The sequence below is a fragment of the Oculina patagonica genome, chromosome 5 (genome assembly GCF_052425735.1).
Source record: "Oculina patagonica isolate OP01 chromosome 5, crgOcupat, whole genome shotgun sequence".
Classification (NCBI taxonomy): Eukaryota; Metazoa; Cnidaria; class Anthozoa; order Scleractinia; family Oculinidae; genus Oculina; species Oculina patagonica.
Window position 1 is genome coordinate 14,762,490 of NC_135762.1, and position 56,030 is coordinate 14,818,519.

Sequence of the window (56,030 nt, forward strand, 5' to 3'; positions counted from 1 at the left end):
CCCAACAAAACAAACAAAAACCTCCTGCAAAGACAATTTTACGTGCGTCATATAAAGAGAAACCATTATCAGTATTGCATTCGTGGATTAAAGGAGCCTATCACACGGAGAACTTAAAACTGAACTGTTAAGTTATCATGATATTGCCGTTGCAGATCTTGATTTAAGTGCCATTTTGGATTTTTGGTTTAAGTTCTACTTTGCTGTTAAAGGTAATCCAGAGTCTTGATTGCGGATGAGAAATCTGATGTTTTTGTCGACTCTATAAAAATGCCTTGTATGCATTTGGTTAGAGAAGTGTTGCCTCGTTGTTTAGTTTTTGTTTGTTTGTTTTTGCCCTCAAATTAACATAAAACTACAAATGATATTTGATTGCTTAGGTAGGATAAAACCAATGAAGTCAAAAATACCAACAGGAACAAGAGTGTTTATAATTGATTGAGACAAGTCAAAAAACTACTTCTCAATATTCCATTTATTACTCAATCTCGATACTCAATTGTTGGTGTGGAGTGTCGCACGCAGAGAAATGCACGAGCTTTCTGACACGCGTGCATGTTGTCTGTATCATAGCGTAATAGTCCAATATTGATTTAAACGTCGTTAATGATAAGGGTTAAAGGATGATAAGGGAAAGCAGTGAACTGTCAAATGACTCGTAGTGACTTATCCGGCACAAAACTCTTCCGTGGCTATTCTTAGTCATTAATGCAAATGAAAGGAGCATTGTCACGATATTTTAAGTCATTTTTCTGACTTCTTCCAAATTCAAGGAAACCTCAAAATAATAGTTGTGTTATGTAGGAAAACAACAAAGGAGTAATCAAAACGCGAAAATAACCAAGGATGGTTAAGACGAAGATTAAGACCGAAGATTAAGACCGATTACGACTGACAAACTTGAAAAAACTTAACAGTTTTTTTCAAAATGAGTTGTCCGTGACTGACCTCCTTTAATAGCTGTAGTATGATAATTTCATTTTGATGTTTCTTAATTGCATAGCTAGTCTATTTTGGAACATCCTCGGAGACCCAGGGGCAGTTAGTGGGGCAAGAGAAATGCGAAAAAGCGGGTAAAAAATAGCGCGAAACTGCCAGTTACATAAATCAGCATATAAAAGTTCTATTGACTGAAAGTGCCCCTGGGGAAAGATTCTTACCTGACCAGTTCAAAAAGCTCTCTGAATACTGCCTCGTGATTGGGCAGAAAAATCTTTTGTTTTCCCTTTGTATTATTCTGCCCAATCGGCGAACAGCTTGACTGCGGTCCTTTTGTTGTACAGAAAGCCAGTTCGCTCGCTATATCTGTCTTGCTTGTTCGCGGAGAATTTGCTCAGGCAGGAAAAGTTTCGGCTAGTGCCTCCCCTGGTCGAAAACGTCGAAAGTTTGACGGCCATGCCCACGGAGAAACGGCGGATTCTTCAGATTGTGGTCGATGTTTTTCTGAAACTGAACTGAAACTTTATTTACCCTCAGTATTATGAGCCGTGTAAGGGCTCTAGCAAGTATATGCTAATGAAACCGAGCATTTCACAGTATACAACACAATGCGCAAAGATAGACCACAACACCGGGAACTCCGTGCCCTACTCTTCGATAAGTGTGTGGGTTCTTTAAGATTTTTCAGGTCTTTAACGGAAAGATTGATGACAGTTTGAGGCGAAACTTTTCCAAACAAGAGTATATTTTTCACGAACAAACCAGGCAGATGTGTCGAGTAGCCTGCGAGAGCAGACGCATTTCCGGCCGTCGCTTCTCTCCGCCGAAAAATAGCGTCTGCGAAACCGAGCCAGGAAACGATTTCTGTGACGTCGCATCTTTTGTTTTCTCTTTGGCCAATTAGATTACGCGATAGAATAAAACACGAGTGCACACCACGCGGCTCCCTTGCGACAAAGCTGTTACGAGCTGTCTGCGAGATGCTATGACAATTTTTCTGAAACATCGAAGGTTTCTTACCCCGGTGAAAGTAGTTTCAGTTGCAAAAGAGGATAATGTATGTCCTTTTTTTCAGTAGATAGGTAATAAATTCTAGCAACACACCGGACGCGACAATCGACCAGGTGAGTTTCATCTTCACCTTTCGAGAAATTACACAAAAAAGTTGCGACAAGCGTCATTGCAAGGCCTGCGAGTTCTTAACCCTGAAGCGTTCTTATCGTTCTTCTTTGCACCACGAAGACTCAAAAGTTTGTCCCAAAGAATAAAAACTAAGAAAATTTTCGCAGATTTCAGCGATAGCTAAAGTTATGTTTACATCTTGACTCGCTGCGTAAAGGCGAATCTCAGAGAGTCGCTCGAAAGATTCGTCTCTTTCGGAAGAGACAGTACACTGAAATTACAACTCTGACCAATAATAGTATTGCTTTTATTTGGTATCTTCATCTTAGTTTCAGTTCAGGGCAGTTTTGTCTAGGAGTAAAGTTACTATTTACAGCAAGTAATGATTTTACCGCAATTGACCCCAAAACACCAGAACTTGGCTCGATTTCTGTCGCTCTCTTGGGAACTGCCCGCTACACGGTTCCGGTTGATCATACATTTTCCTAAAATTTCTAATCGATTTTATGACTTGTTTTGAAATCCCTGGTGACAGTATATACAATAAAATAAACTTACCAACAAAACTAGTAACATGTTTATATGGTTCGTCAACAACGACTGCTGCTACCGAATATTTATCTCACCTATCTGAGACTCCGTACACGATCAAATAGCGGCTATTTTCAATATTTCTTTTCTCGGCTTCCAATGTACCGTGTGTTATTCAGCACTATTTCAGTTAGGTCAAGCGACGATAATAGGCTGACCTGGTCCTTCATTGTCTTCATTCAACTTAGAACTTACAAGCGGCGGAAAGACGATCACAATAGTATACTAAATATTCCTCTCAGGCAATGCTTAGAAAATTGCTGATGTCCCAAATCCATTCTAAAGATTCGTGAGATGTCTCCCACTTCCAATTAAAGCATTAAACTGAAACACTTTCTCATCGCGTAGTGTCCACTTCGTTTGCCATTGTTTTTTCCACGCGATTGTGTGACAGCTCACAGGCTACACGCGTGGCACCTCTTCGGATATGCAAGGTAAATTTTCATTGGTTACCTTGAACTGACGTCACAGAAATCGTTTCCTGGCTCGGTTTCGCAGACGCTATTTTTCGGCGGAGAGAAGCGACGGCCGGAAATGCGTCTGCTCTCGCAGGCTAATGTGTCGAGCGGCCGATCGCGACTAGCTACGCGTGCAAAGCGTGCAGCAGCGATTCTAGCACTGGCTTTTGTGTACAAAAGGACCGAAGTCAAGCTGGTCGTCGATTGGGCAGAATAGTACAAAGGGAAAACAAAAGATTTTTCTGCCCAATCACGAGGCAGTATTCAAAGAGCTTTTTGAACTGGTCTGGTAAGAATCTTTCCCCAGGGTCACTTTCAGTCAATAGAACTTTTATATGCTGATTTATGTAACTGGCAGTTTCGCGCTATTTTTTACCCGCTTTTTCGCATTTCTCTTGCCCCACTAACTGCCCCTGGGTCTCCGAGGATGATTTTGGAACTTTGTTGCTATTAAGCTTCACGCTCCAGTATTGTGAAAGAGGAATAATTCTTTATTGTTATCTCAGCCATCATTTGACTGCATAGGCGTACGGGCATCTTCGGACCTGGGGGGGCGGAGACCTTGTTGCCCGAAAAAAAAAATGGCATGGGTTGAAAGCCGAATAAACAGGCATACGAAATAGTCAACAGAACGTGTGTTAAAATAGCTGTGTATTAACCTTGCCTGCTTGCTTAAAGGAAACGATAGTTCTTAAATTAATCTCCGTGGCGTTGCCCGAATGTCAATGCACTGAATCTTTTTTCTTCGGAAATGTTTTATCTATTCACTTTAGTTACACAAAAATAAAAGCATTTTTTGGGAGGCAATTTACATTGTTTTTCTCCCCTTTGAAAGCTATTTAAACTGTTTAAAACGTTCAGGGATGAATGGGTTGAAACCAGAAGCATATCTGGTTGAAACACATTGTTGAAAGTTCTGAGCTCATGAGTCAAAACAGAAGCATATAACCCCGAAGGGGTTATATGCCTCTGGTCAAAAGCATTAGCTTTATTACATTTGTGACCGTATCGCAGCTTTGTTTCAAGGTCTTAAACTAGGTCCACCGTGCGAAAACGTTCAAGCTATGGATAAACTGATTGCAGCTGAATCATGCAGAATTCGCGAGAAAATTAAATATGATTATAGCAATTTGCGAGGGGAAACGAAAGCAGATAAATGAAAAATTTGGACTTTTGAAACACAAAGTTCGGTATATTTTAAATTTTTTCTGTAGATATAATTCGTTTTCATTGTAATTTTGAGATTTGTCTGCTTATTTTCTATTTTTTTCTCTGGCTTGTTGCCCGAATTCTTAGCGTTTTGCCCGAAACATTTTGGCACTGGGGGGGCTGCAGCCCCCCTCGCCCCCCGGCCTCGTACGCCTATGTTTGACTGGGATATCAATTGTTTGCATTTGTTTAAAACGTGGCTTTAAAAGCTTTGTCATGGCTAACGATGGTCATTTCAGTTTTTTTTTTTCGCATCGATATTAAAAGACCTATTAATAACTTACTCTTAATTGGCGTTTGGCGTATCGCGTGCAGATCCAGTATTTCACTTGTGCTTGGTATATATTGTTGTGATATTAAGGGTACCGGTCTAGTAATATCAAACAAAACATTAATTAATGAAATAAAATAGTAAGAAAAAGGGCAAACAAACAGCTAAATGACTTATAATGACTTATCACGTTTCAGTTCGCGTCATCAACATAAAACCCATGATAGCTTAGAGGGCCAATAAGGGCCGATTTGCACGGTATGACTTTCTTGCATGCGACAAGCTTACGACAAGCCTACGACACGACCTGACTTAGGACCTTTTACACGCGCACGTGTCTGTCGTAGGTATGTGGTAGGTTGATTTACACGGCGCGATTCGTGTTGTAGTCATGTCTTAAAGTGTGTACCAGGCGATAATCGTAGGCAAAATCATACCGTCTCATTCGTCCCTAACGAAAATTACGATCAGAACGCTTTACTTCGGTCCAATATTAGAGAGATTAAGCATGACGTTACGGCGGCACACAGCAAACGAGAGCTTGCCTTTCATTTTGTTATCTTTTTATGGAATTCTTAAATTAATCCCTCATACAAATAGGGAAAAAATCCCACATTCACGACAAACACAAAACTACTTATTTTTGCGTACAAACGCCAAACGGCAGACGGTAGAAGTTGAATTTTGCCGTTTGCAGGAAAAATAAACGTCATGCTTAACCTCTTTATTGTCTTAGCATTGGATCGGGTGCTGCTGTTACAGCTTTTTTTTAATAATTTAGTCGTGTACATTATTTTTGTATTTTCAAGCAAACTTTCTTGGGGCAGTACCCGGTACAGACTTCGCTGTGCTCGATCCGTAGCGTGATGACCTCGTGTTCCAATTTGTTGCAATCATAAATACAAAACAAATATTTGGCTGAAATGGCTTGTATAGAAGTGTGCCGATTGAATATTGGAAGTAGTTGTATGCCTTCCTTCAGTTTTATGCGCTCCAAGTAAAGTTTTATAGTTGGTTTTTACTTTTGTATATTATGATTTAGCCAGTAAAAATATTTAGTTTAGTCGTGAATTAGCTGCCACATTTCGACCGTGAACCTCGACCTTTAATTATAAGGAGGTGGAAAAACTAAAGCTAAAACCAAAGCTCACAGTCGAAAGAAGTTTGTCGATTTTAAATAAGATTATTCTTTACAGTAGATTTTTAACTTTTAGTGCATTTAAGAGGACCACAAATTTATAAGTTGAAAAACTATTACGTGTCACCCTCGATAAATAAAGTTTTGATTGATTGATTGATCTCGTCATCTCCAGTGGGCTGATAGGATAGTGAACGGTAATTATTCTCCAGGAAAGTAGCATCTAATGTTTTACTATTTTTTTTTTAACAGTTCGATTTACCATTCTATTTAATTATGATACCAAGTAGGCTACCTACACTGAAGTGTGTATTTTTCATTGAATAACATCTATAAATATTTGAACTTTAATAGGTCTTTCACCACTTTTCAAGTTTGTGCCCCCCCTGTACGTATTAACTTTTACATCCAACCCCCTCTCTTTAGTTATTATTTGCCCCTATTTTGTCCTCCTCTGGTTTCCCCCCCCCCCCCCCCATCCAAGTAAGTATTAAACAGCCACTTTTATTAAAGAGTAACGGAAGATTACTTCAAATTTGAATCAATTTTTATTGACTGTTATCATGTTAATAACACACAAACAATTATTCTATGGAAAACGTTTGCATTATATGGTTTGTGCTTAAAACTCTAAAAGAACGTGTAAAAAAGTACACAAAAAAGGCTTTGACTTGACAACCTTCCAGCCTATCTAAGAAAGTCCAATATAATGCATCAATAATTGCAATTTAATGTTTTTTAATGCATCGCGGTTCAGAGCAAAAACAACTACATGAATCGCAGACGAATCCTTCATCGCATGGATTCTCGGCACAGTAGACATCTTGACATGTCCCGTCGCAAGTTTCGCAAGGATTCTCTGGTATCTCTGCAATTAGATAAATATTAACATGTAAGAGTCAAATTAGGTAAATGTTAACCACGCAAGAGATAAGTTAGATAAATATTTACCATGCAAGAGATGAGTTAGATAAATCTTGACCATGCAAGAGATAAGTTAGATAAATAGTAACCATGTAAATATCAACCATGTAAGAGATAAGTTAGATAAATAGTAACCATGTAAATATCAACCATGCAAGAGATAAGTTAGATAAATAGTAACCATGTAAATATCAACCATGCAAGAGATAAGTTAGATAAATAGTAACCATGTAAATATCAACCATGCAAGAGATAAGTTAGATAAATAGTAACCATGTAAATATCAACCATGTAAGAGATAAGTTCGATAAATATTTACCATGCAAGAGATAAGTTCGATAAATATTTACCATGCAAGAGATAAGTTCGATAAATATTAATCATGTAAATATCAACCATGTAAGAGATAAGTTCGATAAACATTTACCATGCAAGAGATAAGTTCGATAAATATTAATCATGCAAGAGATAAGTTAGATAAATATTAACCATGTAAATATTAACCATGTAAGAGATAAGTTAGATAAATATTAACCATGTAAATATTAACCATGCAAGAGATAGGTTAGATAAATATTTACCATGCAAGAGATAAGTTCGATAAATATTTACCATGCAATAGATAGGTTAGATAAATATTTACCATGCAAGAGATAAGTTCGATAAATATTTACCATGCAAGAGATAGGTTAGATAAATATTTACCATGCAAGAGATAAGTTCGATAAATATTTACCATGCAAGAGATAAGTTAGATAAATATAAACCATGCAATAGATAGGTTAGATAAATATTAACCATGCAAGAGATAAGTTAGATAAATATAAACCATGCAATAGATAGGTTAGATAAATATTTACCATGCAAGAGATAAGTTCGATAAATATTTACCATGCAATAGATAGGTTAGATAAATATTTACCATGCAAGAGATAAGTTCGATAAATATTTACCATGCAAGAGATAGGTTAGATAAATATTTACCATGCAAGAGATAAGTTCGATAAATATTTACCATGCAAGAGATAAGTTAGATAAATATAAACCATGCAATAGATAGGTTAGATAAATATTTACCATGCAAGAGATAAGTTCGATAAATATTTACCATGCAAGAGATAGGTTAGATAAATATTTACCATGCAAGAGATAAGTTCGATAAATATTTACCATGCAAGAGATAAGTTAGATAAATATAAACCATGCAATAGATAGGGTAGATAAATATTAACCATGTAGGAAGTAACGTAGGTAAATATTAACCATGCAGGAGATACGTTAGATAAATAATTACTACTGGTATTACAAGGACCATGATAATCAGCTGTTTTTCGTTTTACCGGAGAACGTGGCTCATTGTAAAACATAATATAAACTGATCGCGAAGATTTCGGGTGCACGCATACTATGATTAGTGAACAGCTATTGCCTATACTAGTAAACCACATGGAAATTGCAGAAACTGTGAACCATACGGCGATGCAGAAACTTGTAAAATGAGGTTGCATAGCATAACACTAGCCTGATTGATATGCACTCTTGTCCTTTATCAGAGTTAGGTAGATAAATATTAACCATGTAATTGATAAGTTGGATAAGTATTATCCATGGAAGAGAAAAGTCAGTAATAAGTATGTATTAACCATGCAGGAGATAAGAAAGACAAATATTAACCACGTGGAAGATGATAAATCTTAGTCATCAGTTCACGAGCCAATAAGTTAGATAAATATTAACCATGCAAAAGATAACTTGCCCTTCATCGCAGTTTGCCTCATATCAATCTATTTAAATACTAAGTCCAAAAACGTTTATCATACCTGGATTTAGTTTATACTGTGGAGAAATGAATAAAAAATATCATCAGTTGTTTGTCGATAACAGTTCTGTTTATAAACCCTATTCGACCAAGGGTCGGGGCAGGGCCGGGTGGGTTGGGGCGGCGGTGGGGTCAAAATCTTCCCGAAAGAACCCTGAACTTCAAGAACTATTTTAATATTGAATGGCATGCCATCAAAATATATGACTTAAACTGAAATTTACCTGGATACAGTTTGGTATAACGACGTCAACCATATTTTCTCTGAATTTTCTCTCTTTCTTTTTTCTCTTTTTGGCAGTAGCGATTATATTATTTATTTAAAATCAGGCTAGGATCATTTTATTACTTTTGATAAATTTGTATTAGTCTCGGGTGGTTTTCTTTCATTGAAAATTCAAGAAAGTCATCACGGCGGCGGTTCGGAAATAGTGACGTAATTCCTGCATCAGCTGAAGAGCGTGGTAAAGGGTGTTTTCGTGATTCGTGAATGACTTTTTATAACCTACTGGTGGTCTTCATTGCCATATCAAACCTCTAAAACCTGCGGTTATTATTGTCTTAATAGTTTTGACATGTAAAAATGACAAAACTTGTGTGTTCTTCCTTTACATGCTGTATAGATCCAAATAAAAGACTGATTAAGAAAAGCTTATAAAACAAACTAAAACATATGAGAACATACCGGTCCAGCAAATACACACGCCAAAGTAGGGCTTTCCACAAGTTGCTCGAGATTTCCCAAAAAGTTGCTCGTAATTTCTCAAAAAGTTGCTCAAAAGTTGCTCCAAAAATCCAAAAAAGTTGCTTCTGATAATAAAAGTTGCTTGAAAGTTGCTCCAAAAAATCCAAAACGCTGCTTCTAATCAAGAGAATTTCTCTAAATATACGGCTAATTTCCCTTTGAGGGTAAGATTTCTAAGCAGGGTTATGCAATTTTACAGCAAGAAGTATCTAAATAACATATTTAGGGGAACATTTGTTAAATATAACAAGGATTTCTTCAACTGAGAAAAATCGTGAAGATATCAATGACGTCATGTTTGCTGACGAGTTTTGTAATGTTTTAATGCAGAATGAGCCGAAAGTTGAAACGTCTTCAGATGTTCCTCGAAAATCTTCGGCAAACTTCGTAAATCTTCGGAAAAGTTCGTATTGGCTTTGAACAACACTCGGATAATCTTCGGAGATCTTCGGTCTGGAAATCGCTCAAAATGCAACAAGTTGCTCGAGAGGGAAAAAGTTGCTCGAAGGGGAAAAAGTTGCTCGAAACATGAAAAGTTGCCAAAAAGTTGCCGAGCAACTTGTGGAAAGCCTTACGCCAAAGAGAAAAGCATCAAGATAACAATGGTCTTCATTGTATTGATGTAAGCAAAAAGCTAGAAAGAACTGAAATACAAAAAACAAAAAGTACGATTGGCCTCGAATTATACAAAACTATTAAAATACTATATCGTAATATCAAAATCAATATTTACCGAGTGTGAGGTCCGTACTGTAATATACGGAACGATATTTTCCCGTTTCACAATAAAAATTGAATTAACGGTAAAATTGAGCGACGTTTCGACCGCTCTTCGGTCATTATTATTTTATTGTGAAATGAAATAAAAAACCCTTACTGATAAGGATATTTTTCCAGTAGATTTATGGCCCGTGCGCTTTGTGCTAAGGCCATAAATCGACGGGAGAAAACTCGGTCCGTATATTGCACTGCGGACCCAGAACTAGATCAATAAGAGGTTAACATATTTTATCAAATATACTCAATAATAAATAAATATATACTTACGGTTTAAGCTTCTTTGGGAAAGTATGCACTATTGCTCTATAGACAATGAACTGAATTGATATCATCAAAACAGCGCCATTTATATAGCTTGTTGTTGTTATGTTTGATGACTTGGCAAAAACTTCCGACAAAAACAAGTTTACGTACGTCATTCTTAAGCACATTCCTTTGTTCACGCACATTAAGTTTCTTTTAATAAAAGTGATTAGCAAGCAAAAAAGGACCCATTATCAGTATTGCATTCGTGCATTTAAGGTGTCAGGCCATAACAGAGATCTTAGTACTGAATTGTTAAGTTATTATACCGTTCCTTACTCTAGTATATTGAGATCGCATTTGGCTTTTTTTGTATTTGATTAAGGTATGTTCCTGTGTTAAGAAAATACTGGGTCTTCATTACGGAAGAGAATTTTGATAGTTTTTGATTGAAACTTATCCACTAGTTGGAATATAAATGACTTTTATGCATTTGGTTAAAGGAATTCTTGCCCTCAAATGGAAAAAAACCCTTAAAAATTATAGTTTACTTAGGAAGGATAACAGAAAAGAAGCCATAAAACCCAACAGGAACAATAATTATTAGAAGTACGGGAGATTGAAACGGATCCGTCGACAAACCACTTTTCCATATTTCATTTATTAATTTGTTGGCTTGGCGTACCGCACGCAGAGGCATGCGGTATCTTTATTTTTATCGTGCATTTTGTCTGTATCATTGTGTAATAGTCCAATATTAAATTTAAAACATCATTAAAGATAAGGGTCAAGGAATAAACGAAAGCAGTGAACTGTCAAATGACTCACAGTGACTCATCAGTCTTTTTTTAAGAAAAACACTTCCTTGTCTATTCTTAGTCATCAATACAACAACTTGTTTAAGGGTCACTTTTGCGAAGATACGCAAAAAACACTTTTGGTCTGTCACTTTCTAGTGTGAAATAAATTTAACCAGTACTAATTTCAATACGGGTAACTAGTGAACAAAATTAAATATAGGCAAAGTAATCAAACTTGCTTCAGTTTTCAGTGCATTTTAGTAGTTGACTTAATTGCTAATGCAATTCAGTTCAAGCTGGCAGAGTAATTTACTTTCCACAATTTAAGTGGCAGTTTCTCTTAAAGCGGTCCATCGCATTTCGGGTCGGAAAAAAAGTTTTCCCTCAAACTTTGCCCAGTGAACTATCTTAGGTTGTAAGTAAATGCAACGACTTTAGTTTTTGGAAATACGTTAAAATATATTTTTTAGAGCTCTCAACAGTGAAGGCTGCAAAAGGCCTAATTTTGAGCTTGGCCAGAACGAGAAATTTCATAAGTTGACGAGCTCGCCGCTCAAAAACAACCAAACGCACCAAATTATTATTATTATTCCTAAGTTAAGTGGTCCTTCAAAGATTGAAAACGCATGTTAATTTTAATACATTTTGATTTAAGGGTCCGTGAAAATTTAAATATCAGCAACCGTTAGATCACTTTTTGTAAACATGCAAAAGTATTGTGTCTTCGTCGGCCCTTATTTCACGAGTCCAGACCAGACCATGTTAAATTCCAACTGAATTCTACTAAACAGATGTTAAGAAGCATAGAAATATAAAAATACCTTGCACTTTTTATCTTTCTTTGCGACAGCGACTTCGAAAATTTCGTACTTATGCGAGTAACTAAGCTCATTTGCATAATGTGTATGAAATACTCGCATAAACACGAAATGTTCGAAGTCGCTGTGGCAACGGAAGATAAAAAGTGCAAGGTATTTTTATATTTCTATGCTTCCTAACATCTGTTTAGTAGGATTCAGTTGGAGTTTAGAATGTTCTGGTCTGGACTCGTGAAATAAAGACCGGCGAAGACACCATACTTTTGCATGTTTACAAAAAGCGATCTAACGGTTGCTGATATTTAAATTTTCACGGACCCATAAATCAAAATATATCAAAATTAACACGGGTTTCCAACCTTTGAAGGACCACTTAACTTAGGAATAATAATAATTATTTGGTGCGTTTGGTTGTTTTTGAGCGGCGAGCTCGTCAACTTATGAAATTTCTCGTTGGCCAAGCTCAAAATTAGGCCTTTTGCAGCCTTCATTGTTGAGAGCTCTAAAAATATATATTTTAACGTATTTCCAAAAACTAAAGTCGTTGCATTTACTTACAACCTAAGATAGTTCACTGGGCAAAGTTTGTGGGAAAATTTTTTTTCCGACCCGAAATGCGGTGGACCGCTTTAAGAGAAACTGCCACTTAATTATCTCACTTCATGTTTGTCGTTCTAAAGTACGGTATATCTCAGTATAATCTGGCGGCAAATTAGTTCGTTAGCCCCCACGAAACCGGGTCCACGAAGGTTCCCTCAAAAGACTTGCGAAAATTGTCGTTAGAGCGGTTTTCACTTGAGTGTCGAAAGTAAATTGCGTTTGCTTTGGTTTTGCATTGCTACGCTTAGTGATTGGCTTAAAAATCTCGCGCCACTTTCTCAGCCAATCAGGAGTAAAACCAAAACCAATCGTGACTAGCTCGCGCACGTTTTCCCGCGCTTCGTGCCAGCTACATGTATTTGCTTCGAGTTTTAATTGGTTCACTGGATTGTCTGTGTCCTTTGTGATTGGCCAGAGTAATTACTTTGGTTTTGGTTTTACGACACTCAATTGAAAACTGCTCTATGAACTAGAATCGAACAGAATGAAAATCTATTTCCAGATGTTTGTTGTAATCAGAGCAATTTATTAGCTGGGATATCAATGGTTTGCATTTGTTTAAACATGGCTTTTAAAGGTTTGTCAAGGTTGGTGTTTCGCGTGCAGGTCCAGTATTTCACTTGTGCTTAGTACTTTGATATAAAGAGTACTGGTACGTAATATCAAACAAAAAATTTTAATGAAAATAGCAAGAAAAAGGAGGGGGACATGGGGGTTTGCGGTGTTGCTCATTTTTTTATGCGGTGTTGCGGTGAATAAAATTAAATCTTGCAGTGTTGCGGTGATCTCAAACCCTACGGTGTGCGATGTTTGTGTTTTTTAATCTACGGTGTTCGGTGAAACAAAATTATTAGCGGTATAACGGTTTCTTGTCTAACACTTGCATAACTACATTTAGCCTTTTCCGCTCGCTTCGCTCTCGTTACCCCACTCGCTTCGCTCGCGGAACCCCACTCGGGAGCCTGTTCGCAGGCTAAACTACATTTATCTCTGTTATCTTCGTTAAATATTGTCTATTTAATCTTTAACCCAATCCTAATACGTTTTTATTGATAAGTAACTTGATTATATTGCGGTGATGGTGTTTCATCAAATTTTCTTGCGGTGATGCGGTGTTTATGTATTATTTTTGCGGAGTTGCGGTGTTCAGGGTCCCACCGTGTCCCCCTCAAAAAGGAAAAACAAACAGGCAAGTGACTTATAATGACTAATCACGTTTCAATTTGCGTAATCAACATAAAACCCATGTAAGGCAGCTCAGCTGGGATAGCCAAGAAGAGCCGATTTACACGGCTTTCCGATTTACGACTTTGTCTTATGCGACAAGCTTACGACAGGCCTACGACACGAACTGACCAAAGACCATTTACACGCGCGCGTGTCAGTCGTAAGGATGTGGTGGGTTGATTTACACGACGTGATTCGTGTTGTAGTCATGGCGTAAGCGTGTCGCATGCGATAATTGTTATAACTTATCGTTCCTTTTTGGTACGCTTCGGCGGCATATCAGGCGAGTTTGGTCGAGCCATGGTTTGTATTTTGGCGAGACGCAGTCGAGCCAAAATACCCAGAGACCAAACGAGCCTGATATTAGGCATAACCGTACCCAAATTCGCAAGTAGCCAATCAGAAGCGCGATCTACTGTCCTGATATCCTACGATATCAAGTCACTGACCTGATATGCCACCATATCACGGTCACTTTGAAGTAAAGTAGTGTTATCGAGCAATGAATTGAAAAGAGGTTTTACCAATAAAACAGAACCTCGTAATTTAAATTTAGCTGGTGTTAAGCGATAGTAAAAGGAGCAAAACTTTCCCGCCAAAACTAAACTTGAGCGCGCTCGCCAATTGCGTGATGTTTGCCGACGAGTACTGAAACATTTAGACTGAAACAATGTAGTTGGAATTTCCACCTTTTTCGCTAAATTTTGATTTTGAAAATTTAGAGAATGAAACTCCAAACAAACGAGTGGAACAAAAGGCAGAAGAGGAACTTGATAAAAGTGTTGAAGAACAAAAAGGTATCAACACAAGCAGGTCAAGACAATTTGCACTACGTACCTGGAAAGCATGGCTTCAACAGAGCGTTAAATATAACCGAATTTTTGGCTGAATTTGGGTACGGTAAATACCTAATCGTATCCTTTTTGGTACGCTTCGGCTGCATATCAGACTCGTTTGGTCTCGCCATGGGTATTTTGGCTCGACTGCGTCTCGCCAAAATACGAACCATGGCTCGACCAAACTCGCCTGATATGCCGCCGAATCGTACCAAAAAGGTACGATTAGGTATAAAAATCGTACCGTCTCATTCGCCCCTAACGAATAGCTGCTAATTATCAGAACGCTTTATTTCCGGTGCAATATTTTCTAAGCATTGGATAGGGTGAATAAACTGAATTGATATCATCAAAACAGCGCCATTCATATATTAAACTTGCTGTTGTTATGTTCAATGATTGGCAAAAACCTCCGACAAAGACAAGTTAACGTACGTCATTCTTAAGCACATTCCTTTGTTCACGCACAATTTTTGGTTTCTTAATTTCAGTAACTAGTATAGCTATTAGTAAGCAAATTATTTAGAGGGAACCCATCATCAGTATTGCATAACTCGCAGAACTAAATTCTTAAGTTATTTTGCCGTTAGAAAATTGAGATTGGTTTTTTTGCATTTGGTCTGTTCCGGTGTTAAAGGAAATCCAGAGTCTTGATTACGGAAGAGAAATTTGATAGGTTCTTTTTGAAACTTATCCATTAGTTGAAATCATGCAGAGGCATGTGGTATCTTTATGTTTATTGTGCATGTTGTCTGTAAATTGTATAATAGTCCAATATTGAATTTAAAACATCATTAAAGATAAGGGTCAAAGAATAAACGAAAGCAGTCAACTGTCAAATGACTCATAGTGACTCATCAACCAAAATTTATATTTCTGTCGCATGAAACCTAGAAATAATAGTCCAGTTTTATAAAAATTGCTACTTTAGAGCACTGAAACTGTTAACTAGCATTATTGGCTGCGGATGGCGCGGATGGAAACGTTAGGCCGTAGCTTGATTTCTATTCACAAATTAAAGTTATATCTTCCTTTAGATGTTCAAAAATATTGTTTTTTATGGGTAAGGTTGCCTTCCACTAATTTCAGAACAGTTTGAACCAAAAATCTGCGACATCTCCGTGACATAGTCCCTTTAAATTTTCAGTACTTAGATCTCTGTTATGGCCTGACACCTTAAATGCTTGAATGCAATACTGCTAATGGGTCCTTTTTGCTTACCAATCATTATTATTAAAAGAAAATTAATGTGCGTGAACAGAGGAATGTCGACGGATCCGTTTCAATCTTCCCTTCTTTTAAAAATTATTGTTCCTGTTGGGTTTTATGACTTTTGTTGTGTTATACTTCCTAAGTTAACTATAATTTTTAGGTTTATTTTCCATTTGACGGCAAAATGCATACAAGCCATTTATATTCCAACTAATGGATAAGTTTCAATAAGAAACTTTCAAAATTTCCCTTCCGTTATCAAGACCCAGTATTTCCGCGTAACAGTACACAGGCATACCAGTAGTAGAAGGGGCAGTACTAGAAGAATATCAGCACTCTGTCGGTAAAGACCTCGGTTGTGCTCGATTCGTGCTGTGAATACCACGTGCTAGCAGGATGCTCGCCAATACGGCCCTCGCGCTTGGTATAAGATATAGATTGCAATAGCGAAGCAACCATGCAGATACGCGGATCAATTTGCAAATAAAGACCAACTAATATTATTACGGTGGAAGCCATTAGAGTGGCTTACATTTAAGACTTTGGTCTGTCATAAGGTTGTTGAAAACATGGCCAAACTACGTGTAATAAATTTTTGGTGCCTGCCTTAATCCTCATTGGGACGTCCGAAAGGTGGCCGCGGCCGCTTAATAGAGGTGGCCGCATTAAAAAGTTTTTTTTTTTACAGTATTACACTGGCAATACATTCAGGACTTTGAAGAATGGTCACTTAAAATGGGTGGCCGCTTAATAGGGGTTCGATTGTACTAAATTTTTCAAACAACGGCTTTCTGTTTTCATGTTGTCCCACAGTCTCGTTGGCTGCAATCACTAGGTTAACAACGTCGACACTTTCACGGACAACGTCAACTTTGATTTCCTATGACTGCTAGATAAAAGTAAATTTTGCTAAGGAAACTCTTATGTTTCCACTAAAGGAAAAGTTAGAGCTATGAAGCTCAGTTATTACTCGCACATTACTCGCAAATTTTATTGGTCGTTATCATGTTAATATACAAACAATTATGCTAGGCAGGGGCAGATCCAGGTGCACCACTAAGGAATGGCTTCACTGACTGATGACGTAAAGTTATCTCAGGAAGGGGTGTGCTCACCCGGCACCCTCCCTCTAGATCCGTCCCCTGCCTGGTGAAATCTCAGCATTATGGTTATTTTAAAAAGCGGTTGAAAAATCTCTAGCTTATCTTTCCACTGAAGACAGACTAATGAAATGCAATTTTCTAGATTGTACTCTAATGCGGTTTTACGCAGTTCCGACTGAAGCAAGGACAAGAACATGGCTTGCAGATCGATCCTTCAGGGCATGGCGGATTAATGGCACAAACATCCGTGCTACATTGAAATGACCAGCTTGACTGACATTTGCAGGGGTCGTCTGCTATATCTGCAATTAGACAAAAATTAACTTAATTAGCATGAGCATTTAGAGCAGTTTTCAATTGCGTATCGCAAAACGAAAACCAAAGTAATTGCTCTGGCCAATCACGACAATCCAGTGAACCAATCAAAACTCGAAGCAAATACTTGTAGCTCGTGAAAAGTGCGGGAAAACGTGTGAGTCGCCATTAGTTTTTGTTTTACTTCTGATTGGCTGGAAAATCAAAGTGGCGCGAGTTTTTTAACCAATCACTTAGCGTAGAAATGCAAAACCAAAGCAAATGCGAATTACTTTCAACACTCAAATTGCCCAAAATTTTCTAGACTTTCCGAACTTTTTAATAAGAATTCTGAAACCTTGGTTTTACTGTGTGAAATAGTCGTTGAAAAACGAAGTAAACGTTAGCTGAACAATGCGTGTTAGTCCATTGTATGTCGAAAAACGTTAGCACGTTACGCCTTAACGTTAGCACACGAAATTATATAGCGATGATGTCATTCTTAGCAACAGGTTGATTGGCATCATTTTGTCGTTGTATCCAGGCACCACTATGAGGACAAAGAAACGTGCCGGCATTCCCCGCCCCACCACCCTCTGCTATAAAAGTAACGATGTCAAACCCAAAACAAGTCCTACAGTTGCTCTGAACATTCAAACAAGGTCAAATACAAAACAAGCTCTACAATAGGGAGCTTATAATCGGTTTTCCTTTTTTTAACAGTTATAGCTAAATATAAGCCCATGGCCTTATATTTGGAGGGCTTATTTTGGAAGGATTTCTGCGTCACCGAATGGGGGCCTCTTTATGGCGGAGCGTTTTTGGGAGGTTTTGTGGTATACCCAGGTCCACGCTTCGGCCCATTCATACCCCATCAAGTCCATCAGAGAGGAACCCAGGTGTCGACTTTGAACATTGTAGCCAACCGCCGCACATAAAACTAATAAACTTCGAAATATCGTTAGTTTTGCACTAACAATTTTTGTGACCTCAGTAAATAGATAAATATTTTTTAGCATAACTGGAAGACCCTGGCATAATTTTAGCATAATTTCGAACAATTGTGAGCACTACTACTAATGCTACTTTTACGAGCACAATCGACAAAAGCCTAAATTTGTTTCACACATCTCTGACTTTCTAACTACTAAATAAAGTTGTCGTACCTAGTTCTCGTATCTGTTCGTATGGACGCTGCAAGAAAACGAAGTATTTATTATTATTCTTACAATGTTTTAATAATAATAATAATAATCATTTCTATAGCGCTATTTAGCTAATCTTTCATAGCGCTTTACAATCACTATGCTAAAAAATAAAAATAAAATATAAAAATACCTAACTAAATTAATCTATTTTCACCTCCCAAAGTTAATTAGCCTAGCTATTCGAGCCGGGAGGTGAAGTAGAAAAAGAAAAATTAAAATTTACATAAGAACATTAAATAATCTTAAGGTAGTTAGTGAGGGATTTGATTTCAACATAGTCGTCCTCAGCTTAAAGTAAATCAAAAATTAAGTTACGAATTGTTTTCACCAGCATCAATTGTTTGACCTCATTGATTCCACAGGGGAGGGGCATGGGTGTTCGGAATTTGCTCGCAAGGACTTGAAGCACTTATTGCGGAGCTCCAGCGCGCGAAGCGCGCCAGCTTCGCACCATGGGTAAGGAAAACTAGTAAACCCATGAAACTGAAAAAAATTTGGTTATCGAGTGAGCGTACGCCTGCCCGCCCGCACGCGCCTACAGACTCTCGGAGAAGGGGAGGGGAGTCGCAAGGCAACCCGAGCGTGGGGGGAAGAATGTCCGTAGAAGAATGTAATCTCGGCTTGAATTTGATATTGGACACTATTGGACATCCATGTTATGGTCAATTGAGGTTTCCGCTGACCAGTTTCACATGATTATATTGCGGGCTCAGGTGTAAAGCTCATCGAGGTCATGTGTTTTTTGATGCTGACCGCTGACCATATTATTGTTTTCCATTGTATCGCGGGCTCATATCTTTTTTTTTTTGTCTACGATAATGACTGGATTTTGTGAGCGCATTTCTGCAATTAAATTTTCTTAAGTAGTACACGTTTATCATAACAGCGCCATTTATATAGCCTGTTGAAATGCTGTTACTGGGGGGTTTGATGACTTGGCAAAATTTAAAACCTTGGACAAAGTACGTCATTTTTAAGCACCTCTGTTCACCCACACTGAGTTACTTTCAATAAAAGTGATTAGTAAACAAATAATATCGAAAGAACTCATTATTAGTATTGCATTCAAGCATTTATGGTACCAGCCGATCCCTGAAGAAGAACGGTTTGCACAATCAACGTTATTTTTGCTATTAACATAAATATGGATTACGGTCAAGAAAAACTAGATAGATGATCATTCGTAATCGAGGAAAAAAATAAGTTCTTTCTTTTAATTTGTGCAATTACAAACCGAACCCCATCCAGTCATGACGAGCAAAACTAATTGAATAGCGTTTTAAGTGAGATTTGTTCAAGAGAGTCCCAAGAAAATTAAACTCACTGAAGTTTCAACTGTGAGTTCCCCATTTAGGTGACCATTTCTCCCTCAGTACGAGTATGGTTATCTAACTGCAGCAAAGAAAACTTAAAAGCTTAAAGGGAAGGAACTGAGTCATGGCTGAGTTTATTGTATTTTTTAAAGTTTTGCCAGCCTGTGAGCAGGTTCACGTTCGAGAATACACGCGCCAAAACATAGCAGAAGTTTCTGACAAAACATAGCAGTTTATCACAAACAAATAAGTCTCCCGGGCGTTATAATTAAGAGCCAAACCAAAGGAGATTGGTTTGTCAGTATTGAAATGTTCCTTCACAGTTTAAGGCTGTAATTTTTGCATTTCATTTGATTTGGTGGCCATTTTCTTACGTCTAAATTTGGCCAAAATCCGTTACACAGTTCCTCAGTTCCTTTAACGATTTTATAAAGACAAAAGACGGCAGATTTAAACTTCCTATTAGAATAAAGCATAGCTTTTTCAGTGTCAGGTCTCCCTAAAGGGGGGGGGGGGGGGGGAGTATGGCCAATTAAGTATATTAAAATATAATACTGACCGTTAAAGCTTCTTTGGACTTTGGAAACCAGCTGTCGCTCTGTTCGGAGGATGATTAAATATCATCAAAATAGCGCTATTCATATATATTTCTATCATGTTGTTATTGTTATTATGAGGGTAATTAACACTTCCGATGACTTCGCAGAAACCCCCGACGATGAATTTTATGTGCGTCATTCTAAAGTGTTCTATTTTTATTGCCCCCCTACCCTCCCTCCCACAAACACATTTTTCAATAAGATGTATTCGTATAGTATATGTTATTTAGGTAAGCATCTCTTACTGGCATTGCGGAGTTAAATTGTACGGTAATTTCATTTTGCTGTTTCTTTATTGTATTGGGAGTCTATTTTGAAAATTTGTTGCTGTTAATTTTCACGTTCTAGTATTAAAATGAATTGCTTATTGACGAAAGGTCCCGAGAAAGAGAAATTGTTGTTATCACAGTCATTTGGCATATCAATGACTTGCATTTATTAAAAACACGGCCGTTAAAGTTTTTCTTGAGAAAACATGATGGTCCATTTCAATTTATTTTCATCCATCGCTATTTGTAGTCGGCGTTTAGCGTATCGCGTGCAGATCCAGTGTTTCACTTGTACTAAGTATACATTTTGATATAAAAGGGTGCAGGTCCAGAACTATTAATGGCAAACATTTAATTAAAAGAGCCGGTCAAAGGAAAAAAGGAAAAACAAACAGTCAAATGACTTATAATGACTCATCACGTTTCAATTTGCGTCATCAACATAATACCCAAGTAAGGCAGCTCACGGGGCAATAACGAAAATCAACCAATCAGAACGCTTCATTTCCGGCCCAATATTTTCTAAGTATTGTGTCTGGTAATGTTTCTACGTATTTTCAATTCATTGATTTTGAAAGTCGTGTAATAAATCTTGTATTAAGCAAGCTTGCTTGGAACCGTACTTGGAGATCATATCGGCACTGTGCCTTTTCTGTGCGGACTTCGCTGCCTTCGATCCATACACTATCAAGACATAGGGTTGATATCATCCAGTACGGCCCTCGCGCTTGGTAAATAACATGTAATACGATAAATGTGTTACATTTTGTTGCAGTCATATACAAATAATAGCAAACAACACAGTAAAGACAAAACAAGCAATTGGCCGGAAGGGCTGAAGCGCTTTTGACCGCTTCAGTGTAGGAGTGAGTTGGTATTCTCGGAGTGCCAAACGATTTATAGATGCTTTTTTCAATTTCATTACAGGCTAAACATCCTCTTTAAGTTCATAGCCAGTATAATTATTGAAAATGAATGTTATTTAAATCTTCCTAAAATCGGTGTTTAAGTTTCTTATTTTCGCATTATTTAAGTTTGCTTTTCTGTTTCTTTCCTTTTTTCGGGCGGATTAACAACATAGTAAATGATTATTGTATATTCATGTCTATTGCGCCACGTTGGCTATTTGCTCATACAAAACTCGGTCTCCTAGTATGTTCTTCTGCATTCTAGTTATTCCTTCTTGTACATGTACTTCGACCAAATTGTGGGTTTGTCATAAACGTCGATCTTCTGCAATCTCCACAACCTTTTTTGGAGTAATTTCTATTCTATTGGCATTTTCCACACTTAACCTAAAGTATTATTTTCAAGCTCCCTTTTAGGCGTTTTTTATGTCAAAATTTACAGCCGCCAATCTAAGTTAAATTTGCCAAGGACCACTTTTATGTTTCCATGCACTATTAGGGGAAAGGCTAAAGAGCGGCAGAAGATAAGCAGACTCATACTACATTTAATCACATTTTATTGATTGTTATCATGTTAATATACAAGCAATTATGTCATTGGAAATCTCAGCATTATGGTCTTTTTAAATAGGCTTTTGAAGAACCTTCAGCTTATCTTTACACTGACGATAGTAATTTTCTAGATGGTAATTTAATGTGGATTTACGCAGACCCGACTTAAGCAAGAGCAAGAACACGGCTTGCAGATCAGTCCATCAGGGCATGGTGGATTGAATGGTGAGGCACAAACGTCCACGCTACATTGAAATGGCGAGTCACAACTGCAAACGCCACCGCCGTCTCCTAGTTCTGCAATTAGACAAATATGACCCAAATATTAACTAAGTTAGAGCGATTTTCGATTTCTTGCCGTAAAATCAAAAGCAAAGTAACCACTTTGACCAATCGCAAAGGACACAGACAATCCAGTTAACCCAAACTCGAAGCAAATTCAGCCGGAACGAAGCGCGGGAAAACGTGTGTGAGCGAGTCACGATTGGTTTTGGTTTTACCTCTGATTGGTTGAGAAAGTTGCGCAAGTTGTTTTATACCGATCACTAAGCGTAGTAATGCAAACCAAAGCAAACGCGAATTTCTTCCGACAATCAAGTGAACATCGCTCCATCATGAACATCTAACAAGTAATTACTACTGGGCAGGCATTACTATATGAATTTAAAAACCATCATGCAACAATTTTTTTTACGTACATGTATTTCGAGCGCGTTGTAGAAGACAAATATTAACCACGTGGAAGATGATAAATCTTAGTCATCAGTTCACGAGCCAATAAGTTAGATAATTATTAACCATGCAAAAGATAACTTGCCCTGCATCGCAGTTTGCCTCATATCAATCTATTTAAATAGAAGTCCAAAAACGTTTATCGTACCTGGATTTGGGTTATACTGTGGAGAAATGAATAAAAAATATCATCAGTTGTTTGTCGATAACAGTTCTGTTTATAAACCCTATTCGACCAAGGGTCGGGGCAGGGCCGGGTGGGTTGGGGCGGCGGTGGGGTCAAAATCTTCCCGAAAGAACCCTGAACTTCAAGAACTATTTTAATATTGAATGGCATGCCATCAAAATATATGACTTAAACTGAAATTTACCTGGATACAGTTTGGTATAACGACGTCAACCATATTTTCTCTGAATTTTCTCTCTTTCTTTTCTCTCTTTTTGGCAGTAGCGATTATATTATTTATTTAAAATCAGGCTAGGATCGTTTTATTACTTTTGATAAATTTGTATTAGTCTTGGTGGTTTTCTTTCATTGAAAATTCAAGAAAGTCATCACGGCGGCGGTTCGGAAATAGTGACGTAATTCCTGCATCAGCTGAAGAGCGTGGTAAAGGGTGTTTTCGTGATTCGTGAATGACTTTTTATAACCTACTGGTGGTCTTCATTGCCATATCAAACCTCTAAAACCTGCGGTTATTATTGTCTTAATAGTTTTGACATGTAAAAATGACAAAACTTGTGTGTTCTTCCTTTACATGCTGTATAGATCCAAATAAAAGACTGATTAAGAAAAGCTTATAAAACAAACTAAAACATATGAGAACATACCGGTCCAGCAAATACACACGCCAAAGAGAAAAGCATCAAGATAATAATGGTCTTCATTGTATTGATGTAAGCAAAAAGCTAGAAAGAACTGAAATACAAAAAACAAAAAGTACGATTGGCCTCGAATTATACAAAACTATTAAAATACTATATCGTAATATCAAAATCAATATTTACCGAGTGTGAGGTCCGTACTGTAATATACGGAACGATATTTTCCCGTTTCACAATAAAAATTGAATTAACGGTAAAATTGAGCGACGTTTCGACCGCTCTTCGGTCATTATTATTTTATTGTGAAATGAAATAAAAAACCCTTACTGATAAGGATATTTTTCCAGTAGATTTATGGCCCGTGCGCTTTGTGCTAAGGCCATAAATCGACGGGAGAAAACTCGGTCCGTATATTGCACTGCGGACCCAGAACTAGATCAATAAGAGGTTAACATATTTTATCAAATATACTCAATAATAAATAAATATATACTTACGGTTTAAGCTTCTTTGGGAAAGTATGCACTATTGCTCTATAGACAATGAACTGAATTGATATCATCAAAACAGCGCCATTTATATAGCTTGTTGTTGTTATGTTTGATGACTTGGCAAAAACTTCCGACAAAAACAAGTTTACGTACGTCATTCTTAAGCACATTCCTTTGTTCACGCACATTAAGTTTCTTTTAATAAAAGTGATTAGCAAGCAAAAAAGGACCCATTATCAGTATTGCATTCGTGCATTTAAGGTGTCAGGCCATAACAGAGATCTTAGTACTGAATTGTTAAGTTATTATACCGTTCCTTACTCTAGTATATTGAGATCGCATTTGGCTTTTTTTGTATTTGATTAAGGTATGTTCCTGTGTTAAGAAAATACTGGGTCTTCATTACGGAAGAGAATTTTGATAGTTTTTGATTGAAACTTATCCACTAGTTGGAATATAAATGACTTTTATGCATTTGGTTAAAGGAATTCTTGCCCTCAAATGGAAAAAAACCCTTAAAAATTATAGTTTACTTAGGAAGGATAACAGAAAAGAAGTCATAAAACCCAACAGGAACAATAATTATTAGAAGTACGGGAGATTGAAACGGATCCGTCGACAAACCACTTTTCCATATTTCATTTATTAATTTGTTGGCTTGGCGTACCGCACGCAGAGGCATGCGGTATCTTTATTTTTATCGTGCATTTTGTCTGTATCATTGTGTAATAGTCCAATATTAAATTTAAAACATCATTAAAGATAAGGGTCAAGGAATAAACGAAAGCAGTGAACTGTCAAATGACTCACAGTGACTCATCAGTCTTTTTTTAAGAAAAACACTTCCTTGTCTATTCTTAGTCATCAATACAACAACTTGTTTAAGGGTCACTTTTGCGAAGATACGCAAAAAACACTTTTGGTCTGTCACTTTCTAGTGTGAAATAAATTTAACCAGTACTAATTTCAATACGGGTAACTAGTGAACAAAATTAAATATAGGCAAAGTAATCAAACTTGCTTCAGTTTTCAGTGCATTTTAGTAGTTGACTTAATTGCTAATGCAATTCAGTTCAAGCTGGCAGAGTAATTTACTTTCCACAATTTAAGTGGCAGTTTCTCTTAAAGCGGTCCATCGCATTTCGGGTCGGAAAAAAAGTTTTCCCTCAAACTTTGCCCAGTGAACTATCTTAGGTTGTAAGTAAATGCAACGACTTTAGTTTTTGGAAATACGTTAAAATATATTTTTTAGAGCTCTCAACAGTGAAGGCTGCAAAAGGCCTAATTTTGAGCTTGGCCAGAACGAGAAATTTCATAAGTTGACGAGCTCGCCGCTCAAAAACAACCAAACGCACCAAATTATTATTATTATTCCTAAGTTAAGTGGTCCTTCAAAGATTGAAAACGCATGTTAATTTTAATACATTTTGATTTAAGGGTCCGTGAAAATTTAAATATCAGCAACCGTTAGATCACTTTTTGTAAACATGCAAAAGTATTGTGTCTTCGTCGGCCCTTATTTCACGAGTCCAGACCAGACCATGTTAAATTCCAACTGAATTCTACTAAACAGATGTTAAGAAGCATAGAAATATAAAAATACCTTGCACTTTTTATCTTTCTTTGCGACAGCGACTTCGAAAATTTCGTACTTATGCGAGTAACTAAGCTCATTTGCATAATGTGTATGAAATACTCGCATAAACACGAAATGTTCGAAGTCGCTGTGGCAACGGAAGATAAAAAGTGCAAGGTATTTTTATATTTCTATGCTTCCTAACATCTGTTTAGTAGGATTCAGTTGGAGTTTAGAATGTTCTGGTCTGGACTCGTGAAATAAAGACCGGCGAAGACACCATACTTTTGCATGTTTACAAAAAGCGATCTAACGGTTGCTGATATTTAAATTTTCACGGACCCATAAATCAAAATATATCAAAATTAACACGGGTTTCCAACCTTTGAAGGACCACTTAACTTAGGAATAATAATAATTATTTGGTGCGTTTGGTTGTTTTTGAGCGGCGAGCTCGTCAACTTATGAAATTTCTCGTTGGCCAAGCTCAAAATTAGGCCTTTTGCAGCCTTCATTGTTGAGAGCTCTAAAAATATATATTTTAACGTATTTCCAAAAACTAAAGTCGTTGCATTTACTTACAACCTAAGATAGTTCACTGGGCAAAGTTTGTGGGAAAATTTTTTTTCCGACCCGAAATGCGGTGGACCGCTTTAAGAGAAACTGCCACTTAATTATCTCACTTCATGTTTGTCGTTCTAAAGTACGGTATATCTCAGTATAATCTGGCGGCAAATTAGTTCGTTAGCCCCCACGAAACCGGGTCCACGAAGGTTCCCTCAAAAGACTTGCGAAAATTGTCGTTAGAGCGGTTTTCACTTGAGTGTCGAAAGTAAATTGCGTTTGCTTTGGTTTTGCATTGCTACGCTTAGTGATTGGCTTAAAAATCTCGCGCCACTTTCTCAGCCAATCAGGAGTAAAACCAAAACCAATCGTGACTAGCTCGCGCACGTTTTCCCGCGCTTCGTGCCAGCTACATGTATTTGCTTCGAGTTTTGATTGGTTCACTGGATTGTCTGTGTCCTTTGTGATTGGCCAGAGTAATTACTTTGGTTTTGGTTTTACGACACTCAATTGAAAACTGCTCTATGAACTAGAATCGAACAGAATGAAAATCTATTTCCAGATGTTTGTTGTAATCAGAGCAATTTATTAGCTGGGATATCAATGGTTTGCATTTGTTTAAACATGGCTTTTAAAGGTTTGTCAAGGTTGGTGTTTCGCGTGCAGGTCCAGTATTTCACTTGTGCTTAGTACTTTGATATAAAGAGTACTGGTACGTAATATCAAACAAAAAATTTTAATGAAAATAGCAAGAAAAAGGAGGGGGACATGGGGGTTTGTGGTGTTGCTCATTTTTTTATGCGGTGTTGCGGTGAATAAAATTAAATCTTGCAGTGTTGCGGTGATCTCAAACCCTACGGTGTGCGATGTTTGTGTTTTTTAATCTACGGTGTTCGGTGAAACAAAATTATTAGCGGTATAACGGTTTCTTGTCTAACACTTGCATAACTACATTTAGCCTTTTCCGCTCGCTTCGCTCTCGTTACCCCACTCGCTTCGCTCGCGGAACCCCACTCGGGAGCCTGTTCGCAGGCTAAACTACATTTATCTCTGTTATCTTCGTTAAATATTGTCTATTTAATCTTTAACCCAATCCTAATACGTTTTTATTGATAAGTAACTTGATTATATTGCGGTGATGGTGTTTCATCAAATTTTCTTGCGGTGATGCGGTGTTTATGTATTATTTTTGCGGAGTTGCGGTGTTCAGGGTCCCACCGTGTCCCCCTCAAAAAGGAAAAACAAACAGGCAAGTGACTTATAATGACTAATCACGTTTCAATTTGCGTAATCAACATAAAACCCATGTAAGGCAGCTCAGCTGGGATAGCCAAGAAGAGCCGATTTACACGGCTTTCCGATTTACGACTTTGTCTTATGCGACAAGCTTACGACAGGCCTACGACACGAACTGACCAAAGACCATTTACACGCGCGCGTGTCAGTCGTAAGGATGTGGTGGGTTGATTTACACGACGTGATTCGTGTTGTAGTCATGGCGTAAGCGTGTCGCATGCGATAATTGTTATAACTTATCGTTCCTTTTTGGTACGCTTCGGCGGCATATCAGGCGAGTTTGGTCGAGCCATGGTTTGTATTTTGGCGAGACGCAGTCGAGCCAAAATACCCAGAGACCAAACGAGCCTGATATTAGGCATTACCGTACCCAAATTCGCAAGTAGCCAATCAGAAGCGCGATCTACTGTCCTGATATCCTACGATATCAAGTCACTGACCTGATATGCCACCATATCACGGTCACTTTGAAGTAAAGTAGTGTTATCGAGCAATGAATTGAAAAGAGGTTTTACCAATAAAACAGAACCTCGTAATTTAAATTTAGCTGGTGTTAAGCGATAGTAAAAGGAGCAAAACTTTCCCGCCAAAACTAAACTTGAGCGCGCTCGCCAATTGCGTGATGTTTGCCGACGAGTACTGAAACATTTAGACTGAAACAATGTAGTTGGAATTTCCACCTTTTTCGCTAAATTTTGATTTTGAAAATTTAGAGAATGAAACTCCAAACAAACGAGTGGAACAAAAGGCAGAAGAGGAACTTGATAAAAGTGTTGAAGAACAAAAAGGTATCAACACAAGCAGGTCAAGACAATTTGCACTACGTACCTGGAAAGCATGGCTTCAACAGAGCGTTAAATATAACCGAATTTTTGGCTGAATTTGGGTACGGTAAATACCTAATCGTATCCTTTTTGGTACGCTTCGGCTGCATATCAGACTCGTTTGGTCTCGCCATGGGTATTTTGGCTCGACTGCGTCTCGCCAAAATACGAACCATGGCTCGACCAAACTCGCCTGATATGCCGCCGAATCGTACCAAAAAGGTACGATTAGGTATAAAAATCGTACCGTCTCATTCGCCCCTAACGAATAGCTGCTAATTATCAGAACGCTTTATTTCCGGTGCAATATTTTCTAAGCATTGGATAGGGTGAATAAACTGAATTGATATCATCAAAACAGCGCCATTCATATATTAAACTTGCTGTTGTTATGTTCAATGATTGGCAAAAACCTCCGACAAAGACAAGTTAACGTACGTCATTCTTAAGCACATTCCTTTGTTCACGCACAATTTTTGGTTTCTTAATTTCAGTAACTAGTATAGCTATTAGTAAGCAAATTATTTAGAGGGAACCCATCATCAGTATTGCATAACTCGCAGAACTAAATTCTTAAGTTATTTTGCCGTTAGAAAATTGAGATTGGTTTTTTTGCATTTGGTCTGTTCCGGTGTTAAAGGAAATCCAGAGTCTTGATTACGGAAGAGAAATTTGATAGGTTCTTTTTGAAACTTATCCATTAGTTGAAATCATGCAGAGGCATGTGGTATCTTTATGTTTATTGTGCATGTTGTCTGTAAATTGTATAATAGTCCAATATTGAATTTAAAACATCATTAAAGATAAGGGTCAAAGAATAAACGAAAGCAGTCAACTGTCAAATGACTCATAGTGACTCATCAACCAAAATTTATATTTCTGTCGCATGAAACCTAGAAATAATAGTCCAGTTTTATAAAAATTGCTACTTTAGAGCACTGAAACTGTTAACTAGCATTATTGGCTGCGGATGGCGCGGATGGAAACGTTAGGCCGTAGCTTGATTTCTATTCACAAATTAAAGTTATATCTTCCTTTAGATGTTCAAAAATATTGTTTTTTATGGGTAAGGTTGCCTTCCACTAATTTCAGAACAGTTTGAACCAAAAATCTGCGACATCTCCGTGACATAGTCCCTTTAAATTTTCAGTACTTAGATCTCTGTTATGGCCTGACACCTTAAATGCTTGAATGCAATACTGCTAATGGGTCCTTTTTGCTTACCAATCATTATTATTAAAAGAAAATTAATGTGCGTGAACAGAGGAATGTCGACGGATCCGTTTCAATCTTCCCTTCTTTTAAAAATTATTGTTCCTGTTGGGTTTTATGACTTTTGTTGTGTTATACTTCCTAAGTTAACTATAATTTTTAGGTTTATTTTCCATTTGACGGCAAAATGCATACAAGCCATTTATATTCCAACTAATGGATAAGTTTCAATAAGAAACTTTCAAAATTTCCCTTCCGTTATCAAGACCCAGTATTTCCGCGTAACAGTACACAGGCATACCAGTAGTAGAAGGGGCAGTACTAGAAGAATATCAGCACTCTGTCGGTAAAGACCTCGGTTGTGCTCGATTCGTGCTGTGAATACCACGTGCTAGCAGGATGCTCGCCAATACGGCCCTCGCGCTTGGTATAAGATATAGATTGCAATAGCGAAGCAACCATGCAGATACGCGGATCAATTTGCAAATAAAGACCAACTAATATTATTACGGTGGAAGCCATTAGAGTGGCTTACATTTAAGACTTTGGTCTGTCATAAGGTTGTTGAAAACATGGCCAAACTACGTGTAATAAATTTTTGGTGCCTGCCTTAATCCTCATTGGGACGTCCGAAAGGTGGCCGCGGCCGCTTAATAGAGGTGGCCGCATTAAAAAGTTTTTTTTTTTTACAGTATTACACTGGCAATACATTCAGGACTTTGAAGAATGGTCACTTAAAATGGGTGGCCGCTTAATAGGGGTTCGATTGTACTAAATTTTTCAAACAACGGCTTTCTGTTTTCATGTTGTCCCACAGTCTCGTTGGCTGCAATCACTAGGTTAACAACGTCGACACTTTCACGGACAACGTCAACTTTGATTTCCTATGACTGCTAGATAAAAGTAAATTTTGCTAAGGAAACTCTTATGTTTCCACTAAAGGAAAAGTTAGAGCTATGAAGCTCAGTTATTACTCGCACATTACTCGCAAATTTTATTGGTCGTTATCATGTTAATATACAAACAATTATGCTAGGCAGGGGCAGATCCAGGTGCACCACTAAGGAATGGCTTCACTGACTGATGACGTAAAGTTATCTCAGGAAGGGGTGTGCTCACCCGGCACCCTCCCTCTAGATCCGTCCCCTGCCTGGTGAAATCTCAGCATTATGGTTATTTTAAAAAGCGGTTGAAAAATCTCTAGCTTATCTTTCCACTGAAGACAGACTAATGAAATGCAATTTTCTAGATTGTACTCTAATGCGGTTTTACGCAGTTCCGACTGAAGCAAGGACAAGAACATGGCTTGCAGATCGATCCTTCAGGGCATGGCGGATTAATGGCACAAACATCCGTGCTACATTGAAATGACCAGCTTGACTGACATTTGCAGGGGTCGTCTGCTATATCTGCAATTAGACAAAAATTAACTTAATTAGCATGAGCATTTAGAGCAGTTTTCAATTGCGTATCGCAAAACGAAAACCAAAGTAATTGCTCTGGCCAATCACGACAATCCAGTGAACCAATCAAAACTCGAAGCAAATACTTGTAGCTCGTGAAAAGTGCGGGAAAACGTGTGAGTCGCCATTAGTTTTTGTTTTACTTCTGATTGGCTGGAAAATCAAAGTGGCGCGAGTTTTTTAACCAATCACTTAGCGTAGAAATGCAAAACCAAAGCAAATGCGAATTACTTTCAACACTCAAATTGCCCAAAATTTTCTAGACTTTCCGAACTTTTTAATAAGAATTCTGAAACCTTGGTTTTACTGTGTGAAATAGTCGTTGAAAAACGAAGTAAACGTTAGCTGAACAATGCGTGTTAGTCCATTGTATGTCGAAAAACGTTAGCACGTTACGCCTTAACGTTAGCACACGAAATTATATAGCGATGATGTCATTCTTAGCAACAGGTTGATTGGCATCATTTTGTCGTTGTATCCAGGCACCACTATGAGGACAAAGAAACGTGCCGGCATCCCCCGCCCCACCACCCTCTGCTATAAAAGAGTAACGATGTCAAACCCAAAACAAGTCCTACAGTTGCTTTGAACATTCAAACAAGGTCAAATGCAAAACAAGCTCTACAATAGGGAGCTTATAATCGGTTTTCCTTTTTTAACAGTTATAGCTTAATATAAGCCCATGGCCTTATATTTGGGAGGGCTTATTTTGGAAGGATTTCTGCGTCACCGAATGGGGGCCTCTTTATGGCGGAGCGTTTTTGGGAGGTTTTGTGGTATACCCAGGTCCACGCTTCGGCCCATTCATACCCCATCAAGTCCATCAGAGAGGAACCCAGGTGTCGACTTTGAACATTGTAGCCAACCACCGCACATAAAACTAATAAACTTCGAAATATCGTTAGTTTTGCACTAACAATTTTTGTGACCTCAGTAAATAGATAAATATTTTTTAGCATAACTGGAAGACCCTGGCATAATTTTAGCATAATTTCGAACAATTGTGAGCACTACTACTAATGCTACTTTTACGAGCACAATCGACAAAAGCCTAAATTTGTTTCACACATCTCTGACTTTCTAACTACTAAATAAAGTTGTCGTACTTAGTTCTCGTATCTGTTCGTATGGACGCTGCAAGAAAACGAAGTATTTATTATTATTCTTACAATGTTTTTCACCTCCCAAAGTTAATTAGCCTAGCTATTCGAGCTGGGAGGTGAAGAAGAAAAAAGAAAAATTAAAATTTACATAACAACATTAAATAATCTTTAGGTAGTTAGTGAGGGATTTGATTTCAACATAGTCGTCCTCAGCAAAAAGTAAATCAAAAATTAAGTTACGAATTGTTTTTCTCCAGCATCAATTGTTTGGCCTCATTAATTCCACAGGGGAGGGACATGGGTGTTCGAAATTTGCTCGCAAGGATTTGAAGCACTTGTTTAATAAAGTCTACAAGTCCTCAGCTTCTACGCTCGCAATGTGAGTGATCAACTAGATGGATCAAGTTTAGGTGATCAGGAGTTAGTTGAACCAAACTGTTGAGCAACTATATAAAGAGACTTGATTTCATCAACGGCACTGTTCACAAGCTCCCACTGCGAGCTATTCGAAAAAAGCTAAAAAAGCAACTGACGAAGGATACAATAGTTTGGTTCCGAAACCGGTCTTGCGCTAAAAGCTTAAAACAGGGTTTGCCTTTAGTTTTGGATTGCACATGACGGCAAACCAGCCACACCGAATCTTTTAAAGATTCTTATGAAATCATGAAATACTGCACATTATCTTAAACCAGCATTCGATTGTATCTAATTAGAAGGAAAAATCTCTGAAGGACATTCTTGTCCCCGCAAAACTTCCTTCATCAACAAACAATCACAAAACTAATAAAGCGTTAAGTTACAACCTTGAAGGAAATTTGCATATGATCAGCTCAAACCGAACCATAATCTAATGGTCGCGCAACTTGCGCCGATTGCTCAACAGTTTGGTTCAACTAACTCCTGATCACCTAAACTTGATCCATCTAGTTGATCACTCACATTGCGAGCGTAGAAGCTGAGGACTTGTAGACTTTATTGAACACTTCCTTCATCAACAAACAATCACAAAACTAATAAAGCGTTAAGTTACAACCTTGAAGGAAATTTGCATATGATCAGCTCAAACCGAACCATAATCTAACGGTCGCGCAACTTGCGCCGATTGCTCAACAGTTTGGTTCAACTAACTCCTGATCACCTAAACTTGATCCATCTAGTTGATCACTCACATTGCGAGCGTAGAAGCTGAGGACTTGTAGACTTTATTAAACATTTAAGGAAAACTAGTAAACCCATGAAGCTGAAAAAAATTTGGTTATCGAGTGAGCGTACGCCCGCCCGCCCGCCCGCCTGCGCCTACAGACTCTCGGAGAAGGGGAGGAGAGTCACAAGGCAACCTAAGCCTGGGGGGAAGAATATCCGTAGAAGAATGTAATCTCGGTTTGAATCTTTGATTTTGGACATCCATATTATGGTCAATTGAGGTTTCCGCTGACCAGTATCGCATGAAAACATTGCGGGCTCAGGTGTACAGCTCTTCGAGGTCATGTGTTTTTTGATGCTGACCGCTGACCACATTATTGTTTTCCATTGTATCGCCGGCTCACATCTTATTTTTTGTCTAGGATAATGACTGGATTTTGTGAGCGCATTTCTGCAATTAAATTTTCTTAAGTAGTATACGTTTAATAACGTCAACAATAGTTTTTTTCAGTGAGAGTACTTTCACAACATTTTAAGAACCAGAGTAAGTGTAAAGTTCCGCTTTTAGGCTTGGCTAAATCTATATATTAACTTTTTAATATTTAAATAAATACCACCTAACTTTGAAACTTATGCTGAATTTAATCTGGGAACAATTTGGTATGACATGTCACTGTTTACGGGACTTAACGTTACCATGGCAAAAGAGGAATAGACAAGGATACAAAACAAACAAAAAATGAAACAAATAAAATGAAACGGGAGAACATACCGGTCCAGCAAGTACACACGCCAAGAAAGCCAGCATCAAGATAGCAATGGTCTTCATTGTACGTACTTACGTTAGCGAAAGGCTAGAAGATATACAAAAAGCAAAATTAGCTTCGATACGAAAACATCACAGTTCTATATGTTAATCAATAATCGAAATCACCACTGTATCTGAGCTAACCCATTCTGAACAATTACAAAATGATTCTTGGAGATGGAAGCTGATCTATCCTTTATTTCCATTGGAACAATTTCTATTTTTTAGTTTTTGGATTAAAAATCATTTAGAAACAATAATTTCATACTGGTAAAAGAAATTCAGGATTAATTACAGAAAGCACGGTTGCTCGTGAAAAAATCTTTACTTCAATTAAGCCCAGCAGTCCCCATTTCTGATAACTGAATCGCGTATTTGAGTGTTTATCAAATAAATTCTTATCAGTGGATATTTTTTCTCCAACAGACGTGCTAAATTCTAAGTGCCTTTTTCAACTCCATGCGTCCCTGTTACTGTGTACTGATGGCTATCAAATGCAAGAAAACAATAAGTATATCTACTTACTCTTGAAGCTTCTTTGGGGAAGGATACACTATAGGTCTGTCGACAATGAACTGAATTAATATCATCATAACAGCGCCATTTATATAGCCTGTTGAAATGCTGTTACTGGGGGGTTTGATGACTTGGCAAAATTTAAAACCTTGGACAAAGTACGTCATTTTTAAGCACCTCTGTTCACCCACACTGAGTTACTTTCAATAAAAGTGATTAATAAACAAATAATATAGAAAGAACCCATTATTAGTATTGCATTCAAGCATTTGAGGTGCCAGCCCATAACTGAGAACTTTTTAAAAAAGGAATTGTTAAGTCATTTGCCGTTGCTTATATTGAGATCCCATTTTGCTTTTTTCGTTAAGGCGGGTAAACGTAAATTTGAGTGAAATTTTAACGGGAAAGAAGGAAGAAAATTATGTTTGGATTACCTCCACCAGACAGTTGACCCTTATAGGGGTATCAAATGGTCTTTGCGAGCATTTGCGAGCATGCGAGCAAAGCGTTTTTCTTTGCGAGCACGAGCACTGACAAAAGTTAGCCTTGCGAGCAACGAGCACTTTTCAAAAAATTACACCACTGAAAACCGAGCATGCGAGCACTTGCAAAAACGTGCGAGCACGAGCAAACGAGCACCCACTAAAATTTTGCGAGCATTGCGAGCACTGCGACATTTTGAGGTACCATTCATGACTCCGAGCACCCCAGGTTGTCAGAAAACTGTTTTGGTGTCCATTTACTAATTTTTTCCTTAAAATTCTTCAATTTTAAAACTACATCTTCAAACAGAAACAAAGCACTCCAAAGAAATATTTATGAGATGCAGAGCAGATAATTTTTGCATTGCTTGAAATGTGAACGAGATATTGCCAGTGAACACACGTTTAGTGGCACAAAAATGACAAGGGAAATCCGGGGTCTTGATTACGGTTGAGAAATTCCATGTTTTTATGTTGACAATTAAATAGCCTGTATGCATTTTGTTAAAGGAGTTTGCCGCGTTATTGTTTGTTTGTTTTTTCCCTCAAATCAAAATAAAACTTAAAATAGTAGTGAATTACTAAGGAAGGTTAACACCAATGAATGAAAACCCAACAAGAACAAGAATGTTTATAAGTTGGAAAGATTGAAGCGAGTCGAAAAACCACTTCTCAATACTTCATTTATATTATTTGTTCTTTGGTTTAGCGTGTCGCACGCCGAGACACTGATGCATGTTGTCTATACTTATGTTGTCTGTATCATAGTTGAATAGTTCAGTATTAAATTTATATTTAAAACATCAATAAAGATAAGGGTCAAAGAATAAATAAAGGAGAGCACTGACCTGTCAAATGACTCACAGTGACTCATCAGGTTTCAAACACTTCGTGTCTGTTCTTAGTCATCGGGACAACTTTGCCTAGATAAGCTAAAAAAATACTTTTGGTCTGTCACTTGTGGAGTACAAACTTTAAAAGGTAGTGAACAAATTTAAGTTTCGGGTACAGTAATCAAACCAGCTTCACTAGTTTAAGTACTAGTCCGACGTGAAGTTGCTGAAAGAGAGATGTCAGACCATCAAACGTCTATTCAAGAAACAATCAGAGTTCAAGTACTTTACTTAATTGCTAAGACAACTTCAGTCCAAGCTGGGAGAGTAATTAAGCTTTATGTTTGTCATTTCATTCCCAAGTACGGTATTCTGGCGGCAAATTGGTTCGTTGACCCCCACGAAGCCGGGTCCACGAAGGTTCCTTTAAAAGCGGTGCTTGTGATTGTGTTCTATTAGACTCGTTGTCTAATTGTTAAATGTTCGCAGTTGTAGTAGACCATATCGATGCAGTGTCTACAAAAAGCAAACAGCCAAGTTGGCGCAGTATATGGTACACTATAAATAATAACAGTTCAGAAATAAATCTGGTGGCAAGTTTGTATATAAACCACCATGAGGATACGTACTACCGCCAGTATTAATACAGTTAAATCATTAAAATAACTCATTATTATGTTATTTTTGTTCCGAAATGAAATTTTGGTAAGCTATTGTTTGTTTTTTGCATTACAATTGAGATAACATGGCTTAGTACGCGGATTTCCAATAGAAGACGATTGAGGTTTTAATTTCTACCAATTTTCGATAGACTTCCATGGGAAAAGGCCTCGAAACCTTTTTACTAATTACGGTGTTTTGTAAAAAAAGTAATGCCAATATAAACGGGCACGGGGCGGGAATCAGGTGGAAAGAACAATAGAGATTCCTGATTTGTTTTCATACCAGCGTGCATTCTACCTATGTCTCACATGATATGCAAAACGACAGCAAACAAACCTTTAAGCTATTTTCGAGCTTTAGCTATTTTATTTAAAGAAATTTGCGGCTCTGGATAACAACCAACAATCAATCAACTGAAAAGCGGTCAAACAGAACGAAATAACTGCTTGAAATGTCACTAATCACATTTATTTAAATTATAAGGTGCAGTCTGTGGAATCGGTCTGCGGTCGTCTTCAAAAACACCAATTATTACGTCACAAGTTTTTATTTCCGACAATTTTCCGACAATTTTTCCGAGCACTCTACTTTTGCACTCTCTTTTCAACTTACAATATCTCTGCAATGTAATGTCCGATTACTTTGAAACTTCGGGATATGTTTATTTGGCTCTTAATAAACACATGGGCAAAATATAAGAAAAATCGAAATTTCTGTTCATTTGACCTTTAAATGCACATATTTTAGGCTACGACTTATCTATTTCTGACCAAATAAAGCCCCTTGTTTAGCTCTGGACAAATTAAACTCTACATTTCCAACAATAAATTTTTTAAAAAAACCTAATTGAAAACAATTTAAGCAGCCCAAACATTTCTTAGGTTTACTTTTCCTAAAATTTTAAGTCTTTTGAAATTTAAAAGCTTTCTTCTGTTTCTAAATTCATTTTGTAAATATAAAATTAAAAAAAAACAGAATCGACATAAGCGATTTGGTAAGCTCAGTCAAATTTGTCGCTGCATATTGTCTCTCGGTTCAAAAGACTGGCGAGAGTTGTTTGAACATCTATTATGGCTGCTTTTTCTAAAATCAGGAACGCTGAATCGTCGACCAAGACCGTTTTTTGGACTCATTTACCGCCGTCTTCGATTTCAATTTATCTGCTATTTTTTTTTGCTGATTTAAGCGTTTGCGCATGCTCTGTATGTGTCAACTTGTCCCTGGTAGGCGAGGCAAAAATAACCAAACTGTTTATATGGAAAAAAAGTTGGCTCGCTCCCCAGGGTCACCCTCCCTTCAAAGCGAGTGACCCTCCACCCAGGGTCACCCTGCCCCCCGAGTCAACTTTGCAATTTCTCATATAAACGGTTCGCAGCTATTTATAAAGAAACGTATGAAAAGCTCTCTTACCCGGGGTGGCTCGGTATGGAGGGTAACCCTCCTACCAGGGACAACTCTCCTCCATATAAACAGGCCCTAAGTTAAGATAAATACCTCGAACGTCGGTATTAATCCATATACATCCCGCGGGCTGTAGACCCGAGGGATGTATATGGATTAATACCGACGTTCGATATGTTCGAGGTATTTATCTCTTACCTGATCTTTACTAGCTGTACTTTTTTGCGAATAATTTATTTTCTCCCCGGTGTCATTTTTAGTCGACTGATAAAGTTAATTTTGCTTTCCCATGCGTGTGCGTAAATATTCTAAGGAAGAGTAACGAAAGATTAGACCCACTTCAACGTTTAATCAGTTTTTATTGTCTACGAAGGGCGTTTGCAGTACATCTTTGCATTAAATGGTTTGTTTTAAAATTTTACAAGAAGGCGTTAAAAAGTGTACAAAAAGACTCTTGAAAACCATCCAGCCTATCTTTTCTCATACAATGTGTCTTAGACAATGTAACAAAAATCGCCATTTAATGTTTAACGCATGTCCAAGTTGGACAATTACAATTACATGACTTGCAGACATATCCTTCATTGCATGCATTCTGGGGACAGATGGAATCTCGACATGACCCGTCACAATTTTCGCAAGGTCTGTCTGATAGGTTCACTGCAATAAGATAAGTATTATCCATTTAAAAGTTAAATAAGGTAAATATTGACCATGCAAGCAAACGTGTTAAGAAATAAATCAGATAAGTATTATTCATGCAGGCCAGTAACTAGCATGAGGCAAGACGAGACACTTGCCTTCTCTTGATTTTAACCAAAAAATTAAAAAATATATATTTGGTTGGAAAAATAATCCTCAGAAAGGCCAGGCGCTTGAAATTAAACTGCAAACTTCCCATGTGTGTTTTGTGGTCGCGTACCATTTTTGAAAGAGATGATCGGAGGCTTTTTAAAAATTCTTTTCAGCAAAGGCTGATTTTGTATAAGGCTCCAATGTTCCATCAGTATCTGTTTTAAATTTTTAACTGATTTGTTTATAGCGCCAGAAAACAAACATTAAGATGAAGATATGAAATCGTAATGTCATTTTATTGCGGGGCATTTCCTGTTACTTGACAGTCCGCGGTTTATAGTTCTCTGACCAATCAGGAGACAGTACGTGTTTATATAATGTTTAATAAATGAGCAGCAGTGTTTTATCGTCCCGTACCCTACTGTGCAGAAAGAGTAACGAAGGAGCAGGAAGAGTAAGGGGAAGGGGGAGTTGTGTATAGGAAGTATCTAAAAAGCAATCAGTGAGTAGTGTCATTTTACGCTTGAACGAGATTGATTTTTTTTTAAGAATTACAATAATAATAATAATAATAATATTTAATATTTATATTGCGCATTTTCTATAAAATAATCAAATGCGCATTACAAACATTACAATAGAGTGAATTCGTGTAACCCGTTTTTTATATGTTAATGAGTCGTATAATATTCTAATGTTTGTGTACAATAAAACAATACACGAGTGGTCAGCAAACCTCAAAGAAATCACTTTAATAGTTATACAGAAAATAAGTATAAACAGGACGTGTCTTTCTTTAAGCACTTCAAGAACATGTTCAACCTAAATCGAAAATTAGCGGTCTGGTTCAAATCACGCAGGATTTAGTCATTTTACATTGTTGTTTTTCAGAAGATGGGAAAGAAATTTGCCAAGAGTAATAGAACACGTGCACAGCTATTTTCCTGCTCATTAAACCATTTGTTTGCTAAACAAAAGTTGTTTGTCATCGTGATTTGCTAAAGCTCCCCATTTGATTGCTCGCGCAGAATTGTGTTACAGTCAAGTTTAATTTGTTTTTTCTTTACGGGATGTTGAATATAAAATGTTTGTCTAAAATCGCAAAACAATTCAAGGCATGATAAATTTTAAGCCCCGTTATCTGTTTTGGTTTTTACATATTGGTAAATGCTTGAATTTTAACCTGACTTCCACATGCAAATAATTACGATTTGTCCGCAATTTTCTGTTTTCCTGTACAGCTCATTTAAATATTACACGGCGCATTTGCATATAAAAAACGGGTTACACGAATTCACTCTCTTAATCGAATAAATACGGTAAGTTAGATATGCATTTTAATACATATCTAAAACTATGCAGGAGATACGTTGATGAATATTAACCATGCAAAAGATAACTTGCCCTTCATCGCAGTTTGCCTCATATTATCTATTTAAATACTAAGTCCAAAAACGTTTATTATACCTGGATATAGTCCATACTGTGGAGAAATGAATAAAAAATAACATCAGTTGTTTGCCGACAACAGTTCTGTTTAAACCTTATCAACAAAAGGTCGGGTTGGGGTGGTGGGTTGGGGACGGGGGTGGGGTAGGGCAAACGTTTCTGAAAGGACTCTGAACGTCAAGAATATATTTTAATGTTGAAGTAAATGCCATCAAAGTATATGAATTTGACTTAAATATATTTGGATGTAGTTTGCTATGACCACATCAACCATATGTTTCCTAAATTCTCCTTTCCTTTCTCTCTTTTTTGCAGTAGCGTATATATTTGAGAATCAGGCTAGGATCGTTTTATTATTTTTTGATACGATAAATTTGAGTCAGTCTTAGTTGTTTTCTTTTCATGGAGAATTCAAGAAAGTCATCATGGCTGCGGTTCGGAAATAGTGACGTAACTCCTGTATCAGGTAAAGAGCGTGGTTAAGGGTGTTTTCGTGATTCGTGAATGCCTTTTAATAACTACTTGGTGGTCTTCATGGCCATATCGAACCTCTGAAAACCTACGGTTATTAGTATCTCAATATTTTTTAGCATGTACAAACTTTTCAACTTGGTTATCAAAAACATAACGTGTTCGTTCTTTACATGCCGTATAGATCCAACAAAAGATTTCACAAAAGCCTATAAAACAAACGAAAACACATTTAAATATGTGAAAACATACCGGTCCAGCAAAAACACACGCCAAGGAGAAAAGTATCAAGATAAGAGTGGTCTTCATTGTACTGATGTAAGCAAAGTGCTCGAAAGAACTGAAATAAAAAAGTTAGATTGGTCTGAAACCACCAAATATCTACAGAACAGTAACAAAATCAATATATACACCTCTTAGTAATCGAGTGCGAGGTTCGTAATGTAAGATACGAAACCAGTTTTTTTCCGTCAATTTATGGACCGTACGTTTCGTGCAGGACCATAAATCGGCGGGGAAAAATCGGTCTGTATCTTGCAGTAACGACCTCCAACTCGATCAATAAGAGGTTTATATATTTTGTCAAATATACTCAACAATGTAAACAAATATATACTTACGGTTTAAGCTTCTCTGGGGAAGGATACAAAATTGCTCTGTCGACAATGAACTGAATTAATATCATCAAAACAGCGCCATTTATATAGCTTGTTGTTGTTATGTTCGATGACTTGGCAAGAACTTTAGACAAAAACAAGTTTATGTACGTCATTCCATTAAAAGCACATTTCTCTGTTCACGCACATTGAGTAATTGTGATAAGTAAGCAAATAATTTAGAGAGAACCCGTTATCAGTATTGCCTTTAAGCTTTTGAGCTGCCAGGCCATAACAGAGAACTTAAACTAAATTGTTAAGTTATTTTGCCGTTGCTTATATTGAGATACCATTTTGTCGTTTTTGTTTCTTAAGGTGGGGTAAACATGATTTTGAATGAAATTTTAAGAGGCAGACGAAAGAAAAATATTTTTGGAACACTCCAACAGACAGTCGACCCCACGTGAGAGCAGCTCAGGTTATCAGGGGACTGCTTTGGTGTCCATCTACTAGTTTTTAACTTCAAATTCTAATTAAATCTTCAATATTAACGAGTCGAAAAATAACTTCTTAATATTCCATTTATAACTTTTTTGGTTTAGCGTGTCGCACGCCGAGACACTGATGCATGTTGCTATACTTATGTTGTCTGTATCATAGTGAAGTAGTTCAATATAAAATTTAAAGCAACATTAAAGATAAGGCTCAAAGAATAAAGGAGAGCAGTGACCTGTCAAATGACTCATAGTGACTCATCAGGCTCAAACACTTCGTGTCTGTTCTTAGTCATCGGGACACCTTTACGTAGATAAGGTAAAAAACAATTTTAATCTGTCCTTTGTGATAGTACAAACTTCAGAAGGTAGTGAACAAATAAAAATATCTGGCAAAGTAATCAAACCAGCTTCAGTTTCAGTCAGTGCGTTTTAGTATTGACTTAATTGCTAAGGCACTTTCAGTCCAAGCTGGGAGAGTAATTTTCTATCCGCAATTTATATCACTTCATGATTGTCATTCTGAAGTACCTTATATCGTAGCATAAATCTGGCGGCAAATTAGTTAATTGACCACCACGAAGCCGGGTCCACGAAGGTACTCTCAAAAATTGACTTGCGAAAATTGTGTACTAGCTAAAGTGGTCTATAGTGAACTGAACTGGAATCGTACAGAATGAAAATCTATTTCCATATGTTTGGTTATATTTCACACAACTTATTTCTTTGTTTAAGAAGTATTCCATGAGTCTGGAATTTTTTTAATGGCAATAAGCAATATTTTTTCAATACCATGACTCCCTCCGAGTATAGGCGTTGTTCAGCGCACGTTTGCATTTACCTTATTACTGTTCTAGTTAACTTCATACTTAATATTCTGTACCAAAGTTTTCACTCCGCTTTTGCTGCATATTCAGAAGAAAAAGAGCGGCTGAATTATCCTGTTGAAACTCGGCAAAACTTCCGACAAAGATCATTGTGTGTTCGTCATTTTGAATTTTTTTTTTTTTTTTTTTTTTTTTTTGAAATTTTTTTTTTTTTCATTTTGAATTTTGTCATTTTTTTGGCCTAGTTTTTTTTTTTTTAGTTTGTATGTTGACATGAAGGTAATAGTACTAATAATGAAGGTTATGTACTACTCCCAAAATTGTACTAGCCGAAATGGTCATTTGTGAAACAATAAATTAAATTATATTGGAATCGTCCAAGAAAAAAAACATTTTCTGTTGTGTGGTAATATCACATAAAAGTTTAAAAAATAAATTTTCAAAAATGATAATCAAAGAAAGAGAGAATTCACATTCAACGTACGAAGCTGACTGAAGAATGACTCATCACATTTTGTTTATCAACTTTAACCCTGATTGTCAAAACAAACTACTTGAATTGAGTGGGTCATATCAAATAAAGAAAACATCCGCGGTTTACCGGTATACATTGGCTGCGGTCACATCTACGACGTAACTAAAGTTTAGCTTTAGTTAGTCTCAAGTTACGTGACGTCATACCTAACTATAGTTAGTGCTTTCGGTCGACTTTGCGGTAAACGGTAACACCAATGCAGCTAACTACAGTTAGTTCTGATTAGCTTTTGAATAATTTCGAATTTAAATTAGTTCATGACAGCCCTTGTTGTTGATCTGTGTCTAGTTGTTCCTCTATTTTTTTTCTATTTTTGCACGGCATCTCGGCGTTGAAGAAAATAAAATGAAGTAAGGATACCAGACGCCAAAAAATACAAGCTTTATTTTGATTTCTTGGCATGTTGTTTTTCTTTTTACCCTTCCCTTCACGCCTTGCTTTGCATATTTATGTTCATCTCGCACGTGCGAAAAGGATTGCCGCATTCTGATTGGTTTTTCGTTTGTAAACTCAAGACTAACCCATGAACCCTGCTTGAGTATAACTTTAGTTAGGGCCTGTTTTTATGGAAGAGATTTGTCCCTGGTAGGAGGGTTACCCTCTTCCCCGAGCCATCTTTTGCCGAGCGTTTATATGAGAAAGTTGTTCCTGTTGACCAAGTCAAGACCTGGCCCTCTCGATTCAAAAATACTGGAAAGAGTTGTTTTAAAACATCTATTATGGTTGCTTTTTTCAAAATCAGGAACGCTGAATCATCGACCAAGACAATTTTTGGACAAATTTACTGCCGACTTCGACTTCAATTTATCTGCAATTTTGTTTTTGCAAATTGTAGCGTTTGCGCATGCTCCGTATGTGTCAACATTTCCCTGCTAGGCGAGGCAAAAATAACCAAACTGTTTATATGGAGAAAAAGTTGGCTTGTTCCCCAGGGTCACCCTACCTTCAAAGCGAATGACCCTCCACCCAGGGCAACCCTACCCCTCGAGCCAACTTTGCAATTTCTCACGTAAACGTCTCGCAGCTATTTATAAAGAAACATATAAAAAGCTCTCTCGCCCGGGGTGGCTCGGTATGGAGGGTAACCCTCCCACCAGGGACAAACTCTCCTCCATACAAACAGGCCCTTAGTCTGTATTGATTTGGATAAACGAGGTGTTAATTTTCTAACTATAGTTAGGGTGAACAGAGAAGCGAAATAGCTAACTATAGTTATCCCCGTCTTAACCCTTAAAATACCACGCTTCTGGGATTTTTTCAGCCGTTTTCTGGGCTTAGGCAATCTTTTGAATTTCATGATGGCATATAAGAAGCTAAAGTAATTAATATGTGCTGTTTCAAAACACTGACGGCTCAAACTTTTATTGTGACGTCAGTATTCAGCCGTTGCTTCTTTGATAAGCGAGCACACGGGCTCGAATCTGGCAAAATTTTCGTTTATAAGTGTTTTTCCGAGTCATTTTCCACTGCAGAAGCCCCCAGGCTGGCATCATTAAGCTAGAATGGTGGGTAGAGGCAAACTTCTGAAAGAAACCAGAGGTGAGAGATGATTTGACGATGATCGGAACGCCAAAAACATTTGTATCGGAACATGGCGGTCCATGAATGAAATTGTCTCTCTGGCCGTTCTGTGGATGGATTCCGAGACCTGCCAAGGCAATTTGGACAACTTTTGACTTCCAAAGAATGCAGTCGGTGCAGTATTTTGCCGGTAGGATTGGGTGGCTCGACACTTATAAAAAACCTATGAAATAGAGGTAGGTGGACTTGCATTTCGCCGACAAGGCAGTTTTACCCAGGCATTCCTTTCGGTCACCAATAAGGAAATTGCAGGTTTGCAAGCATTGCTCTATTCGAATGGTTATTGCTGAGTCTGCTGAAAGATTGATGAGAATTTTTCTTGGTGAACAGAAAGAAATAGGCTTGAAGTTTGCTGCAAATGTATACTTTTGGATTCGGAATTACTTTTTCATTAAAAATAATTGGAGGCAAAGATGTATGTTTTTTGTTGTTGTTCTATGGAGTAAAAACGGGCATTTTCGGATTTGCTGCAGAAAAAAACAGCCATATATAACGGAAATCTAGAGCTGTAGTCAGTTAGTTGGCTTTAAAAACTATGAAAATAATCACTTTGCCAGAACAAGGTATGATTACTATCTTGTGCCCAGATATGCGAAGGCTGCAGATTTTTTAATCACTGCTGGTATTTTCTACGCAAATATGCGTTGTTGGTAGTTTAAGGGTTAACTATAGTTAGCTATAGCTGCCAGTTGTGACCGCAGCCATTAATGTTACCTTATTATAGGAGATTAACACTCCAGGTAAGTTATTAAGGTTTTTAAAATAAACGCGACTTATATTACGCGAATTGGAAGGAAAATTTATTTCAAATAAAGGAAATTAACTAAATTTTGCTAGTCCTTTGAGAAAAAAGCTTTCTTCTCCCAATTACAAGATCCCCCAAAATTACACACAAATTTAAAAAATACTCTTAAACATAGATATATGGGATAATGAAAGCGTTTTTGGATTCCTTGAAACGCGAGCGAGATATTTCCGCCGTTAAACCCATGAATAAAACGACCTTCAGGTACATGGGATTTGGAAAAAAACCAGACGCAATTTCTCCAAGCATGTAAACGTAAAACGAAATCAAGAAGTCATCCCGGTACGGAACTCGCGCCGGCGCGAGTTTTCTGATGTAGACACCCCTTAATAGTTGGTCACTGGTAATACTTTAGACTTTTATTCCGGAGCAAGATGAAAAAGCCATACCGTGTTTACATAAGCCGTTTTTATTGGGGTGTGGGTTTTAAGGTCGGGACACAAGGCGACGCAGAGACAGGTCTCTGCGACAAGTCGCTCCGTGTGTACTGCTTCAAAACAAGTCGCTACAACAAGGCGTTTGTTCGGTAAACATGCAGCGAATTTGGAAGAGGGGGAATGTAAACTAGTTTTCCAATTCAATACATGCCGCTCTCTCATTGGTTAGTTTATATTTTGTCGCAGCGACTTGTTGCAGAAGTGTACACACGCTGCGACAACGCTGTTTTCGCTCATTTTGTCGCTGCGATCAGTCGCATGAATTCAAACTGGTTCGAATTCGTGCGACTGATTACAGCGAAAAAGATTTTCGCAAAAATCAGTGTGCCATGTCACACGAGGCAACATGCTGCAGCAACTTTTCCCCGCGACCTGTTGCAGCGACTTGTCGCCTAGTATGTCCCGTCCTTTAGGAAGGAACAGTCATCAGCTGAGTCATAAGGCCTACTCTGGGACCCAAAATCGCCCAAAATCGCCTAAAGTCGCCCAAAATCGCCTAAAGTCGCCTAAAATCGCTTAAAGTCGCCCAACTTCGCCCAAAGTCGCCTAAAGTCGTTTAAAGTCGCTCTAAGTATAGATATTTTCTGTAACAATGCATTATGTGTACCATGATGATTCCCATGTACATGTATACCACAACTGTACTTAAGTCGGTCTCCTAAAATTGCCTAAAAGGTCACCTAAAATTGCCTGAAATCGCTCAAAATCGCCCAAAGTCGCCTAAAGTCGCCCAAAATTGCCTTAAATCGCCTAAAATCGCCCGTAATTTTGGACAATATAAGCTAAAATCGCCTAAAGTCGCCTTAAGTCGCCCAAAGTTACGGCGACTTTGTGTCCCAGAGTAGGCCTAGTCATAACGCGTTAACAGGACACCGGAATAAAAATCTCGCTCCGGTGCATTACCAGGGTAAACTCGCACCGGTATGAGTCGCTCCGGTATGACATTTTGTGGTGGTATCATGTAAACGATCAGAGATCCACAAGAGGGAACCGGAATGAACTAGTGAAGCGTTTTTGGATTCCTTGAAACGTGAACGAGATCTCCATAACTTATCAGATTTGCTAGCAGTTTGCCGAATGTCGTCCACTGCGTTGTACTAAAATATACCATGAAGCTCTTTTATTCAGTTGTATATATAAGAGGATTTGTTTCACTACAATGATCTGCTTCTGTCTGTGAATGTATTAAAAGTTTGCATAAGTTCAGTAATGATCAAATCAGTTATGAGTTTGTAATTATTATTTTCAACCTTGTCTGAGCTATAATCACTTTAATAATTTAGGGTTTTCTTAAGTGTGAAGTTAATTTTGAAAGGTTTAAAAATGACCTACGGGATTCAGTGCTGTAGACACTGCAACGTTTCCACTCAATGAAAAACAGCAACACGAGATCGTCAGTGTTATGTCAATGTTTAATCACAGCGTTTTATTTATTCACTCTTCGTGTGTATGAACGTACACGTTTAAGTATATATTATAGCTGTATTACCTAATGGTTAGATAAGAATACATCACATCCACGTCATTTAAATTTAAATTACAAGCCGGGCTCACTGAAGTGCTTTTTGTAGTAGATATCGTGCATGTTACGTTCACTTGCCAAGACAGGTTATATCAGTGTTAAGTACATAAGTTCAGTGCAGGATGTTGCACACCCGCTTAAAGCAATGACAACGGCATGGAATGCACTGAAGACCAGGTCCACAGGGAAAAAAGTGACAAGCAGAGACTCCAGGACACTGTGGTAGATGTTCACAAACGTTGCAACTGTCATCGTCACCTGCACCTGCACCCACGGTTAGCTCTGCAATTCGACATAAGGAAAACATTATAAAGAACATTTATAAAGTGTTCAAGCTCTGTAATGGAAAACCTATTGCCAGGAAAGGATCCATCGGCTCGAGCTCCCCCCCCCCCCTCCCCCTGATTTCCGCCCCACACCCGTTATCAACATTACTTTCTACTTCGAAACACCGTAATTAGTGAAAAGGTTTCGAGACATTTATACAAGTAAAGACAATTTTCCACTGATTTGCTTTACCCTGGTCACAAAAATATCCTCCAGCCTTCTTAATCACGGCCAGTAGAAGTTGATTTTAGATTTCTTCACGGTGCAATGAACTAATGTTAAAATTTTAAAATGCCACCAGCTCAGCACCAACCTCTTACTGGCCAAAAATATCGTCTTACGAGCAAAACTGTTCATCTTGAGTTCATTCTTTTTTTTATAAAAGAAGAGTGGACGTTTAATGAAAACATGTCACGGTTCTTGCATAAAAAGAGCCTCAGATCTGAGGCTTCAGAAAAATAGCCTATTCAAAGGCTGGTTGATATATATACGTAACAATTAGACGGCAAGCTCGATGTTTTAATCGGCTGATATCAACCGAGTTTAGCATAACCCAGAGAACGATCTATTCAACAAATAGTTCGGTGAAAGTGGTTTACTTATAGTTTTGTGCTTTCGGCAATTTTACTAAGGCGCGCGCCCAGGGCAGTCTATCAAAAAATTAGTAGAAACTCTGTCGTGTTAAATTTGTAATAATACACAAGCAAAAATTTGAGCATGCTCATTTTCTGAGAGTAGATAGATAGTTGAAGTTAAAATGATTGACAGGAAAGTTGCGAACGCGCGACAAAACAAATAAATTCATTCATTCATTCATTCATTCATTCATTCATTCATTCATTCATTCATTCTTTCTTTCTTTCATTCATTCATTCATTCATTCATTCATTCATTCATTCATTCTGTTAAAAGGCACTACCGGTTGATATTTGCCCCCGCAGAATTTGATTTTCTTAAAACAAATATTAGGCCGATAAGCGAACCTTCGAGAGCTAATATGCTAGTTTTAAGGACATCAAATTTACGAGGGGCAACTATCAGCCGATAGCTTCTTGACATAAACACTCTATCGTATTTATTGTTCGCCACTAAATATTCTTCCGCCAATTCAAAAACGAGCATCTTAAATTAATTTTTTAAGAAAGTGTTAAAAGTGTTAAAACACTCACAGACATTTTGCTACATTTGTGGTTAAAATTTGCTTAAATAATGTCAGAATACCTTCGCTCGTACTGTCTTTTGGCCTTTGACATTCCGAATTGGTGTTTATGATTGTGCCGCTTCAAATACACAAAACGTTTATCTTACCTGTTTCGTATGGACGCTGTGGAAAAATCAATAAGAGTAGCATTTAATGGTCATCTAGGTTACTTAGCAGTTATAACCCCCAACAAAACTCCCTAGGGCAACAACAGCTTTAACCTTGGTTTTGCAGATTTGCACGTGATCACAGCGTGCGACTTGAAGCCGCGGCAAATTTGGAAGCGCGCGTCGTGGACCGAGAAATACTGACAAACTTCGGAAACAAGAACACCATGACTAACCTATGATTTGCGATAACCAGCTGTATCATTTGATAGCTTAGTTTCTATTTAGGGCGCGTTCGTTTGGGAATATTCTGGAATAAGAAAATAATATAACTAAAGACAGAGACTCTACGTACGGACAGTTACTAGAGTTTCACGCACGAAGAGGCGGGTGGAATTTAATTTAAACTAACATATATATTCCGGCTATTCTGCTACTGGTAGCAGAATAGGAATGGAAATCCAAGTATTCCGGAATTGCTGGTTTGCAGCTGACATCACAGCAGCCATGTTGGATGACAGGAACAAAGCGTTCTCCTCCGTTGGGAACTAAACTTTTTTATTATGCAAATTCCGCAAAAACATGTTTTATTGTTTTGTCATCCAACATGACCGCCTTTTCACGTGGTTGCAAACCAAGAATAGGAAGAGCAGCCAAACGAACGCTAACTTGCATTATTCCAATTATTCTTATTCCAGATTGATCCCACACGAATGCGCCCTTAATCTAGTAGATTTTACTTTCAAATTTTAATTTCAAATTGCTCCACGATAACTCTGGAAAACGAGCTGCCATTTTTCAGAGGAGTGCTCACAAGTTTGCATGAGCAAAATATGATTTGCAACAAAATCAGTGTGAGACGGTGATGCGCAGACAATTATTATTAGCGGCATCATTTCGTGGTGGACTCTTGGCCAAAATTTTCAAAATGTCACGAGTACCTATTATTGCGGTTTTCAGTGAAATGCGAACTCTGAAATTCAAATTCCAACTAACGATTGCGTTTTTCGCTGCCGTCAATCATAATTATGGCGACAACCAACGAACCATGAAAAACAGAAACAACCAAAGCGGATCGAAATCTACCAATCACAACTGGCAGACGTGACCTTTTGACCCTATTGAAGTGAACTCCTGTTTCCCGAGAGGTCCGCTAAGATGATTGACGGCAGCAAAAAACGTAAACCGTTGGTTAAGGATTGAATTTCAGAGTTCGCATTTCACTGAAAAGCGCAATAATCTTGAGTTGTACTCGAATCTGCGGCGTGCTATTTCCTTAACTAATTGCCAAATGAATCAAAATGAAAGGATTGAATAAAGGCCTACCAAAAAATGCAAATGAAAACAAATCAGACGGAAGAACATACCAGTCCAGCAGATACACAGGCCAAGCATACCAAATGCAACATCAAGATAACAGTGGTCTTCATTGTAACTGCATGTACATGCAGACAGACAGGAAATACAAACATTATTATGAGCTCAGAGAAAAAGCATTTTCTACTATCTTACGACCAAAGGTTCAAATTGAGCACATTGTAATTCTTTCGGCCGCAAGCAATGAAGAACGGTCAGAAAATGTTTCTGAAATATTACTCTTTTACACGAAGTGCAACTGAAGATATTTTTAAGACTGGTTTGCCAGCTTCCAGTATTAAATGTAATTTTCTTCCTTTCCCTTTTTATTTTTGATAATTAATGGGTATTTTAATTAAACTGGCTCATTAAACAGTTAACTTATTTTTATTCGCGCTCCATTTTTCGTACAAGCAATGCTACCTACCTGCGACAGAACAGAAGAGAAATTTAAGGTCACTTGGTTTTAAATTAGAAAAGTAATTGTAACGTTCTAATTGCTGTGGTTTAGCGAATTACAAATAAATATATACTTACGGTTTTAGTTTGTTGCACTGTTGTACTTCGATATTGTTATCGCTAATTTAAATCGTGGAGCACCTGGGAACTAGCGAACAGCTAAGTGTGTACTTCGCCACGTTAAATGAAGTATGTCTATGTCTATGTCTATGTCTATCGTTATACGAAAAAAAAACCACACTGCTGATGACTTGGCAAAATCTTCCGACAAAGGTTATTGCATGTGCGTCATTCTGAAGTGTACAGCTATATTAACTCCCGCTCGATCAGGTTCTTTTGAAAATAGTCATTAGTATACGCAAATAAACTGATCAAACAGAAAGAAATATCCTTTGGACTGGGAAACGGTTTATTAAAAAATTTAGTCAACATATCACAAAAATGCGTTACGATTCCAAAGATCATGTACTATCACTCTTTTAAAATGGCTGTGTTTCTAAAACCGTTGAATACAGGTTCAGGTTATGACATATGGAAAAAAACTTGCAGTAAAATGACCATGAATGACTAATAGTGACTCGTCACGATTTATTGTTTTTAATGCCCCATTGTGACCTTGCCTAAATGTTTGTAAAATGAGTGTATTTTTTGCGCTGTTTACCGATATACAAATGTTAACAGGAATAATACAGGACAATTAGCGGTGTAGTAAACGAACACTTCAGTTTATTACACGTATTTTACGTTGAGCTGTGGGAGTAATTAAACTGTTAATGACCAATAATTGGCAAAATCTTCCGACAAAGATCGTTGTATGTTTCTTATTCGGAAGTACAGTTGAACCCTCGCTATTCCGAACTGTCAGGCGAAACAAAAAACAGTTCGAAATAGCCGATAGTAAATGACTGAAAGGCATTGAAATCCAACGCATGGCATATTTAAGGCTTGCATGCATTTAGTTATAGTATACCGTGAGGTTTCCTTTGCTTGCAAATCAAAAATACGAACCTAAAAATAGTAGTTTACTTATTATAGGATAACGCCAAAGAAGTCATAAAATCCAACAGGTACAAAAGCGGTTCGAAGTAGGCAAGATCAAGACAAGTTTTAACAACATTTTTTTTTACAAAAGTTGTTGGTCCGTTTAATTTATTATTTTGTTGGTTTGATGAGGCATGCAGGGTTCGGCTTTCTGTTTAATAATAATAATAATACTTTATTTATATAGCGCTATTTCTATTTCTAACCAATAGCGCTTTACAAGTTATTTACAATTAAAAATTATATATCTATATTAAAAAAGTTACAATTTGTATATATTAAAAAGAATAAAAAGACTAACTAATTCACCTAAGTCAATTGTAAAAATACACTAAATTATAAAAATATCTAACTAAAAGCTTTCCTAAAAAGATGTGTCTTAAGTTTGCGCTTAAACTCTGAAATGCCATTGCACGATCGAATTTCTAAAGGTAAGGCATTCCAGAGTTGCGGCGAGGCTACAGAAAAAGCTCGAAATCCGTAGCTGCACAAATTATAAACGACGTCATCCAAGCGATGGCCATTCATGGAACGTAGATTACGTCTCGGAACATATCTCTTGATCATATCAGACAGATAAGTTGGGGCTAAACCCATCAAACACTTGAATGTCATAAGAACATGCATTTCTCTGTATCAAAGCGGAATAGTCCAATGTTAAATTCAAAACATCGTTAAAAGATTAGGGTCCAAGGGTAAAGAAAAGAAGTGAACTGTCAAATGACTCTTCATGAGCTATAGGATAAGTGGAGTTCGTCTATCTTACCACTGAAGTTGTCTTCTTTACTACTTTGTTTACTACTTTCGATGTTCGATCGCAACACATGGGTAACCAGGCTTTTAGTTAACTGAGAAGACCTGGATGTTAAACTAATTTGCATTTGGTGTTTCGGCAAATAATAAAAACACTAGGTAGGAAAAACTTTTACCGTTGTTAGGAGATTTTGGATTTTGGCCAATCACTACACCGAACAAACAATGGGTATTGTTTTTTAATTTCGTGTTGAGCTCGTAAGATCAACAAGCACTTTCAATCCCCTAGTTAGGTATGAAAATGGCGACAAACTTGAGCCTTTCCCCACATGGACGAAAAAGTTTTGCAACCGGAAATGAAGTTTGGCTTATTTTGGAGGTGTTCGCAGCTCAAAGGCGGAAAAAATGAAATTTCGAATTGTTTTGTGGTCATTGTCGTTTTTTTTGAAGGCTTTCGCTATGGAGTTAGCTGGAGTTGTCTTAAGTTGCCTAAACAAGCTACGAGTGACATTTTTTACCGGCACGGCAGGCACGGGAAAACACAGGCGTTGAACTCTGTGCGGGTGTTTATAATTTGTTTGTGTGGTCACAACTTACAAATATGAATATTCAAATCTATTCACTTAGGCCATCCCAATAAAATTTTTCGTTTCCCATCGCCCGACCGACCCATTTTTTTCAAACTGTAAAAAACATTCCAGATTCACTAGTCAAAGAGGCAAGTACTTCAATTTACAAGCACACGACCTTGTTTTATTAACAATATTTGGTATGATGTGATGTCCTTGTCTTTAATTAATATAACATCGATACTAAGTTTTTCAAAGGTTGTTTCGTGCCAAGGGCATTAACGCTTGTTCCAACATTCTCAGCGAGATCGACTGAAACAAAATCTTTCGGTTCGCATTTTAAATGAACCCAGACCCCTTATAGAGTGTTCATTCTTTTTTTTTTGGCCCGACCGATCGACCCACCATCACAAGAGACCGGGCGATGGGAATCGAAACATTTTATTGGGATGGCCTTTTTGTTGTTGTGAATATTTAAGCTTCTAAAAATCGGCTTTTACGGCTGACTTTTTGAAAAAAAATATATAAGAAAAATTTCCGCATAGGGTGAGTTTATAGTTTTTATGCAGGTTTTTGACAAATTTAAGCTTCAAGAGCAGTTTTTTGTTTTAATGTTTTCGACTCGTATATATTAACATGCGGCGTGCAACTTATTGTCATGTTTCTGGAATGTAGCCGATAAAACTATATTTTCTACTCACTACTTCTCTGTCCCTCTCTCTCTCTGTCTCTCTTCTCTCTCGTCAGTTTATGAGGGTAAAATAAAGAAAAGTTACAAGAGCGGGCGAGCCTGTATCATTTCAATTTGTTTCAAAGGTGATGTTAATAGTTCTTAACTCCAATTTTTATAATTAAGCAAGACTCCAACGACTCTATAGCTAGGTAAACCCATGTTCACTACATCCCACTCCCTGTGTAACTGAATGGTCTCCTTTGGAGACCCCCAGGTTGGCCACCTTTACCTTCCATATAAGGAGATGGCCATCTTTGGATCGTACGAGCTTCACACGATCGAAGGGATTATTTTCCTACCCATGGTATTATACACATAGTCCCAAATGCAAATTAGCTAAGCTGTCCACATGTATGTATACCTACCCCCAAAGGAAATGGTGTTTGTTTCGGGGAGTGGGCATGGGCAATCTAAATGGAAATTGGATTAGCATCCAGGTCTTCTCGGTTAAATAAAAGCCTGGTTACCCATGTGTTGCGATCGAACAACGAAAGAAGTAAACAAAGAAGTAAATTAAGAAGACAACTTCAGTGGTAAGATAAAGTATTTTTTTTTGGCAACAGAAGATTATAAATGCTATACCAATGTTCAATCACAGCAGTTTTATTTATTTACTCTTTATGTGAATACACGTTCACGTACAAGTATTATAGCTGTATTATCTTACGGTTAATTACAGAATACACCGCACAGTGCACGTCACGTTGACTTGCCAAGACAGGCTAATGATTTTTAGGTACACAATATCGTTCAGTGCAACTACAAAAGCATGGTTTGCACACAAAGCCAGGTTCACACGGATTAAGGTCACAAGGAAAGCTATGGAAGTCACTATATGCACAAGGTGGTGGAGAATTACAACGGTTGCAAGCAATATCCCTGTCGACACCTCCACCTATTTGAAATGTGGAAAACATTATTAGAATATCATAGTACAAGCTCCGTAATGAAAAAAACCATCCCCGGGAGGGATACATAATCTACACCTCCCTGCACCCCACCTCTCCCTCCTGAACCCTGCCTCGCGACCGTCATCGGTTATCAACATGGAAACACCATAGTTAGAGTGAGAAGGTTTCAAAGTTTTTATCCAAGTAGAGATAGGGCTTATTTTGAACCCAGATCACAAAAAGCATTCCCCACCCTACTTAACTACGACCAGTTGAAGTTGATTTCGGAGTTCTTCACAGGGTATTGCTAGTGTAAAATTGTTAAGACCCGCCGGTTTACCATTTCGGCAAACTGGAGGTTTCTACTGATGGGCTTACAAAGTTAATAGAAACCGAGAGCGTATTGCTTTTAGCATAACCAAGAATCTATTTATTCAACACAACGTTTAGTATTTGAAAAAGTCGGTTAGCATAACCATTATGTCTGGGATATGCATAGAGCTCCTTAATAACCAGTGTTAGACCTATAATTTTGGGTTTTATCTTTTGGACTTTGACTTTCTAAAGTGATGTTTATGACAGTACTTTTTAAATCCAAACAAAGTTCATTTTACCTGATATTAAATTGACCGGACGCTGTGGAAAAAAAACCATTAAGAATTAGTTATATGGTCATCTAGTTAACCTAAATACGTTTTTAGTAGGTTTTACTTTAAAATTTTAATTTCAAATCGCTCTACCCTAATTCTAAAAAACAAGCTGCCATTTTTTAGAGTAGATAATACAAGTATGCATGAGCAAAATATGATTTGCAGCAAAATCAGTGTCAGACGCTGATGCGCATAAGCAGGCCATTATTGACAAGCAGTCATCACGTGCATCCTCGTACCCAGGGTCCTTGTTCCCTTTGACCAGCGGTAAGCCTGCGCAGAAGTGACGAAAACTCGACGTACGAGAATGTCATCACGTGGGGGAGCCTCAGCCAATACATTTTAAACTGAGAATTTTCAAAAATGTCTCGAGTACCGTATTTCGTATTAATCATGAACTGTACTCAAATCGTGCTATTTCCTTTACTAATTGCCAAATGAATCAAAATGAAAAAATTTAATAAAGGCTAAAATGCTAAAATGCAAATGAAAACAAATGAAAGAAGTAAACACATACCGGTG

The 56,030-nt window shown here is 37.6% G+C and overlaps 1 protein-coding gene and 3 long non-coding RNA genes across 5 annotated transcripts; all 4 read right to left on the minus strand.

Moving 5' to 3' along the window:
* Positions 1–6,456: 6,456 nt before the first annotated feature.
* On the minus strand, positions 6,457–41,397 carry LOC144654068 (uncharacterized). Its single transcript, XM_078514178.1, has 4 exons — positions 41,246–41,397; positions 40,878–40,965; positions 8,473–8,488; positions 6,457–6,596 (listed from the first exon to the last, which is right to left on the minus strand). Exons 1-4 carry the CDS (start codon positions 41,395–41,397, stop codon positions 6,457–6,459), a joined length of 396 nt encoding a protein of 131 aa, XP_078370304.1.
* Positions 22,038–34,572, minus strand: LOC144655720 (uncharacterized). 2 transcript variants are annotated; one of them, XR_013571184.1, is made up of 4 exons: positions 34,541–34,572; positions 23,542–23,629; positions 22,859–22,874; positions 22,038–22,275 (listed from the first exon to the last, which is right to left on the minus strand). It is a non-coding gene; the product is annotated as an uncharacterized LOC144655720 (long non-coding RNA). The 2 variants fall into 2 exon arrangements; XR_013571183.1 differs by lacking the exon at positions 34,541–34,572 and adding an exon at positions 24,033–24,072.
* On the minus strand, positions 30,667–34,054 carry LOC144654530 (uncharacterized). Its single transcript, XR_013570926.1, has 3 exons — positions 33,980–34,054; positions 32,068–32,095; positions 30,667–30,907 (listed from the first exon to the last, which is right to left on the minus strand). It is a non-coding gene; the product is annotated as an uncharacterized LOC144654530 (long non-coding RNA).
* A 5,974-nt stretch (positions 41,398–47,371) lies between the features above and the next one.
* Positions 47,372–51,044, minus strand: LOC144655715 (uncharacterized). The gene is made up of 4 exons (XR_013571175.1): positions 50,951–51,044; positions 50,425–50,492; positions 49,058–49,073; positions 47,372–47,704 (listed from the first exon to the last, which is right to left on the minus strand). It is a non-coding gene; the product is annotated as an uncharacterized LOC144655715 (long non-coding RNA).
* Positions 51,045–56,030: the final 4,986 nt, after the last annotated feature.

Excerpts from the sequence above, each read along its gene's own strand:
- LOC144654068 (XM_078514178.1), bottom strand. The coding sequence starts at position 41,397 with ATGACGTACATAAACTTGTTTTTGTCTAAAGTTCTTGCCAAGTCATCG. Across the intron at positions 40,966-41,245 it reads TCCCCAGAGAAGCTTAAACC|TTCTTTCGAGCACTTTGCTT; the intron begins GTAAGTATATAT and ends TTTTTATTTCAG.